The following is a 72089-nucleotide window of genomic DNA, read 5'->3' as shown; positions in this document are numbered from 1 at the left end:
GTTAATTGTCAGGAGGGACTGGGAGCAGCCGAAATGCAGACTCTATGCCTGTTTTTGCCAGGAGAGCTACTTGGCCAAGGACCCGAAGCATAGTAAGCGCCTGACCTACTGATGCATACCGCACCGAGCATAGCCACAGATCAATGGCCTCATTCACTGATGAACCCTTAGGAGATGAGAGGTTATAAATCAATCTGAACTGCCCGGGTTCTTTCTTCGAGACCACACCCAGAGGTGAACACACCAATTCCTCAAAAGGAGGAAATGGGAAGGGGCCAGGTATCTTACCTTATGCTTCTCCTTCTTTGTATTCCTGGACACTACTTCTTGATGAATATGGGCTGATAGTAGATTGCTGCAATGTGAGATGGGGCTACTCCCAGTGCGTGGTTCCTAAAACCAGATGAGAAACCTAGGTACAATAATTTTGTTGTCTCTCTGCCAGGGTATGAGTTCAGCCATTGGATCAGCCTGGTAATGTGGACTGGGATATGGAGTTTGCAACTAGGTGGAAGGTTTAACAGCGTCTTTCCCTCTTTCTTTTTCTTTCTTATTACATTTGAACTCTGGGTGAGATGTGTGGCCACAAAAGTAACAGACATGCTTACATTTACAGGTTCTTGTTGGGTGCGTGCATACTTTCCTATTGAAGACCCAGCACGAGCCCCTCTTGTGTCCTGCATGGGACTGGTGAAAAAACTGCTTAGGTGGGGTCTTGTTGTTAACACCCTCAAGCCAAACATTGACCTTGGTCTGGTCCCAGCCTAAGTCTGGTTCTTCTACTTTTACCCACCTAAAATCCCAGTCATAATCTAACCACACAGAACCAACATACACATGGTGAACCTTCAATATCTTACTGGAGTAAAATATCATCGAGGTAGCGACCTATGTTTTCTTCTCTAACATCACAGACATATAAACGTTGAACCCAAATAACCAATTTCTTATTGTCTCCTCAACCTTAGGTTTCTTATCCTTCAATGTCGAGTCCTTTCCTTCTTTGTCTTTTTGTTCACACTCCCACCTTTTGGCTCTTATCAAAGAAAATACATCAACAAAATCCCCTCTCCAAATCTTCTCTTTTATATCCTGCAAGACATGTGAGGCTATTTTCCCAGGCCTAGATAGTAAAGTGTTTTGTTTCCCACTTGCGAAAGAAGAAGCAGAACCCGCTCCTGCACTGGAGGGCTCTATTGTCACCACTGTTGGGTGTCGACAGACCTGTTGTGGTGCATGACCCACATAACCCCAGAGCAAGCCATACCAATGGCCTGCACTTGCTTCTTCAGATCTGCAATACCTACTGCAATGTCATTTGAAGGGGCATATGGGGCAGTTTGTGAGGGCTGTGGGGCTGCCTTGTCAGCCAGGGCGTCTAACTTGGACAGGAGTTGAGCCACTGAAATCAATGTCTGCGTGGTGGTGTCCCATGAGTCTGCACTTGGACCCTGGGGAGGAAGGGTTGTCAGCCCCTGATTAGGCAGCACAATTGCTGATTAGGGAGGGAGCAGCTGTAGGGCTGTTGAAGGTGCATTCGCTGACTAGCTCTGAGGAAGGCTACTGGAATGATCCAGTGAGCCAATAGTGAACGCTAAAAATGACTGCCTGATGTTGGTCAGGCCATGTAGACCCCATGAGATTCAAGCAAGTTTGATAAGAGATTGTTGAGGACCACATGAGGGACTCAGCAGGTATAATTTGGGTTTGAGAACATGAATTGCCTTCCACTGCACCCTCATCATTAGCGTGGGGTGGCTGGGAAGCCTGCTGCACTGCAGGGGCGGGAGCTGAGGCATCCGGCATTGCTGGTTGCAGTGGGGGTGTTGGTTCACCTATGTTCTCAGTGGGGGCATGCACAGATTTATTGGCCCTACGCTTAACAGGTGGAAAGGCAGCCCAAGACGGTACATGAGACCTCCAAGGGCGTTCTGCGGCTGTGCAGTCTTCCTCCCGCTCTGACCCAGAAAGCTCTGTGGTTCCTTCATTGCCTAACTTAGCTAACACAGCTTTAGCATATGCGTCAATAAAGGATCTCTCCTGTTCCTCTTCCCCACATGTAGACCTTTTGCCACCATTCACTAACTGTGAAAGGGGAAACTGAAAAGAATAGGAGCCAGGCAAGGCACAGTACCCAGCCTCTTAGAGAAGCCCAACTCAAGATAGCAAAATTCAATATACTGCACTCTGAATTGAATTAACAAATGGTAACCCCAGGTGTTCAGAGTGACAAAACAGCATTCACCAAAATGTAATTTGCTGTTAAAGTTATATCTTTCCCACTGAGTAGTATTGAGTTGCAACCTCAGGTTTCTGCTTTACCAACATATTGATCTTGGGTAAAACATTCTCTCTTTCTGCCTTAATCTGACAATAAAATGGGCAATTGAATTGGGCACATTCACAGGATAGGTCCCCAGAATGGTTTTCATTCACACATTCAGGGTTGTTTAACTGCAGGTGCCAATTTGTCCTATTAATATCTCTAAAGGTGAATGTTTTCCTGGAGCTTGGTTGAATAAGATCCTCCTGTGCTGCAGCTTCACTCTCCTTGTCACACAATAAAGAAATGCTTGCTGAAAACAAGCACCACTTACTGGATTGTGTAAGGCTCAAAGAAGAGAAAGTAGCATCTATCCAAGCAGCTCTTGACATTCCCCCAGCTGGCTCAAATCCGTCTCATGAGCTTTTGTCTGACTTGTCCCGGAGGTGGCAAAATGTGGGACATTTGGTGTCCCTCACTAGCTCACTGTGGGCAGCAGGACAAACTACCTAAATGTGAGACAAATTTGCAGAAATGGGATATTTGGCCATTATAGTGAGTCTGTAGTTCCTGTCCTTAGCACACTGTGTATGCATCATGTTAGAAATTGGTTGTTGCTTGACTGGGATGTAAGCCCTGTGTGAGAAAGTAGCCTTTTTCTAGCCTTGTTACCCCCACATTTGGCCTGTTTGTGAGTATATGTCAGGGTGTTTTCACTGTCTCACTGGGATCCTGCTAGCCAGGGCCCAGTGCTCACAGTGAAAACCCTATGTTGTCAGTATTTTTGTTATGTGTCACTGGGACCCTGCTAGCCAGGACCCCAGTGCTCATAAGTTTGTGGCCTATATGTATGTGTTCCCTGTGTGATGCCTAACTGTCTCACTGAGGCTCTGCTAACCAGAACCTCAGTGGTTATGCTCTCTCTGCTTTCCAAATTGTCACTAACAGGCTAGTGACCAATTTCACCAATTCACATTGGCATACTGGAACGCCCTTATAATTCCCTAGTATATGGTACTGAGGTACCCAGGGTATTGGGGTTCCAGGAGATCCCTATGGGCTGCAGCATTTCTTTTGCCACCCATAGGGAGATCTGACAATTCTTACACAGGCCTGCCAGTGCAGCCTGAGTGAAATAACGTCCACGTTATTTCACAGCCATTTACCACTGCACTTAAGTAACTTATAAGTCACCTATATGTCTAACCTTCACCTGGTGAAGGTTGGGTGCAGTTACTTAGTGTGAGCAAATTCCCTGGACTTTGTGAGTGCGGGGACACCATTACACGCGTGCACTGTGCATAGGTCTCTACCTATGTACAGCGTCACAATGGTAACTCCGAACATGGCCATGTAATATGTCTAGGATCATGGAATTGTCCCCCCAATGCCATTCTGGCATTGGGGGGACAATTCCATGATCCCCCGGGTCTCTAGCACAGAACCCGGGTACTGCCAAACTGCCTTTCCGGGGTTTTCCCTGCAGCTGCTGCCAACCCCTCAGACAGGTTTCTGCCCTCCTGGGGTCCAGCCAGGCCTGGCCCAGGAAGGCAGAACAAAGGACTTACTCAGAGAGAGGGTGTTACACCCTCTCCCTTTGGAAATAGGTGTCAGGGCTGGGGAGGAGTAGCCTCCCCCAGCCCCTGGAAATGCTTTGATGGGCACAGATGGTGCCCATCTCTGCATAAGCCAGTCTACACCGGTTCAGGGATCCCTCAGTCCTGCTCTGGCGCGAAACTGGACAAAGGAAAGGGGAGTGACCACTCCCCTGACCTGCACCTCCCAGGGGAGGTGCCCAGAGCTCCTCTAGCGTGCCCCAGACCTCTGCCATCTTGGATTCAGAGGTGTGCTGGCACACTGGACTGCTCTGAGTGGCCAGGGCCAGCAGGTGACATCAGAGACTCCTTCTGATAGACTCTTACCTTTCTTACTAGCATATCTTCCTTCCTCCTTCCTAGGTAGCCAAACCTCCTTTTCTGGCTATTTAGGGTCTCTGCTTTGGGGAATTCTTCAGATACCAAATGCAAGAGCTCACCAGAGTTCCTCTGCATCTCCCTCTTCACCTTCTGCCAAAGGATCAACTGCTGACTGCTCAGGACTCCTGCAAAACCGCAACAAAGTAGCAAAGACGACTACTGCAACCTTAAATCGCTTCATCCTGCTGGCTTTCTCGCCTGTTTCCTGGTGGTGCATGCTCTGGGGGTAGCCTGCCTCCTTCTTGCACCAGGAGCTCTGAAGAAATCTCCCGTGGGTCGACGGAATCTTCCCCCTGCAACCGCAGGCAACAAAAGACTGCATCACCGGTCCTCTGGGTCCCCTCTCAGCACGACGAGCGTGGTGCCAGGAACTCAGCAACTCTGTCCAAGTGACTTCCACAGTCCAGTGACTCTTCAGTCCAAGTTTGGTGGAGGTAAGTCCTTGCCTCCCCACGCTAGACTGCATTGCTGGGTACCACGTGATTTGCAGCTACTCCGGCTCCTGTGCACTCTTCCAGGATTTCCTTCGTGCACAGCCAAGCCTGGGTCCCCGACACTCTAACCTGCAGTGCACAACCTTCTGAGTTGTCCTCCGGCGTCGTGGGACTCCCTTTTCTAACTTCGGGTGGACTCCAGTTCACTCCTCTTCTTAGTGCCTGTTCTGGTACTTCTGTGGGTGCTGCCTGCTTCTGTGAGAAATCCCTGACTTGCTGGGTGCTCCCTCTGTCTCCTCATCCAAGTGGCAACATCCTGGTCCCTCCTGGGTCACAGCAGCATCCAAAAACCTTAACCGTGACCCTTGCAGCTAGCAAGGCTTGTTTGCAGTCTTTCTGCGTGGGAACACCTCTGCAAGCTTCTTCACGACGTGGGACATCCATCCTCCAAAGGGAAAGTTCCTAGTCCTCTTTGTTCTTGCAGAACACCAAGTTTCTTCCATCCAGTGGCAGCTTCTTTGCATCCTCAGCTGGCATTTCCTGGGCATCTGCCCACTCTCGACACTGTCGCGACTCTTGGACTTGGTCCCTCTGTCTTACAGGTACTCAGGTCCAGAAATCCACTGTTGTTGCATTGCTGGTGTTGGTCTTCCTTGCAGAATCCCCCTATCACGACTTCTGTGCTCTCTGGGGGTTGTAGGTGCACTTTACACCTACCTTACAGAGTCTTGTGATGGGCTATTTTTCTAACCCTCACTGTTTTCTTACAGTCCCAGCGACCCTCTACAAGCTCACATAGGTTTGGGGTCCATTCGTGGTTCGCATTCTACTTTTGGAGTATATGGTTTGTGTTGCCCCTATACCTATGTGCTCCTATTGCAATCTATTGTAACTTTACACTGCTTGCACTACTTCCTTTTGCTATTACTGCATATTTTTGGTATTGTGTACATATATCTTGTGTATATTTGTCATCCTCATACTGAGGGTACTCACTGAGATACTTTTGGCATATTGTCATAAAAATAAAGTACCTTTATTTTTAGTATATCTGTGTATTGTGTTTTCTTATGATATTGTGCATATGACACCAGTGGTATAGTAGGAGCTTTGCATGTCTCTTAGTTAGGCCTCAGCTGCTCTGCTATAGCTACCTTCTATCAGCCTAAGCTGCTAGAAACACCTCTTCTACACTAATAAGGGATAACTGGACCTGGTACAGAGTGTAAGTACCCCTTGGTACCCACTACAAGCCAGGCCAGCCTCCTACACCCTGGTCAAGCAATAACCACAATCCTAGTCAAGGTGAGGGACAAGCAGTTCCTAAATTAACCTGTGCTCACCCTCTGGTAGCTTGGCACAGAACAGTTGCACTTAGCTTGGTGGCAATGCATACAGTATTTGTGCAATACGTCAAACAGTAAAACAGTGAAAACACCACAAAAAAAGATTCCACACCATGTTAGAAAAATAGGTTTGATTTAAAAAAATAAAACAAGTCTAAAAGCACAAAAATCCAATAAGTAGAACTGGAGACATTGAATTTCAAAGTTTTAAGTTAAAATAGCACCAAGAAGCAGTGTTGGAGATATCTGGTTGTGCCAGACCAGGACACATTCAAAGTTTCAGGCCAACCACAAAGGAGAGAGGCCAGCCACTGGGACTCACCTAGGCTTGCTGAACCAAAGTACCTTACATCCTGGTTGTGGAGCGTTGTGTGGATCCATGTCGAAGATGTATCACACATCTAAGGTGATGCATTGGTTCCAAGATGCAGCAAGGCTGTAGTGCAAGGTCCTGTTGTGTCGACGTCGAAGATCCTGTAGGCAGGGCTTTCAATGAAAAGGTCCGTGTCGAGGATGCATTGCACATTTGAGGCAATGTGGAGGTTCTGATGAGCGATGAAGCCACGATGCGGAGTTTCAGCGTCATCATTGAGACTGCCATTGATGGGAGTTGCAAGAAGTGCATACTGGGAAAAGTGTCAAACAGCGATTCTGAGGGAAATGCGTTGAACCCAAGATACGGGTATGTGGCGGCACTGCAAGTTTTTTGCAATAGATCCCATCCATGCAGCAGTGGTGATGCATCAATTTTTGTTCAAGGATGTGCAACTCGGCAGAGATGTGTTGGTTCTGCCCTGGAATGCGTCATTCAGCAGAGAGGGTATGACAGTTTTACTAGCAAGCACTGTAGGCCCAATTCCAAGGGTCCAAGACTGGGGTGGGTCCTCTTGGCAGGGTAAACTCATAGCTGTCAGACTCCAGGTGCAGAAGCAGGGTGGTTGGAAGTCTTTTATGTCACTAAGACTTCAGATCAGGTGGCCAGTCAAATATCCCTTGGTGTCACTCTGGTTTCGGAGATCAAGTGATGCAGGTTGAACCTTTCTCATCCAGGCAGAGGGCAGCAGGTCAGCAGAGCAGAGCAGGAGACCAACAGAGTAGCAGTCCAGCAAAGTGGAAGCCCTTGAAACAGCATACCTTCGTGGCAGAGTATCAAAAGGTCCAGAGGTGTACTAAAGTGGTGGTGTCTGAGGTCCACTACATATACCCAATGGTCCCTTTGAAGTGGGAGAGGCTTCAAATACAGTTTGTTGCAGTTCACAGAGGTCTTGCCCTTCCTGCACTGGTTCCAGACTCCCTACAGGGGGCATGCAGCCCTTTGTGTATGGACGGAACACAGCCTATTCAGGTGTAAGTGAGGCTGTGTCCAGCTACTACCTCCCATCCTGACAGGAAGGCCCATCAAGTCACACTTAAGCTCCCATTGTGTATGGCTATCTAGAAATAATACACAAAGCCCAGCTGTCACCCACCCCAGGGGTGATCAGAAACAGGCAGCAGGCACCAAATGGCTAAAGTAAGAACATGGCAACTTTCTAAAAGTGGCATTGTCAGAAGTGCAATTTAAAACCCAATTGCAGCATAAGTGTGGATTTTAAATTGTGATTCTATAGACACCAAACTTCATAATTGGGAATTATGCTTATAAAATGCAATAAGGCCAACCCAATGTTATCCTATGAGAGAGATAGACCTTACGGTAGTGAAAAAAAACTTTGGGAGTTTTTCAGTACCAGGACATGCAAAACGTTTAAGTACTTGTCCTGCTTTTTAAATACATTACACCATGTCTTCTGGACAGTGCAGAAGTGACTTACATGTATAAAAAAGGGAAGGTTTGGGCCTGGCAAAAGGGTTATTTTGCCAGGTCTATTGACATTGTAAAACTGCATATGAGGTTCTGCAATGGCAATCCTGAGACATGGTTAAGGGGTTACTTAAGTGGGTGGCACAATCAGTGCTGCAAACCCACTTGCAGAATATAGTTTCAGGCCCTGGGTGCACATAGTACCACTTTACCAGGGACATATAAGTACATTTAATTTACCAATTGAGGATAGGGCAATATTACCATGCTAAGAGAAGAAAGCACATGCACTTTAGCACTGGTTAGGAGTGATAATGTGCACAGAGTCCTAATACCAGCAAAAATAGGTCAGAAAAGTGGTGGAAGAAGCAAAAAGTTGGGGGTAAAGCCACCCTAAGGTTGTCAAGTGTAACACACCATGACGGTAATTGGCTGTTGTGGTGACACAACTCAGAAGATCAGCAGAGATGCAGATTTTGACTATGTTCACATGGGTAATTGGACATTGCTGCAGTGTTACCTGGTCAGTGACTACAGGCAAGGAGGCACGCAGGACAACAGAGAAGCCAGGCCTCTCCTTTCATACACATCAAGGAAAACTCCAGGCATGATAACCTTGTCCCCTACAAAGAGCATATTAAAGAAGCAAACCATAACAATTGATGTGATCTGCCTAATGAGCATGAAGTCAAACACAACAGCAAAGAGCCATGGTGCACCCTGTAATGACCAAAACAACAAAAAACAGCCCCATTATTGATTTCGTTGGGAAATCAGTCAACTGAATTCCATGAATGCCCAAGAGGCTAGACCCTCCTGCAGACTTGTATCTAGCCCATAGTGTAGGGCTAGCTGAACTATACACTAAACTAACTTATTCATCACAAGCAGGGGCCCAAATACCTCAGGAGAATCTAGTGGTATTTGAGAAAAAGCACTCTCCAGCACAATTAAACCCCGAAACCCCTTTTGATGGCATACAGATGTACCTCTGACTCAAGTTCTCAGATGGGGGACTGTAGCAAGATCGGTCATAACTAAATTCAGACAATGTCAGTTATGGGCTACACACTAAGGTTTAGAGGCATTATTGTTCCCCTGAGGGCAAAAGGCCATCCAGTCTGATGAGAGTCAACTCTTACTATGCTTATAGCCCCCATTTCCAACCAGAGGAGCAAACCCAGATATTTCAGCACTCATGACAATACTGTCACAAAAAATATCAATGAATCATTAGCAGTCACACTTTTGAAAGAACAACTGCGCATGGTGATGGCAAGAGTTATAGTTACCTTAGGGCATGAGATATAGTCACTTGAAATAACTCTAACTATAACTGCTGAAATTCTATGGTTTTCTATGGGAAAATTCGGAACGTAACTATAACGTCCCTGGAACCTTTGATTACTTCAGTGGATTTCTATTTTTTTATGTTTTTTAAATTCTATTTCCTAACTATAATGTCCCCCTGTAACCTTTGTTTTTTTCAGTGAATAAATATATTTTGTTATAGGACCTAATTCTCATAGACAAAAGTTTTTGTTTTGCCAATAGCTTTGGTGCCGTTTGATGAAAACTCATATGCTAATTTGTTCTGCTGTTTGTTTGAGTGATCCATCATGTGGGGGCCACAAAAAGGGGGCGGGCATGCAATTTCCCATAGGAAACAAGTCTACAGTCCGAACTGCTGAACAAAATTACATCAAGTTCTCTTTTTGTTATTTTGTGTAAATCCGTTCAGTGGTTTCTGACATATTTAAAGAAAAAATATATAGATATCTAGGGATGTGGATCCTCCATGGATCTGACAGACCTATGTGGATATCTGATTGGCTGCCAACACATAACCCAGGAAGTGTTGGCAGCCATTTTGGGACTCAGACTCAGTTGAGTCCCAAAATTAAGTTACAAAAAGAGAAGGGGGCACAGTAGTAATACCCTGACCCTCTAGGCCTAGTGGTGGGGTCCCCCAGGCACATCACAATTACCAAAAAGCATTTTTTTCCTGTGAAAATCACAGAGGATCCGCAGATCTGGAGGAAAATGTAAAAAAACAAGCATGGTTTCCCTTGCTTGTTTAAAACTTTGCCTCCGAGGGGTCCGGGTACCGGGGGCAAATTCCACTATTTATGATGGTGAGGGGGTGCATGCAGCCCTCCTCCCAATGGCTGATCTTGGCCCCGGGACTGCCACCTCCCTAGGGCAGGCCAAATGAAATTGAGGTCAAGATGGGGCTGCACGCCCCCCACAGGCCGTTTATCGCCCTGCAGCCCTCCAGTTCCCCTGCACTTGGCTAACAGATGACATAAGGGCCTTGGGGACCATACTTCCCCGGGGCAAATAATATGTAGGGAAAAAGGGAGTAGTGGCTTGGCCCTCCTCCAGGGCCATTTTCGATCCTAGGGATCACCACCTTCCTGGGGCTTGGCCATATTTAGAATGGGGAGGGGTCTTTGCGGTTCCCCTTCTGGGCCTTTTTTCAGCCTCGGGGACCACCTCCTTCCTTGGGCATGCCTTGTCATGCGCCCCACACTCCAGCAACCTTTAATGGCCCTTAGGACCACCACACCCCTGGGCAGGCTCATTATGTCTCGAGATGCCCACCCTGGGGACATCGTTTTTTGGCATTCCTTGATGGGAGTTTTCACAGCTCCCACCACGCAAGAGCAAATTGTAAGTCCGTTCCCTGTGGATGGGCAGGAAAACAGATGAAAGAATTGCTTCTGAATGCTTGGAGCAGCATTTCTTGCTGCTCCTTGCATGTGGGAGCAATGTCAGCTCTTGTTGAAAGCTGAGAGTGAGCAGGGATCATGGGGGATTGGGGCTCCCCCTGTGGTCCTCAAAAGTGCACACTGGGTCCCCTGGGTAGAGCCAGGGTACCCAGCAACAAGTGACCTGGTCACAAATCAACCAAGGGAGGGAGGGCTCATTTCCCCCTTCCCCTTTTAATAATTTACTGGGCCTTGAGGTCCCTGGGGCCAAAATCAGCCTGGGGAGGAGTGCTGCACCTAAACGCATAGCCGAAGTGCCCTAAAGAATCTATAACTCGCACACCACTATGCACAGCTTTCTCATCAATGATTTTGTTGCAAATGTTGCAGTGATATTATCAATGATGTCATAGAAGATGGCATGAGAGATGAAATATGTGAGATAATTAGCAATGCGTGGCGAGGGCGTGAGTGATAGTTTCTTTAGGGCACGAGTTATAGTTTCTTGAGATACGTATAACTATAACTGCTGACTTTCTATGGTTTTGCGTTTTGTAAAATCTGAACTTAACTATAATGTCACTGTAACCTTTGTTTTTTTCAGTGAATTTGTAAGGTTTTTAATTTTATTTCCTAACTAAAACGTACCTATAACCTTACGTTTTTTCAGTGAATTTCTAGGGTTTTTTAAGGTAAAGCAATATTTGATTACCATATATTAATCAAACCACTGCAAGGCATGGCCTTGCGTGGTGGGCGTTTGGCTGCAGCCAACTCTCTGCATGCAGCCAACCCCTGGGGCCCGGCCAATAAAGGGTGGGTGCCCTTGAGCCCAAGGAGGAAATCCACTGCATCTTTGGTGTGGGGTATAAGAGGAGTCCAAATACCCCGTGGCCCCATCCAGCTCCCCACCTCTAGCAAGAGCCAGCATTGCCCTCGCCCACAGGGAGCAGCTAAAAATGCTGCTCCCAGCAGGCAGGAGCAATGTTTTCATCTGTTCCCCTGCCTCCTGCAGTGCAGGCAGCAAAACAGATGAAAAGTCCCCTCCTAGTGGGTGGGAGCATTTTTCATGCTCCCACCTACTGGGAGTGGGCTTGGTGTTTGCTCTTGCTTGGTGGGAGCTTTGAAATTGAAAGCAAGAGCAAACACAGGTTTCTCTGCTTGTGCCAGTGCAGGCAGGGAAACTGCCATGTCCTAGGATTGGGCACCCATAGCAGGAGCTGGCCTTGGGGAATGGGGTCCCTAGGGCCATTAATGACTCCAGGAGGGAGAGGCCACATGGCACCCTCATCATTTAGTGCACATCGGGGCCCTAGGGATGTAGCACCCTCTTTTGCTAAGGTCAGGTCCCTAGAATGGGTCCCCTAGTCCAAAATTGCCCTCCCAGTTTCCAGAATTAGCTGGGCCCTGGGGGATGTACCCCCTCCCATTATAGAATTAAATATTTTCTGCCCGGGACCTGTTCCACCTGGGGGCCCAAAAACAGCAAGCATGGGTAACCACACTTGCTTTTCTTTAACTTCTTCCCACAGATTTGCAGGAAAATTTCAAAAACAAAACATTTTGACTCTCTGTGGGGTGGTTAGGGTATTCCTAACCTGCTCCCTTATGTTTTTTTGGCATTTGTTCTAGGAACTTGGCTGAGTCCCAAGATGGCTGCCACCGCTTTCTGGTTGAAGTGGTATCAGCCAGTAAGATCTCATTCTGAGATCTGTCAGATTCGCTGACCCACTGAGTCTCTAGATGTACATAAATCTTTTTTTCTTTAATAACTCCAAAACTACTGAACGGATTTGCACTAAATATCAAAAAGAGATCTTTCTGTATCAAGATCTAGCTTTCTGCCAATTTTGGTGTAATTCTGTTCAGTAGGTTTGAGCTGTAGTTGTGTCAAAAATTCCTATAGGGAATTCCATGAGGAAAATGTGTTTTGGGACCCTCATTATTCTGTGCTCCCACTTAACAAACCACAGTGAAACTTTCAAGACAACAGCTGAAGTGAGGGGTAAATTAGTTTTGAGAAATTTATGAAGGTTCCTCAAACTGCACCAAAGTGATTGGCAAAACAAAAAACACGTTTCTTATGGAAACTAGATCCTAATTATAACTACTAATGGCAACTGCCAGTAGGCAATTAATAGGGCCAGCATGTCAGGATACCCCTATCCTGACCTCTTGTATTTATTTTTATAACCTCCGAATAAGGGGACCAAGTCCCTGAATCCTCAAAATGGCAGCTGTAATATTTCTGTTGATTTTGCAGCCTGTGGATCACATCGCTTGGCCTTGCCCAGATATCACTAAATTTGGAACCTTAATTTCTCAAAAACAGATTACACCAAACAAAAAGCACACTTTCTGAGTAATGATCTAGCTATCTGCCAAATTTCGGGTGATTCCGCTCAGCCACTTTTTTCAGTATCACTGACTGAAATTTCCGTGCAAAATTGTATGGGAAACTTTGTTTGGGGATGACCCCGTTTTCTCAGACCCCACTTGGCAGATCACCCTTAAACTTTCCAGGAAGTAGATGCAGTGGGTGACATTTTGTTTCTTTTGAAAATTTCACGAAGAGTTGTTAAATGGCACCACTGTAAGGGATACTTCACCTAAATTAGGGGGATGATTACTTTTAGCATGAAGAGTAAAGTTCCCTGCTGTGGTTTTCCTGAATGTTTGTGTAGAGGGAGAAGCAAACATGATGTGAATTTCAAATTCAAAAAGGGTGCCCATTGGGGTGGGTGGAATGTTTCGTTCCATCTGCAGAATCAGTGGAATTTTTGTCACTCAGTATTACTCTTCAACATGGCGTTACAGCCAAATCCCACCAATCGCCACATATCTGATGTTTTCTCCTGTGAGGCTCCAGAAAAGGCAAACTGGAGAGCGTGACCAAGACTTGGTGTGCCATAGTGAGGTTTTCTAATGTAGGCAGTTGTGAGTGGTTGCAAGCGGTCGCGGTCAGAGTATATTTTCTACTCGAGTGGTAGCGAAATCAACTCTAATTGTTGCACACTATTGCACAAAGCATGGTGCTGTTCACACTGATATTTCAGTGTTGTTCATGCTACCAGCACTAAATTGCAGTGCAAGCTGCATATTTTCTGCCCATTGACGGAACTCAACAGAATCTTGCAGAGCATTTATGTAACTATGCGGAATTCTGCAGAGTGAAACTAGGTGAGTTTGGCCCACCTCTAGTGCACCAAAGCATTCAAATATTCATCATGATGACAGGATTTGTGATTGTAAATATTATGTAAGAGCATGAAGCATTAACTTTTTACAATATAAACACATGCTTTTTGATCTAATTTAAATGTGCTTAAATGAGAATGTATTTTTATTTGAGAGACAATACTGCGAACAAGTGCAGCGAACTGCTGCGGGCACCTGCTTCATCCCCAGCTTTGCAAATGTGGTCATAGGCTGGTGGGAAGAGCAGTGCTCTGGGCAGCAGACTTGCAACACTACACAACAAACATAGTCACATGGGTACAGTATATTGGTAATGTACTCTTTATATAGAAAGGCTCAAAATACAAGCTTCAGGACAGCAGCAGTGTAACACTGGAATTTCTGGATTTGAAACTCACAGATTTGAATGCTTCCTTCTCTACACAACTATTCAAGAAAACAACAGCAGAGAATTATTCTGTACTCACCCCCATAATTTTAGTTGTAGTACCCCTTACAGTGAATTCTTGAGGGCTAAACAAAATTGCAGTTTCCAACAAACATATATTGCCATTCATAATTAAATGATCACAAGATTTAGCGATAGCGGTTACCCTTAGAAAATGCTTAATAAGGCATCTAAAAAAGCATACCTATGAAGTAGATAAAATTTGCTATACATATCAATCAAGAAATACACAAGATATTCCAGAAACCAGGGTCCCCGTTTGTGTTATCCCTACACATACAAAGCAGTCTGATTAAGTTAAAAATATCTTATGTTAGCATTGGGCCATATTACAAAGAGATATGAAATGTAAGGAAGCCATAGGTCCAAATCCATCAGTTTCATATAGGAAATGTGCCTCTATTGAAGACAGACTAGTACATAGTTATTTAGGTCCAACTCCAACTTTAGGCACATATTCCCTTAAGGGATTTTTGTATATGTGTTTCTTGCAAAGCATGTAAGTCAACCACATCAGTAAATGACTACCACCAGAAGGCAGTTCATGAAAAATGCTACATTCAGAAGTATATAACATGTAATATAATATGTAAAACTAAGTTTGTAGTATTTGTCATTGTATGCCTTTGTGGAAAGTGACACATTGGCAGTACCATCTTTGCAGTCAAGAAACATATTTTGGAAACATATGCGTGCCATAACAAACACAGATGTGCCTTATACAACTACATAACATTTTACCTAATACCATAAAGTGGACTGGAAAACATTCAGATTCGTTGGCATTGATTGCATCCTTAGGAACCCTAGAGCAGGTGATAGAATCCAAGCATTACCTAGAATGGAATCTAGGTACATTCTGAAAGCAGGCTCTTTAGCACCACAAAAGATGAACCTTGATGAGGAATTACACACACATTTAGAGAAATGTGGTCAGCTACTTATAATAACCTTCAATGTAATGTTCAGAATGGCAATTGAATTTGTAACTGTTTTTATTGGTGGGGTATAACTTTCACTGTTCTGTGAAAAAGAGACAGTCCATTGTTGGATGGGAAAATTAGAGTTGTTCCTTGTTTCATATTCACTTTGTTTCCTTCAGAAACTGCATATAGGAAATAATTGAATTTCAACTAGAGACTTATATACAGAGAATTATACAGAACAGTATGGATTCCCCAGTGAATACCGTAGAGTGAATTTGTCAGCATACAACTCTTGAATGGAATAGACTGCTATAGCTGTGTTCTGTGCAAGCCACTTTGCTGAATTCCAGGTGTTCCTAAGAGGTGATGACAATTCCCCAATCCTGATGAGGACTAACATGACTGCAATGAAGAATGCATTGCCATCTTGCTGGTCCTGAAGGGGAAGGGGATTTGGGAAGAGAAAAAAAGAAAATACCATATTCTCCTTCGTGGACTGCAGAATCTGACTTCTGGGCCCTGAACTGCATGTCGTGTTGGGCATGAGGACGTCAGAGTTCTCAAAATACTGGGTTCTTGGTTTTTAGGATTCTGGGCTACAGAAGAATTACTTCATTAATACATTGAACTTGCAGAAATTATTGAAAATAATACATTGCATAATGCCAGTTATTGCTGACACATAGGGGCAGATTTAAGAGCCTCTAGCACTTCCCTGCCCCACATTAGCATAATATTTTTTTTATGCTAATGTGGCCCAACAAGGCCAAAATCACTGTGCCAAATTTACACAGTGGCGCAATGCATGCATACGCCACTTTGTGACCTTTTGCCCTACATTATGCAGGCACAATGTATTCAAAAGGAAGAAATCTAGGAGTTTTCTTTTGGTCATTTGTTCGGCACTTTTAATGCCTGCTCAGAGCAGGCATTAAAAGGAGGCACACCATTGTTTACAATGGGCCTCAATGGGCTTTGTAGGATTAGCATCAACATTTTTGTTGCTAACCCTGCAAAGCTCCAAACCAGCGTTCAAAATTTTGTTTCTAGTTCCGTAACTACTGCCATGGTGCGCCGTGTCCTAGAAATGGTGCAAACATGGTGGTGTTAGATGGGTGCAAAGGGACACCAAAAAAGTGGTGCTGCACTGGGTCTTAAAACTGGCCCGTAGTGTGTTCTTTACATATGTTTCTATAAGGCTGAACAAGCCTCTTCCTCTTTTTACAATACTTTCACAGAATCTCTGAAACAATGTCCAAATTAAAAAAAAAAAAACTTTACTAAAAGGCTTCTTTGTGTTCTAGGGTACGCTCTTGCCAATAACAGTTTTTATAAACTTTCTCTATTTCTGATCTGCTAATACTCAGGGGAGTGCTTGTTACAGGAAATACATCTTTCCTTAATGTCTGTGTAGCAGATCTTGGATTCCCACCCAAATGATAAATCAAGCTAGTTCTTGTCATAAATTATTTAAAAGACAGAGCTTTATTTTGTTTAATTGATTTTACTGCAGCACACATTAAGCGATTAATCTTTCTTTACCTTGAAGTTACATGCTTGAAAACTTCAGAAGAACCCAAACTGGGTTTTTTCACCTTTCTTGTTTTCTCTCTCTTCCAGGAAATACGGGATAGTCGGCAGAAGATAGAAGAGAAGAGAAGGGACTCCGCAGAATGTCGACTGGAGGGCAAAGATCGCTGGAACTCGCTCGGAGGCTGCCTGGGGGACAATGAACTTGGCTTGCACTGAAACTAGACAAGAAGCAGGCTGGAGGACAAGGAACTTGACTTGACTGGAGACAGGTAAGCAGAGAACTAGGTATGAAGCTAAGCATTCCCTCAGACTCACAAGCATCCTTAAATAATCAAATGTGCACATGTGCCTTTTGGCAGTTAATTGCATGTTAAGGATATGAGCAATTATTCTCCTGATTGTAGCACATGTTCAATACAGATCACATTGTGAAGAGCACATGTTTTGGCAGTTACACTTGGATCAGGTGGAAAGGTAGTAGGTTGCTTGTTAAGGAAATGAGCAATTATCCTCCTGATTGTGGCACATGTTCATTACAGATCACATTGTGAAGAGCACATGTTTTGGCAGTTATAGTTGGCATGAGTTTAGCAGGTGGATAGAATGTGCTTTATCAGCAAACATTGGTTATAATAAATGAGACATTTAACAAGCATTGGTTATTGTAAACTTGATATTCAAGGATGTAATGAATATACCCAAATAAGTCTGAATGCTGCAAGCAACATCACCTTCCTGTAATTGAGCTCTTAGGCTCGCTATTGTACCCACAGCAAGCTGATATAACCTTTTACAATAATTCGACTTTTAAAGAGGGATGTGTATCTCTGGCTTTTTTAAACAGATACATAATTTGATTATATATGTCCACTGTCGAAGAACGAATGAATTTATTGATGACATATGAATTAATTTGCATAATTGTATAATTTTGGGAAATAGACCAGTATACTGAAGATTATGGTATTGAGGCTGGAAGATTGAGCTTGGTATTGAAAATTATTACTTTCTCTGATGAAATTACATAAAAATGTTTCTTTCTTGACTGTTAATCTTTCTATATGATTGATTTGTAACGTGTTCAGTTGTGGATGGTTTAAAGTACAGAGTTATTTCTTCATAAATTACTTACACAGGGCTTGATTTTGTTTTCATTATTATAAAGGTGTAGAACAAGGTGACACTATCTACATAAAATTTTGGACTTATGACTGCAATTTTATGTACAGTTTTTTTTTTACACTTAAGTTCATTGTTTGCTATGTGCGGGAAAGTACAATAGCAGCAAACTTATGTGATCAAGATTCTGGTGAGTCGAAATGCTTTGTTGTTCGTTCTGCCTTAATGCCCTATACGTTTGTAGCGAATACTCAGACTTGGTGTGACAAGCACTGGAGGAGGCTGGCTGGTTTGTAGTGGGTACCTAAGGTACTTACACCTTATACCAGGTCCAGTTATTCCTTATTAGTGAAATGCAGTTAGTGTCTAGAAGCCAGGCTATTTAGGGGTTGTATGGATGAGCAGCTAAAGCCTAACTAGGAGACATGCAAAGCTCATGCAATACCACTGTAGTCAGTCACACAGTACTCACACACATGAAAGAAAATACTTAGGCCCTCATTACAACATTGGCGGTAAAAGCCGCTTACCGCCGTGCAGAAGACCGCCAACACACCGCCGCGGCCGCAGAATTCCGCCACAGCTATTACGACCCACATCTCGAAATCCGACAAAATCCAGACACTCACACAAGTCTGCCACACCAAAGGTCAGTGATAAACTGGCGAAAAAAAAACCTCCACCTTCACGCCAACAGAAATATGCCCACACTATCACGACACACGAATCCACGCGGCGGTCTTTCAACCGCAGTATTCCATTGGCGGTACACACCGCTGCGCTCAAAATACACACAGATTTACAAAACACAACCACATTGGACAATTCGAAATACACACACCTGATACACATACACACACCACTCCCACACACCCAATACTATATAAAACACCCACCCACATCACCCACAAACCCCTACGACAAAAACACAGAAAGAAGGCCAGAGAGAGACACTACAAACTACTACCAAGCATCCACAGGCACACCAGACCATCACCCACACTACTTCCACGCACAAAACACCACACACCACTGCATATCACCACACTTATCACCACATACACCACCCCACACATCACCTACACCACCCCATGGCACGGCAAAGACACCCCAGGTTCTCGGAGGAGGAGCTCAGGATCATGGTGGAGGAAATCGTCCGGGTAGAGGCACAGCTATTTGGAGCACAGGTGCAGCACACCTCAATTGCAAGGAAGATGGAGCTATGGCGAAGAATAGTCGACAGGGTCAACGCAGTGGGACAGCACCCAAGAAATCGGTACAACATCAGGAAGAGGTGGAACGACCTACGGGGGAAGGTGGGTTCCGTGGTCTCAAGACACCACATAGCGGTACAGCGGACTGGCGGCGGACCCCCACCTCCTCCCCCACAACTAACAACATGGGAGGAGCAGGTCTTGGCGATTCTGCATCCTGAGGGCCTCGCAGGAGTAGGTGGAGGAATGGACTCTGGTAAGTCAAATCTTAACTATCATATCCCCCACCCTACCTGCATGCTATCACAGACCCCCACCCTCGCCCCCTCCCCTATCACTCCAACTCCTCACAAATGTACTAATAACACCAACCACACATCCCAACACCAAGCCCTGCATGACACAACAAAGCATGGACACCCATCACTAAAGCATGCCCACTGCACATACCCATAACACCCCCCTCAACCATCATCACACAAGCCCCCACGAAGGAATGCTAGCACTGGGGTACACAGTCACCCACCCATTGCACACCATGACACACACAGATGCAATAATCATGCTTTTTCACCCCTGTAGGTCCCCTACCCAATATCACCAGACAGGAGGGTCCAGACATCTCCACCCCACCCACAGAAGAGGCCCACAGTGATGACAGCAGCTCTGTCCAACTGGATGCAGATGACCAGCCCGGACCATCGTGGGCCTCGGGACAGTCGGTTCCCCACACCCAGTCACAGGCTACCACAGAGCTTCCACCCTCTGGTAACACCAGCACAGCACCCACCCAGCGGGCCCATAACTCCGTCCCCAGGACACGTCAATCAGCTGTGTGTCCACCACTACAGGGAACCCAGGATAACCCACAACCCCAACAACAACAACAACAGGGACCTGGGGGCAGTGGTAGTGGGCGCACGGTCCAGGGGACGGAGGCCCAGGAACACAGGGGAACTGGGAGGGCTGCTGTGCGACAGGGGGCCGACAGGCCTAGGGAACCCACTCTCCACGAGGACCTCTTCTCCATCATGGGAGCATACCACCACTCCCAGGAGACGATGGCAACGGTACTGGCCAAGTTTCAGGAAACCCAGAGCATGCAGGAGGAACAGTATTTGGGGTTCAGGGAGGAACTCAGAACCATCAGCTCTGCCCTGGGCACCATTGTGGGGGTGCTGAAGGAAATACTCAACACCAGGAGGGACACTGTGGCACTTCAAGGGGCCCCTGACACTAGCCTGGACGATTAACTGCCCACCACCTCCGCCGGCGCTAGTGGACAGGAGGCACCGCCACAGGACCACCACACCAGCACCCCACCCCCTGCAGATGGAGAACCACCCCGCAAGCGGTCCCTGAGATCCAGGAACAAGACAGAGCACGATGCCAAGACCCTCACCAAGAAATGAGACCACCCTGATTGTCATCCCACTGTCCCACTTTGTCACCCTGTCCATATTTAAACTGCCCCAGCTCCACTTCCTATGCCCATGTGGGCAATGCACCTGTGAGATTAATAGACTGGACTCTGCCATGGACATTCCTCCACCATCACCCCTCACCATGTTACAACCCCCCTCCAATATTTAGCACTTCAATAAACACCCTTGAAGCACAAAACAATCTGGAGTCAGTCTGTGATTTCGAAAATGTGTATTAACAAAGACAGTGACAAAATGTGTTTTCAAATGTAATGTCAACATACCTATGTCACACATCTCAAGTCCATGAGGAATCTAAGCAGATGACACACGTTGGAAACCACACCTGTGAAACCGTAAGGGAAATGTACAACTCAGTTACCATATAGTGGTTGAAATCGACAGACAGGATAGAGGTAGAAGTGTGAAAGTACTTGTAGTAGGCAGGAATGTGTTCTCTCCTGTGTGTCACTGGAAATATTGCTGGATAACTGAGTCCCTGTTGTCAATGTCTTCTTCCTCTGCTTCCTCCTCATCACTGTCCACAGGCTCCACAGCTGCCACAACACCGTCATCTGGACCATCCTCCTGCAGAAAAGGCACCTGTCGTCGCAAAGCCAAGTTGTGAAGCATTCAGCAGGCCACGATGATCTGGCACACCTTCTTTGGTGAGTAAAATAGGGATCCACCTGTCATGCAGGCACCTGAACCTGGCCTTCTGGAGGCCGAAGGTGTGTTCGATCACCCTCCTAGTCCGCCCATGGGCCTCATTGTAGCGTTCCTCTGCCCTGGTCCTGGGATTCCTCACTGGGGTCAGTAGCCATGACAGGTTGGGGTAACCAGAGTCCCCTAATAGCCACACCCGGTGCCTCTGGAGTTGACCCATCACATAGGGGATGCTGCTATTCCGCAGGATGTAGGCGCCATGCACAGAGAGAGGGAACATAGCATTTACCTGGGAGATGTACTGGTCGGCCAAACATACCATCTGTACATTCATCGAATGATAACTCTTCCGGTTCCTGTACACCTGTTCACTCCTGTGGGGGGGACCAGAACTACATGGGTCCCATCAATGGCACCTATGATGTTGGGGATATGTCCAAGGGCATAGAAGTCACCTTTAACTGTAGGCAAATCCTCCCCCTGAGGGAAAACGATGTAGCTCCGCATGTGTTTCAGCAGGGCAGACAACACTCTGGACAACACGTTGGAAAACATAGGCTGGGACATCCCTGATGCCATGGCCACTGTTGTTTGAAATGACCCACTTGCAAGGAAATGGAGCACTAATAGCACCTGCACTTGAGGGGGGATCCCTGTGGGATGGCGGATTGCTGACATCAGGTCAGGCTCCAACTGGGCACTCAGTTCCTGGATTGTGGCACGGTCAAACCTGTAGGTGATGATCAAATGTCTTTCCTCCATTGTCGACAGGTCCACCAGCGGTCGGTACACCGGAGGATTCCGCCATCTCCTCACATGTCCCAGCAGACGGTGCCTAGGAATGACAACAGCCACCACAGAGTCAAACAACTCAGAGGTATGTACCCACAGTCCACACAGAACACCATTCATACAAAAAATGTGGCCTGTATTTGTGTTGTGCGACAAGGCCTAGGTCTGTGTGACGCAGTTGGTAATTAGGGCATGTGGGCCCCTGAAATGGCGGCTGCCTGACCTGTAAAGTGGGACAATGGGATGTGAGGTAACTGCGCTGGCGTTGTACACCGTCGCGGTAGGCGGTCGAAGACCGCGGCGCAATGCTGCATTGGTTAACATTGGACCCTATGGGGCCCAGGAGCCAATGACGATGTACGTCGGCGGTGATGGTACGCACCGCCGCGGACGTGACCGCTGCGGACGTGACCGCCATTTTCTATCTGTTCAATCACTCGATACCTGATCTTCGACAGGAGAGGACCTACACTGCAAGTGCTGCTGTGACCTCGGTCTGGAAGAAACAATGGCTCGTGCGTCTGGGGAAAGGGCCCCTGCCTTCACTGTAGAGGAGTTGGAGAAGCTTGTGGATGGGGTCCTCCCCCAGTACACGCTACTCTACGGTCCTCCAGACCAACAGGTAAGTACACAGGGAGCATGTTGTATGGGCTATGCCTGTGTGGAGAGGGCTGGTTGTAAGAATGAAGGGGGCACAGTTCTGCGTGCATGAAGGACTGTGAATGCATGTGCCACATGGCAAGGGTAGGGATGTGGGCCACTCACTTAGACGGTGCAGTTGTTAATGACTTCTCTTCTTCCCCTGTACATGTCATGTAGGTCAGCGCCCACCAGAAGAAGGATATTTGGCGTGCCATCGCCAAGGACGTCCGGACCCTGGGGGTCCACCACAGACGGAGCACCCACTGCCGGAAAAGATGGGAGGACATTCGCCGCTGGAGCAAGAAGACGGCGGAGGCTCAGCTAGGGATGGCCTCCCAACGTGGGAGGGGTGCCCATCGAACCATGACCCCCCTGATGTTCCGGATCCTGGCGGTGGCCTACCCTGAGTTGGATGGGCGCTTGAGGGCATCACAGCAGACACAAGGGGGTGAGTACAACATCATTCAGCGGACTTTGCGTGCAGTGAAGGTGTCTGGGTGGGGGAGGAGGGCTGTGGGTTTCCCTAGGCCAGGGCGAGTTCCGTAGGCTAGGCCCCTCCGTAATGCAGGCCATGTGGCACCCCACCCCACGCTGTAGAGTGCCAAGTACAGGTATTCATGCCCCTGTGTCATCTATGTGTGCAGATGTCGACCATAGCCATGTAGGCCATATCCCAGGAATTGCATGTGTAGAGCCCAACAGCGCGACGTAGTGCAGGGGGCTGCTGTGTCTGTATTGTCCGCCAACTGTAGCGGTAAGCCATGCACTCAATCTGTCTTTCTTCTGTCGTCCCTCCCCTTTTAGTGGTCTCCCTGTTCTTGTGTGCATCAGCATAATCAGGCGGAGGTACAGTGGCACCGGAGCATGAGGGAGCTGCATCCCACATGGCCATGGAGGCCCACACCACAGACTCAGAATACACCAGTGGGACGGAGGGCGAGGGGAGCACCACGGCGGTCACAGGATCTGCAACCAGCGACATGGACTCGTCCTCCGATGGGAGCTCCCTTGTGGTGGCGGCAAAATCTGTGCCCCCCACTTCTACAGGTACAGCCACCACCCCCCCTACCAGCACCGCCCTCCCAGCAGCCCCTCAGCCTTCGCCCCGTGCCCACTCACCCAGGAGGGTGGGCATCACCTTCGCCCCAGGCACCTCAGCCCCTGCCCCTGTCACCTCTGCTGCCCTCAGTGAGGAGGCCATTGACCTCCTCAGGTCCCTCACTGTTGGGCAGTCTACCATTTTGAATGCCATCCAGGGTGTAGAAAGGGAATTGCAACACACAAATGCATTCCTGGAGGGCATTCAGTCTGGTCAGGCTGCCCTTCATCGCACTCTGCAAACTCTGGCCTCAGCACTGATGGCAGCCATTGTCCCTGTGTCTAGCCTCCCCCCTCCAACTTCCTCCACCCGACCCAATCCCCTGTACCTCAGCCTATCCCAAGCACACCTACAGACCAGCATGCACACATGTCAACACACAAGGGAAGCTCAGGCAAACATAAGCACCACACATCCCACAGGCACACACGCAAGCATCACACACATACAGACACACCAACATCCACTGCCTCCACTGTGTCTCCCTCCTCGTCGTCTCCCTCCTCCCTCCCAGTCTCGTCTACACTCACACCTGCATGCACTACTACTACAGCCACTACGTCCCGCACCAGCACACCCACCACCATACCCCGCTCACGTGCACTCACCACCTCCACTCCCATTTACATGTCCCCTGTGTCCTCTCCCAGTGTGTCTGCGACGCCCCCTCCGAAGATACACAAAAGCAGGCACACACCCACCCAACAGCCATCCACCTCACGACAGCCTCCAGCCCATGCACCTGCACCCAAATCCACAAAACTTACAACTCCTACAACCACCACCTCTTCCTCCACTCCCAAACCCCCTCCATCTACCCGTCCCAGTGTCTCCAAAAAACGTTTCCTGGCCCCCCTTAACCTATTTCCCACCACCCCCGTCCAACTAATAGGTCCCGTACTAGCACCTCATCCAAAAAATCTCCGGGACCAGTGGTGCCTGTTGTTACAGGTATGTGGAGTGCACCGGCCACCAGGACAGCCAGTGTGGCACGGAGCCACAGCACAGCCAGCCCCCCCCCCCCCTGTGAAGCACCAGAAGTTGGACAGTGCCCGGCGGGAGAAGGGGAAGACTCCAGCCAGCAAAGCCGCTCACAAGGGTCCCGGGGAGAGTGTCGACTCAGCTGTGACTCCTCCCAAGTGGGGAAGGGGCAGAAGAAATCTCCAAAGTCTTGGAGGAGGAGCACGGCGGAGAGGACCGCCATCATCCCCACTGCCCAGGAGGCCACCGCCAGCCCCATCGTCACTGGCCAGGAGGCCACCGCCAGAGTCACTGCCCAGGAGGCCAGTCCCATCATCACTGGCCAGGAGGCCACCGCCAGAGTCACTGCCCAGGAGGCCAGCCCCATCGTCACTGCCCAGGAGGCCAGCCCCAGAGTCACTGCCCAGGAGGCCACCACCAGCCCCATCGTCACTGCCCAGGAGGCCACCACCAGCCCCAAAGTCACTGCCCAGGAGGCCACCGCCGGCCCCATCGTCACTGCCCAGGAGGCCACCGCCAGCCCCAGAGTCACTGGCCAGGAGGCCACCACCAGCCCCAGAGTCACTGGCCAGGAGGCCACCGCCAGCCCCAGAGTCACTGGCCAGGAGGCCACCGCCAGCCACAGCCCAGCTGGCCAGGAGGGCCCCGCAAGCCACAGCCCAGCTGACCCATGAAGGACCGCCAGCAACAGCCCTGCTGGGCAATGAAGGACCACCTTGGCAAGCACCGCTGAACAGGCCAGGGACCGCTGAACAGGGCAAAGACCCCCATGGAATGCACCGCTGAACAGGTCTGACACTGGCAACGCAACCACTGCTGAACTGGCAAAGGACCGCTGAACAGGGCAAAGACCCCCATGGAATGCACCGCTGAACAGGTCTGACACTGGCAACGCAAGCACCGCTGAACAGGCCAGGGACCGCTGAACAGGGCAAAGACCACCATGGAATGCACCGCTAGCCCATTTGGGGCAGGGGCAGTGACACAACTGGGACCGTCACAGGGTGTGTGCTGCACTCTGGGCACCAGTCCCCCTCCAGAACCAGTGGAGACTGTTATCCACTTGAGAGACTGTGGCTTTGCACTCCCCAGGATGGTACAGTGGGCAACCCACCCACTGCAGAGACTTGAGAGACTGTGGCTTTGCACTCCCCAGGATTGAACAGTGGGCAAACCACCCACTGCAGAGACTTGAGAGACTGTGGCTTTGCAGTCCCCAGGATTGAACAGTGGGCAACCCACCCACTGCAGAGACTTGAGAGACTGTGGCTTTGCACTCCCCAGGATTGAACAGTGGGCAACCCACCCACTGTAGAGACTTGAGAGACGGTGGCTTTGCACTCCCCAGGATTGAACAGTGGGTAAACCACCCACTGCAGAGACTTGAGAGACTGTGGCTTTGCACTCCCCAGGATTGAACAGTGGGCAAACCACCCACTGTAGAGACTTGAGAGACTGTGGCTTTGCACTCCTCAGGATTGAACAGTGGGCAACCCACCCACTGCAGAGACTTGAGAGACTGTGGATTTGCACTCCCCAGGATTGAACAGTGGGCAAACCACCCACTACAGAGACTTGAGAGACTGTGGCTTTGTACTCCCCAGGATACATCAATGGGCATGGAGCCCCCTTGTGGATCTGGCGTGGTGCACTCATCCGGCTGAGGTGCCCCGCCTTTCCTTCCCCCTGAGGTGCCTGTTGTATTTCAATTAGATGCCCCTGCAGTGTTCTCTCCGTTTTGATCAGGTATCTTGTGTGGGCCTCGCCCATGCATTTTGGGCCCAGTGGTCCACGGACAATGAATGGTGCATTACCTGCACTACTAATCGTGGTGTATATTTTGTTTAATGTATATATATATATATATACTGTATGTATATATTTGCTTCTTGTATTTTGATATTACAATGGTTCAACTCATTTCCTTTTGTCTTTGCATTCTTCCGGGGGGCTTGGGGGTGTTACTGTAATGTATAGATATGCATTGGTGTGTGTGTTGTAGTGGGCGAGGGTCGGGGTGGGGGTTGGGATGTTGGTTGTGTGTGTCCCTGTGTTTTTGCCTCCCCCCTCCCCTATGTCGTAGGTGCAGTACTCACCGTGGTCTTCGCCACCGGCGTTGATGATCCTCGTATAGGAGCAGGAAGACTATCACTGGCAGAATATGGAGTTCCGGCTCCATGGTGTCGTCGTTCCTCATGGAGTGTGTAGAGGTGAGCGCTTTCCCTTTGAAATGGCTGTTTCCGCCGTGTTTTTAACAGCGGGGAATCCGCCCCGGAAAAGGTGGCGGATTGGTAGGTTGTGATACTGTGGGCGGTACATTGTCCTCCACCTGTCTGTTGGCGGTGACCGCCGCACTGTTTGTCTGTTCCGCCGTGGCGGTCGGAGTGTTAAAGTGGCTGTCTTTGTTGGCGGTTTCCGCCACAGTCATAATTCCAATTTTTTTACCGCCGGCCTATTGGCGGTTTTACCGCCGCTTTAACACCGTCCACCAGGGTTGTAATGACCACCTTAGTGTTACAAAAATGAAGGTACTTATTATACCCCCTTAGGAGGTAGGTAATACACAAATTATATACACTAGTATGCAGAAATAGCTGCAAACAAACAGAAAACAGTGCAAATAGTGAAAATCACAATAGTTAGAAATGGCCCTGGGGGAACACAAACTATATACTAAGAAAGTAGTTGCAACAGTCAGGTTCCCACCTAGGCAAGTGTAGTGTGTAGAGGGGCGCTGGGAGTATTATACAACACCAAAGGTAAGTAATAGAACCCACCACAGAGTTCAGGAGAGCAGGAGTAAACCACAGTAATGTTCCTAGAACACACAAGAACACGAGAAAGAAGATTATGCAAGAACCAGAAGAGACTGCAAGACACCAATGATGGATTCCTAGACCTGAAGACCTGTGGAGGAAAAGGACCAAGTCGAAGGAGCACTGAAGAGTCCAGGGAGAACAGGAGCCCCTGCTAACCCAGATGAAGGTGCAAAAGAGGAACCACTGGTGAAGAACAACAGTCAGTACTGCGCCCAAGAAGATGGATACGGATTCCTGGTTGGTGCAGATGATGTCCCACGCCGTATGGATGATTACAGTCTGATTTGTGTTGCTGGATTCTGCCAACAAGACTTGGCACATGCAAAACTTGTGGTTAGAGCAAAATGGCAGCTGCCCAGGATGAGGAGGGACTTGGTGGACTCTACCCAGGAGGGACAGACAGAGGGGGCTCTCGGCAACTCTGAGAGCCCTTAGAAGACCAGGCAGCATGCACAGAAGCCCCACAGCATGGGTACAAAGAAGGTACAAAAGGAGGCCCACGCAGCACTACACAAAGGGATCCCACGCTGGTGGAAAACAACGCAGGAGGTTGTGCCTCGCAGGAAGGAGTGCTGGGGGCTGGAGCTACATGGTGCATGAAGAAGTTCATGGAAAGATGCCAACAAGCCTTGTCAACTGCAAAACATGCGGTGCATGGAGATACTGTTTTGCGTGAGGAGGCAAGCTTTTACCTCTACCAAAGATGGACCGTTGGACATCTGGACCGTCAGGACCACTTCAGTCCACCACCTCTGATGCTGGATCCATGCACTTTGACAGGAGGGGGGACCCAAGCCACCGGTCATCGCTGCAGAGGGGTGGCTACTGAAGCAAGGAAGTGACTCCTTCACTTCGTGGGAGATTCCTTCATTCTTCTGGTGCAGGCTTAGACTGGCTGTCCTCTGAGGATGCATGACCAGGAAACAGTTGCAGTTGCTGGCAGGAGCTGAAGCTACAATGTTGCAGAAGTCGTCACTGCTTCTTTGTTGCAGTTGTAGAGTTCCTGGAGGGTCCAGATGCAGTTTTTTTAGTTAGAAGGTGAAGTAAGGGATGCAGAGGATTCCTGCTGGAGTCTTGCAATCTGAATCTGAAGAACCACCCAAGAGAGAGACCCTACATAGCCCTGAAAGGGGGATTTCTCAGCTACACAGGTAAGCACCTATCAGGGGTGGGCTCTGACGTCACCTGCTGGCACTGGCCACTCAGATGCTCCCAGAGTTCCCTCCACCTTGGAATTCAAGATGGCAAAACCCAGGGACCCTCTGGAGGGGCTCTCAGCACCACCCCTGGGGTGGTGATGGACAGGGGAGTGGGCACTCCCCTTTCCTTTCTCCAGTTTCACCAGAGCAGGGACTTGGGGTGCATTATGCAAGGAGGGCACCATCTGTGCCTTTCAAAGTATTTCCAGAGGTTCTGGGAGGCTACCCCTTTTATGCCTGTAACATCTATTTCCAAAGGGAGAGGGTGTAACACCCCTCTCCCAAAGGAAATCCTTTCTTCTGCCTTCATGGGCTTGAGGCGCTCAAGCAACAGGAGGGCAGAAACCTGTCTGTTAGGTGGCAGTAGCTGGGGCTGCCTGGAAAACCTCAGAAGGCTGTAATCGCAGTACTGGGAGTACTCTAAGGAGCCTCCAGAGTGCATGGAATCATACAACCAATGCTTGCAAAAGCCTTGGGGGATGATTCCAACATGTTTGATACCAAACCTGCCTATATTCAGAGTTACCATTGTGAAGCTGGACAAAGGTGTTGACCTATGTCCAGTGCACGCGTAAAATGGCGTCCCCACACTCACAAAGTATGGGAAAATGGCCCTGGAGGTCGTGTGGGCACCTCTGCTAGTGCAGGGGTGCCTCACACACAGGTACTCTGCACCCAACCTTCAGAGCTGGAAGGCCTCCAATAGGGGTGACTTATAAATGATCTGATGCAGTGTAGATGGCAGTGAAAGGGTGCATGCACCATTTCACACAGGCTGCAATGGCAGTCCTGTAGAAGCCTTTGCACGGGCTCCCTATGGGTGGCAAAATAAATGCTGCAGCCCACAGGAATCCCCTGGAACCCCAATGCCCTGGGTACCTAAGTACCATTTACTAGGGACTTATAAGCTGGCACCAGTATGCCAATTGTGGGTTGAATACTGGATTACCAGTATCCTAAAAACATATTTTAAGGGAGAGAGCATAACTACTGGGGTCTTGATTAACAGGATCCTAGCAGACACAGTCAAACACACTGACAAACAGACCAAAAGTAGGGTAACCATGCTAGAAAGAGGCTACTTTCCTACACACACTTTCTCGCTTCAAGAAATGTGAATGTGATTGCTGGATTTGTCTAGTGGGGAACACACACACACACACATATATATCCTACTGGCAGTCATCATTAGGTAGTTATAGTAAGAACCATGGGCCAGATGTAGCAAAGCTTTTTCCCCATTCTTTGTCTATGGGAAAAAGTGTTTGCACATATGGCCCCATGTTCCATAGAATTATTTTTTTTGTCTATATCTTTGGCACAGTTTGGCAAATCTTCAATCAATCTAGCAATCAGAATATTTCTAATTCTCCATTGTCGAGGTGGCTTCTGATGTCATCTGTGGCAGCGAGGAGGGCGGTCTCGGTGCTGTGGTTACGTCTGAAGCCGGACTGGGAGGGGTTGAGGATGTTGTTGTCTTCGAGGTAACGGGTGAGCTGAGCGTTGACGATTTTCTCAATGACCTTCGCCGGGAATGGGAGCAGGGCCGGAAGTTCTTCAGGTCTCTGGGGTATGCCTTTGGTTTTTTAAGTAGGGCGTTAAATTCGGCGTGTTTCCAACTTTCCGGGAATCTTGCCGTTTCGAAGGAGATGTTGATGACCTTCCATAGGTGTGGTGCGATGGCTGCGTCTGCCTTGTTGAAGACTTGGTGTGGGCAGGGGTCTGACGGTGATCTGGAGTGGATGGAATTCATGGTCTTGCGAGTTTCGTCCTCGTCGATGATGGTCCAGGAGGTCAGGTGGCTGGAGCGGGTGGAGTTCGTGGGGAGCGGGGTTGGTGTGTCCGTGGTGTGGAGGATGTCGAAGCTGTAGTGGATGTCTGTGATTTTTCGGGCGTCGCATAGTTCTTGGTAGGGGGTGATGTCGCTGACGATGGTGCTAGGGCTGGAGAGCTCTTTTACAATGTTAAAAAGTTCTTTGCAGTCGTGAGCGTTGTTTTCTAGGCGAGTTTTGAAGGAGGATCTTTTTGCTAGCCTGATTAGTTGGTGATGGCTGCGTGTGGCGTTCTTGAGTGCTGTGTGGTTGTTTGTTGTGCGTTCGAGGAGCCATTTTTGCTTGAGTTTACAGCAATTGCGTTTGGAGGATTGGAGGTCGCTGGTAAACCAGTTTTTTTTTTTGCTGAGTTGGTTGTTGGAGGGTTTCTTGAGTGGTGCAAGGTGGTTGGCGCAGTCGTCGATCCATAGCTTGAGGTTGTGGGCGGCGCTGTCGGCGGCGGTGGGGCTGGTGGGTGGTTTCTGGGCTAGGGCGTTGGTTAGCTGATCTTCTGTGACTTTGCCCCAGCGTCGGCGGGGTGGTTGCTCGGTGCAGCGGTGTTCGGTTTGTTTCTTGAAGGTGAAGTGGATGCAGTGATGGTCGGTCCAGTAGAGTTCGGTGGTGGGATTGAAGGTGACGTGGTCGCTTGTGGAGAAGATGGGGTCTAGAGTGTGACCGGCTGAGTGGGTGGGTACGTTGACGAGCTGTCTGAAGCCAAGGTTGGTGAGGTTGTTGATCAGGGTGGTGGAGTTGATGTCGTTGTTGCTTTCGAGGTGAAAGTTCAGGTCCCCGAGGAGGATGTAGTCCGTGGGGGCGAGTGCGTGGGTGCTGGCAAGGTCGGCGATGGTGTTGCTGAACGGTGCCCTGGGTCCTGGAGGTCGATAGATGAGCGTTCCTCTGAGGGTGGTGTTGGGGTCGGTGTGGATTTGAAAGTGCAGGAGTTCGGCGGAGGTGATGGGGTCATCCAGGAGGGTCTTGACTTCGAGGGTGGCTTTGTGGATGATGGCTATGCCTCCTCCGGTTCTGTTGGTGCGGTCTCTGCGAGAGACCTTGTACCCGTTGGGAATGGCTCTGGCGATGTCAGGTGCTGAGGAATCATTCCACCAGGTTTTGGTTAGGAAGGCTACGTCCGGGGAGGTGGAGTCAAGCAGGTCCCAGAGCTCGATGGCGTGCTTGCGTGCGGAGCGGGTGTTGAGCAGTATGCAGCAGAGGTGGTTGGTCTTGGTCCTGGGAGGTTTGTGGGCTCTGGTGCAGCAGAAGCTGCAGTTGTGGCAGGAGAAAGGTCCGTGTGTGTTCTTTGGGGTGGCCTGGAAGCAGGTGGTGTGACGGCCAGTATTGAGTGTGCGGAGGGTGTCAGCGTCGTAGCAGAGGCTGGAGATGTGGCTGTTGCGAGGTCCAGGGGTTCTGGCGCTGGGCGCGGTCCAGGTGCGGATGGGCTTGCCTCTGGCGCGCCTCTGGCTCGCCAGCGTCGCGGTCGCACAGTGACCGCCATTAAGAAGGGAGGGGGGAGGGAGGAGCACCTGGGAGGCGGGAGGAGCGGGCAAATTGGGGTGCGGGGGTGCGGGGAAAGGAGTGGGAAAAAGGCACAAAAATGAAAAGAGGGCAAAAAGGCCCGAGATTTTTGAAAAAGAGTAAAAAAAGAGGAAAGTCTGAAAAAATGGCAAAGAGCAAGAGGCTGAAAAAATGGCAAAGAGCAAAAGGCAGAGAAAGTGGCAAAGAGCAAAGGCAGAGAAAGTGGCTGTAGGAAAGTCCTCCTTTTTGCCCTGGTCACCCCCACACTTTTTGGACAGGTACTGGTGGTTACTGACTCTTGGCTGTGCCCTGTGTACTGCTTACCAGTCCCAGGGCCAGTGCTCTGTGTAAAATGGATATGCAAATTAGGCTAATTATAATTGGCTAAGTTAACCTACCTATAAGTCCCTAGTATATGGTAGGACATGTAGGTTTAGGGACCCATAGGTGCACTGCTGAGGTGCCCAGTGTCATTTTAAAGGCAGGCCTGCCTTGCTGGCTGCTTTTAAATTAAAGTTATATGCAAATTCGACTTTGGAATTAAAAGTAGTTCCAAAGTCTTAAATTACCTTATTTTAACATATAGGTCACCCCTAAGGTGTACCCTATGTGCCCCTAGGGCTGGGTGCCATGTAACTATAAGCAGGGACCTTATAAAAATAGTTTTATAAGCCCTGGTGAGGTAAAAACAGCCAAATTTGTTTTTCCCTCATTGTAGTAAATGGCCTTCATAGGCTAGAATGGGGAGACTTTATATTAATTTTTAAAGTTTCCTTAAAATGATGGATAGCAAGAGTTTGGTATCAAATTAATTGTTGTAATAAATCCCACAACTTCCAGTTGTGGGATTTAATATAATTTGTTCAGGTAAAGAGTTTTAAACTTCACCTGAAAAGTTGCCAATTTCAGCCCTGCATTGTTTTTGCTGCTGTGCTCTGATTGGCCGGCCTCTAGCAGCCTGACCAGGCTGCCTTGATGAGGTGTGAAGTGGCCTGGCTTCACACAAAGGAATGTGCCTGTGGGAGGGAATCTCCCCTCAGCAGATGGTGAGGCCGGAAGGGGGAGGGCTGCCAAACCGGTCTTCAAAGGCAGAGAAGGACATTTGGAGCAACCAGCAACACCCCCACATCCTGCAACCCCAGACAACTAGGTGCCCCCTTGATTAGATTAGGAGAGGGCAGGAGAGGGGTGTGTTTATGATTTTTAGCCACACCAGTGGGTGGGCTCAGCCAGATGTAACTTCCAAAAATCAGATTCAGCCATGATGGATTTTTGGAGAATGTTGCCTCCTGGGATTGATTTTTGCCACACTTCCCAGGAAGTGGTCATCACAGGGGGAAGGACCCTGCACCTGATTGGAGAACCAGGACCCCCCTGCGTTTCACCCAAGAGAAAGGATAAAACTGGCAGACCTGCACCCACACCTCAGATCCCCATCAGATTCCAACAAGGAAGAACCAAAGGAGAAGAAGGACTGCCCTGCTGGACCCCTGACCTGCACCTGGAACCTGCACTCAGAAGGACTGCAGCAGCTGCACACTTGGGCTTCACCACAAGAAGGACTTTGCCTGGCTTCAACTGGTTCAAGGAGGGACTCCCTGTTTGCCACAGGTGAAAAATTGCTAACTAGAGTCCCCTGCACCAACTCCTGAAGAAATCAACCAGCTGACCACTGCCCAGTGGCCAAAAAGGAGTTTGCACCAGGTGCATTCTGGGAATTGTAGTCTGCACCCCCAAGGACCATCTCAGAACTTCTGGACCCTTGGGGTGAGCTGTGGACCTCAACAGAACCTTAAAAGGACATCTGGGAGAAGTCCCAGAAGTTTGGAGAAGTTTGGAGAACTTTTGAAAAAAAGCTCCATAGAGGGACCGACCTGCCGCGTCAACTCTAGCCGGCTTGCCTCAATTGTGACCCGGCCTGATTTGCTGGTTCATCCCGGTAAAGAAAATCTCAGAAAAAGACACTAAGTCCGAAGGTAAAAAGTTGACCGAGACCTCCCAGCCAGCGTATCCGAGGAGGGCTCCAGGGACGTCGGATCAAGATCCAGGTTTACCCCGGTCGAAGGATTTTCACCTCGAAAAAACGACTAAGTCCGAAGGTAAAAATCTCCACCGAGGATTCCCGCGACGCGTATCCGGAGAAGGGCTCCAGGAGGTCAGATTGGACTGGCAGGTTTGTCCCGCTGAAGAAAATCTTCGAAAAAGTGCTAAGAGGGTTATTCCGAGTTTGGCGGGCGGCGGTTGCCGCCCGCCAAACTTCCCCCGTCAAAAGACCGCGGGGGCCATTTCGACTTTCCCGCTGGTCCGGCGGGTGACCGGCAAAAGAGCGCCCGCCAGCCCAGCGGGAAAGGCCCTGCAACATTGAAGCCGGCTCCGAATGGAGCCGGCGGTGTTGCAGGGGGGCGACGGGTGCAGTTGCACCCGTCGCGATTTTCACTGTCTGCAAAGCAGACAGTGAAAATCCTGCTGGGGCCCTTTTAAGGGGCTCCTGCACTGCCCATGCCAGTGGCATGGGCAGTGCAGGGGCCCCCAGGGGCCCCACGACACCCGTTCCCACCATCCTGTTTCTGGCAGTGAAAACCGCCAGAAACAGGCTGGCGGGAAGGGGGTCGGAATCCCCATGGCGGCGCTGCAAGCAGCGCCGCCATGGAGGATTCTCCCAGCCGGGGGAAATCCGGCGGGAAACCGCTGGACCCGGCTGGGCGACCGCGGCTTTACAGTCGCGGTCAGAATAGCAAAGGAAGCACCGCCAGCCGCGGTTCTTCCGTGGTCGTCGACCCTGGCGGAAGTGTGAAGGTAAACTCTTAACCGAGGCCCCCCGCGGCCTGTAGCCGAGCAGGGCTCCATCACGGTCAGCCTAAAACTTTGACTTTGCCCCGGTCGAGGTGCAACCAGATGACCCGATTGGCGCTTTTTGTTTCTAGGCGCTAAAAAAACTATAATTCTTTAAAAATTCATATCTCCGGTTCCCCTTAACCAATTTTATTCGTCTTTGTGTCATTTTGAAGATAAAAATATAGTCTATTTTCATAAATTGGTTTTGGATTTTTAAACTGTTTCCTGTGTTTTATTTAATTACTGTTTTGTGATATTTGAATGCTTTACACTCTGTCTCCTAAGTTAAGCCTTGACGCTCGTTGCCAAGCTACCAAGGGTTGAGCTGGGTTTAATTTACTGAGACCTAACTGGACCTTAGTGGAGGTTAGTGGCCTATTGCAAAGTGTAGGTACCTACCTGCCCTTACCAATAACCCATTTTCCAACAGTGGCAAAGAATAAAAAGGCAGAAAAGAGGCAAAGAGTAAAAGGCTGGAAGGAGGCAAAAAGTAAAAGCAGAAAACAGGCCAAGAGTAGAGGCTGAAAAAAGGCAAAAGAGTAGAGAGGCAGAGAGAGCAGAGGAAGACCGAAGAACCAGATAGACACTCTAGCGGATCGGGTCCCGGAGGGCCTCGATTCCTAGAAGCAGCAAGGGCGGGGGGGGGAGACACGGGCACGGATTGGCGGTGCTATGTGCGCGGGGAGTGTATTACCTGGCCAAAATAGGTCAGGAGACACTCCTGACCTATTTCTTCAAAAACTTTTCCCAAAAAAGTGTGTTGGTGATTCTTGTTGCGCATGGAAAGTTTCAGGGTGATCACTTGAATGGGGGCTGAGGAAAAGGGAGGGATAAAAAAAATTGCGAGGTCCGTAGGGGTTTTGAACATGACTGGAGCCCGAACTGCTTGACAGAATTACACCAAATTTTGCAGAAAGGTAGCTTTTGGTCCGCAGATCACACTTGTTCTTATTTGGTGTAAATCTTTTCAGTAGTTTTTGAGATATTAAAGGAAAACCAAATTTGTATGTCTGGGTGGAGCATAAGCATAGCTCTTATGGTGATATCTGATTGGCTGTCCCAATTTGACTGGAAAGTGCTGGCAGCCATCTTTGGGCCAATGTATATAATAGCACCCTTTTGAAATGCTTTGTAGCGATGGCAGGTTTTGAGGGTTGCAATAAAGGGTGATAACACATTTTATTTACAATATAAATCATTTTGTGATGGTGCCATACTAATTTTAGGAATTGTGGTGTTTTCTAAGGTGATTTTACCCTGTTGGGATTTTATGAATCATGCTTGAGAGAAAACTGAATTCTCATGGTTTTCCCATAGAGGTGATGGAAGGTGCTCCAGAAGCTAAAATGAAAGCATATTTTCTGTATATTCACACTATCTTTCTCAGTCATATGAGAATGAAGTCAGACATTCTAAATAAATCAGGAGCAGTCTGTCAATTGATTCCCTTGTGTTCTACTGCAGCTTCCCAGAACAACTAGACCACTAACAGTCTTACTTATGGCAAAAGTGTGGCACACGTGAAACCATCTTGATTGAATCAAACTGGTCAAATTTAAACATTTAAATTAGAAAGGAACAAAATGAGGGGGTTAATTTTGTCTTAGAAACTATGATTAATGCTGCAGGGAAAACAGCATTTACAACAAAGACTGAACTCCACAGGCCATTACCACGCAGGCTTAACCACGCATGTGACATTACCATGCATGCCATTACCACAGATGCCTTTACAATTAATATGCCTTTACCATGCAAGCCAATACAACAACTTTCATTGTAAAGGAATTAATGGTAAAGGCTTAGTTGTTGTAAAGGTTTTACAGGTAAGTATTAATTACATAAATGTGTGTGTGTAGCTATATATATATATATATATTTATATATATATATATATATATAAATATATATATATATATATATATTTGTATATATATATATATCTAGATCTATATATTACTTTGTAGTGGTCACCATTAGGTAGTTATTGTTAGAACCTGGTTTCTATATAAAAACATTTTTTTATTTGCCTATTCTAAAGAAAAAGTGTTTTTTTGACTTGCCTATATCTTTGGCACCGGTTGATAAATCTTCATGATATTTTCAAAACAAATTGGATGCTCACATCACCTGCTATCTGGAACGTTTTGGGGTGATCCGTCAAGCAGGGGCCAAGAAAAAGGCAGGGTTCCAAAACACTTTTTCCCCATGCATATTTCCTTAAGGATTTTGAACAGCAATAGCGCCCGAACCACTAGATGGAACTACACCAAATTTGTCAAAAAGGTAGCTCTGGGTCCAAAAAGTGACCTTTTTGTTATTTGGTGTAAATCCATTCAGTAGTTTTTGAGAAATAAAAACAAAATCCAAATTTGTAAATATAGGGATGCTAAGGCTCTGCAAACCCTCCCGATCTTGTGCTGAGATCTGGTTGGCTGGCAACAATTCAACAAGCAAGTATTGGTAACCATGTTGGGACTCTGCTTCAGCCATGCCCCAGATAAAAGTAAAAAAATAAGAAAAGGGGCCAGGGTAGAGTCACCCTGACCCCTTAGCTCTGGTGCTAGGATCCCAGAGGGCCGCCTAGGGCTAAAAAAAACAGTTGTTTACAACATTTTCGGCATGGATCTGCTGAAAAGTAAAAAAAAGACGAGGGCTCCCACACTTGTTTCATAAACTGCCCCCAGGTGGCCCAGGTCCCTGGGGTAATTACATTTTGAATGGAGGGCACCGACCCCCCTGCAGCCATGGAGACCACCACCTCCCTGGGACCTTCAACAAAATGAATGAGGGGGCGCTGTCACACTGTCTCACACAGCCTGGGGGACCGCCACCTCCTCGGGCAGAAGTAGAAATCAAATGTGTGGGGGCACTCAGCCCCCTGCAGCCCCAGGGACCACAACCTCCCTGAGGTTTTAAACAAATATAAGGTAGGTGACCTCTTGGCCCCTGTTGCAGCTCCAGGGATTGCCACCTCCCTGGTGCTTTAAACTAATATGATGCAGGGCTACGTGGCCTCCCACATCCCCAGGACCTCTCCAGGGCTTTAGAGAAATATAGGGTGGGGGCTGCTTGGCTAATATAATACAGGGGCTGTGTGCACACCCCTGCAGCCCTGCCGACCACCATGTCCCAGCAGCCCCCAGAGCATCAGCTCCCTGAGGCTACAATAAAAGAGTGAAGGTGGTCTGTTGTAGACCACTGAGCCTCGGAGACCACCACCTCCCTGGTACAATGCTGATTGGAGGGGGGCCCCCATCATAGAGCCAATGATGGCCCTGGGGTCTGACACCCCTGAGGGCTGGCTCCTGCTATGTCCCAGGTACCCACCCCCAGGACATAGCTATTTGCTTTTGCTTGCTGGGAACTGACAGCTCCCACCAAGCAAAAGCAAAGAAACTCCACTTTCTGCAAGTAAGATTTGTCAAACGGGTCTCACTTGCAGGAAAGTGGAGTTTTCATCTGTTTCCCTGCATGCATGTATGCATGCAGGGAAACAGATGAAAACATTGCTCCCCCAAGCAATGCACTGCTTTTTAAAACAGACCCCTGCTTCTGGGAGCAATGCTTGCTCCCTCAAGACTTGAGGAGCGTCTCGAACCATATGGGCCTCTATGCTCCCCCCATGGTCATGTCACTCTCTATCTCTCTTGCATCCTATATTGAAATGGAAGAGAGAGAGATTGCCATTGCAATGGTCTCTGCATGCAATTACTTCAAATGGTCAGACTAGCAAGATGTTTGATACCAATGCTATACTTACCTTGGGATGCAGAGCAGAACAGAGTCACGTTGTGGGCTAATGGTCAAGGTCTTGTGCTGTCACTCAGTAGGCTGAAGGTTCAAATTCTAGTATCGTTTGGCAGTGTGTTTGTTTATTTACAGTTGTTTTGACTGTTAAACCTTCCTAGTGATGAAACATTCATGTTTCTTTCCAATCACATGTGTGATTTGTCCAGCAAAATATCATTATAAGTATATATCATTCATCAAAGCCTAAAAAACTATCCATCTCTCTCTCTCTCACTCTCTTTTGCTCTCTATCTCAATTTCTCTTTTTCAATCTGATTCTCCCACTCACACAACCACTCAGACCCTTATACACCCACTCACAGACCCACTCAGACACTAACGCACCCACTCACAGACCCACTCAGACCCTTGTGCACCCACTTACATCTCCACTCAGACCATCATGCACCCACTCACAGACCCATTCAGACTCTCACACACCCACTCATAGACCCACTGAAACCCTCACACACCCACTCACAGACCCATACAGACATTGACGCATCCACTAGGACACTGATGCAATCACTCTCACAACCAGACACTCTTGCAGCCATTCTTTGCCCCAGATACGACCTCTCACATCTGTTCTCACACCAAGAGAAAAAGGCCATGGCCAGCTCCTGCCACACATGGCCAAAGGCCCTGCACAGCATGTGGTTAAGTGGCTAGGGGGGTTGACGGCAGGCCTTGTGGGCACCCCCGATGCACACGGCCAAAGGGCGTGCGTGGTTGAGTGGTTGAAGAGGGTTGGCCTCAGTGCCTGGTCACAGGCCAGGCCTTGCAGGTAACCCCCACTGCCAGGGCCTTCGGAGGTGGTTGGATTAATATACAATAATAAAAATGACTTTATGTTTAAAAAAAAGAAATTCACTGAAAAAAACAAAGGTTACATGGATGTTATAGTTAGGAAATAGAATTAAAGAAACATAGAAGTTCACTGAAAAAAACAAAGGTTACAGGGACGTTATAATTAGGCCCTAAGGTAACTATAATTCAAGTATTGCCATGCACTGTTAAATACCCCAAAAATGACCGCACTCATGACACCTTTGATAACATCATTGATAATATCAATATAATATTTGCTGTAAAATTTCTGATGAAAAAATTGTGTATGGCAGGGGCGCAAGTTTTAGTTACCTTAGGTCACGAGTTATAGTTACTTGAGGTAAATCTAACTATAACTAGTGAATTTCTATGGTTTTGTGCGTTTAAAATATGGGCCTAACTATAACGTCCCTGTAAACTTTTTTTTCAAGTGAATTTCTATGTTTTTTAAAATTCTATTTCCTAACTATAACCTCTCTGTAACCTTTGTTTTTTTCAGGGAATTACGATTGCTTTTTTAAAGTATAGTAATTTTTATTACTATATGCAAATTCAACCACCGCTGCACATAGCTTGTGACTAAGCCCTGAGGCCAACCCCGTATACATAACTAACCTTGCACCATGCATGGACTTTGCCCGTGCACAGTAATTGTTGCCTGTAAGAGCTGGTCTGAAGCCAGGTCCTGCGGAGAACCCCACTAACCACCCAACCCAATGCTGTGCATGGCCCTTTGGCTGTGTGCATCCTCTCTGGGTGTCAGAATAGGTGTGAGAGGGTGTATATGGGGATGAGAGTGGCTGTGAGAGTGTCTGTTTGGGTGTCAGAGTGCGTACATTAGTGTTTTGGTGGGTGCGTCAGTGTGTGCATGGGTTTGTGAGTGGGTGAATGAGGGTGGCAAAGGGTCTGTGAGTAGGTGTGTGACAGTCTGAGTAGGTCTGTGAGTGGGTGTGTGAGGGTCTGACTGGGGCTGTGACTGGGTGCACGAGGGTCTCAGTGGGTGTGTGAGTGTGAAGGTCTGTGACTTTTGTGCTGAGCATATTTTATTTTTACCCTTTATGGGCTATATGGGACTCCCCCATGTTCCCTATATGTTTTTTTTAATATATATATTTTTATAATACTAAGGCCCTCATTACAACCCTGGCGGTAAATCCCGCTTACTGCTGTGCTGAAGACTGCCAACATACCTTGGCTGCGGCGGAAACCGCTACAGGTATTATGACCCACATCTCGTAATCCGCCACAATACAGACACCCACACAAGTCCGCCACACCAAAGGTCAGTGATAAACTGGCGATAGCAAAACCCACACCGTCACGCCAACAGGAATACGCCCACACTATCACGACCCACGAATCAACGCGGCGGTCTTTCAACCACGGTAATCCATTGGCAGTGAACACCGCCGCGCTCAAAGTACACACACATTTACAAAACACAACCACATTGGAGAATTCTAAATACACACTCCTGATACACATACACACACCACACCTACACACCCACACCACTATAAAACACCCACCCACATTACCCACAACCCCTTAAAATGACATTTTTGTGAAGAAGCACAGAGAGAGAATAGCCAACACTACACCAGCATCCACAAGCACACCACACCATCACTCATACAACATCCACGCACCTCAAAGAACACACACCAACACAACACATCACACAGCACAACAAACATCACCTCACACATCCCCCACACCACATCATGGCACCTCAAAGACACCCCAGGTTTTCTGAGGAGGAGCTCAGGGTCATGGTGCAGGAAATCATCCAGGTAGAGCCACATCTTTTCAGATCACAGGTGCAGCACACCTCCATTGCTAGGAAGATGGAGCTATAGTGGAGAATTGTCGACAGGGTCAACACAGTGGGACGGCATCCAAGAACATGGGATGACATCAGGAAGAGGTGGAACGACCTACGGGGGAAGGTGCGTTCAGTGGTATCCAGACACCAGATTGCTGTACAGAGGACTGGCGGTGGACCCCCACCTTCTCCCCCACAACTAACAACATGGGAGGAGCAAGTCTTGGCAATACTGCATCCTGAGGGCCTTGCAGGAGTAGCAGGAGGACTGGACTCTGGTAAGTCATATTTTAATTACCATATCCCCACACCCCACCTGCATGCCATCACATACTCCCACCCTCCCCCTCACGCCCATCACTCCAACACCTCACATATGCCCCACTATCACAACCCAGCGATCCAAATACCAAGCCCTGCATGCAACAGCAAAGCATGGACACCCAGTACCAAAGCATGTCCAGTACAGACACCCACACAGACCCCAAAACACTAATCACACAATGGCAAACACAACAAGGCAAGCACAGGAGTAGAGGGTAACTCACCCAATGCACAAGATGGCACACACAGATACTAAACGTGGCCTCCCACAGCCCCAGGACCTCTCCAGGGCTTTAGAGAAATATAGGGTGGGGGCTGCTTGGCTAATATAATACAGGGGCTGTGTGGACACCCCTGCAGCCCTACCGACCACCATGTCCCAGCAGCCCCCGGACCATCAGCTCCCTGAGGCTACAATAAAAGAGTGAAGGTGGTCTGTTGTAGACCACTGAGCCTCGGAGACCACCACCTCCCTGGTACAATGCTGATTGGAGGGGTGCCCCCATCATAGAGCCAATGATGGCCCTGGGGTCTGACACCCCTGAGGGCTGGCTCCTGCTATGTCCCAGGTACCCACCCCCACGACATAGCTATTTGCTTTTGCTTGCTGGGAACTGACAGCTCCCACCAAGCAAAAGCAAAGAAACTCCACTTTCTGCAAGTAAGAGCTGTCAAACGGGTCTCACTTGCAGGAAAGTGGAGTTTTCATCTGTTTCCCTGCATGCATGTATGCATGCAGGGTGTATGCATGCAGGGAAACAGATGAAAACATTGCTCCCCCAAGCAAGGCACTGCTTTTTAAAACAGACCCCTGCTTCTGGGAGCAATGCTTGCTCCCTCAAGACTTGAGGAGCGGCTCGAACCATATGGGCCTCTATGCTCCCCCCATGGTCATGTCACTCTCTATCTCTCTTGCATCCTATATTGAAATGGAAGAGAGAGAGATTGCCATTGCAATGGTCTCTGCATGCAATTACTTCAAATGGTCAGACTAGCAAGATGTTTGATACCAATGCTATACTTACCTTGGGATGCAGAGCAGAACAGAGTCACGTTGTGGGCTAATGGTCAAGGTCTTGTGCTGTCACTCAGTAGGCTGAAGGTTCAAATTCTAGTATCGTTTGGCAGTGTGTTTGTTTATTTACAGTTGTTTTGACTGTTAAACCTTCCTAGTGATGAAACATTCATGTTTCTTTCCAATCACATGTGTGATTTGTCCAGCAAAATATCATTATAAGTATATATCATTCATCAAAGCCTAAAAAACTATCCATCTCTCTCTCTCTCACTCTCTTTTGCTCTCTCTCTCAATTTCTCTTTTTCAATCTGATTCTCCCACTCACACAACCACTCAGACCCTTATACACCCACTCACAGACCCACTCAGACACTAACGCACCCACTCACAGACCCACTCAGACCCTTGTGCACCCACTTACATCTCCACTCAGACCATCATGCACCCACTCACAGACCCATTCAGACTCTCACATACCCACTCATAGACCCACTGAAACCCTCACACACCCACTCACAGACCCATACAGACATTGACGCATCCACTAGGACACTGATGCAATCACTCTCACAACCAGACACTCTTGCAGCCATTCTTTGCCCCAGATACGACCTCTCACATCTGTTCTCACACCAAGAGAAAAAGGCCATGGCCAGCTCCTGCCACACATGGCCAAAGGCCCTGCACAGCATGTGGTTAAGTGGCTAGGGGGGTTGGCGGCAGGCCTTGTGGGCACCCCCGATGCACACGGCCAAAGGGCGTGCGTGGTTGAGTGGTTGAAGAGGGTTGGCCTCAGTGCCTGGTCACAGGCCAGTCCTTGCAGGTAACCCCCACTGCCATGGCCTTCGGAGGTGGTTGGATTAATATACAATAATAAAAATGACTTTATGTTAAAAAAAAAGAAATTCACTGAAAAAAACAAAGGTTACATGGATGTTATAGTTAGGAAATAGAATTAAAGAAACATAGAAGTTCACTGAAAAAAACAAAGGTTACAGGGACGTTATAATTAGGCCCTAAGGTAACTATAATTCAAGTATTGCCATGCACTGTTAAATACCCCAAAAATGACCGCACTCATGACACCTTTGATAACATCATTGATAATATCAATATAATATTTGCTGTAAAATTTCTGATGAAAAAATTGTGTATGGCAGGGGCGCAAGTTTTAGTTACCTTAGGTCACGAGTTATAGTTACTTGAGGTAAATCTAACTATAACTAGTGAATTTCTATGGTTTTGTGCGTTTAAAATATGGGCCTAACTATAACGTCCCTGTAAACTTTTTTTTAAAGTGAATTTCTATGTTTTTTAAAATTCTATTTCCTAACTATAACCTCTCTGTAACCTTTGTTTTTTTCAGGGAATTACGATTGCTTTTTTAAAGTATAGTAATTTTTATTACTATATGCAAATTCAACCACCGCTGCACATAGCTTGTGACTAAGCCCTGAGGCCAACCCCGTATACATAACTAACCTTGCACCATGCATGGACTTTGCCCGTGCACAGTAATTGTTGCCTGTAAGAGCTGGTCTGAAGCCAGGTCCTGCGGAGAACCCCACTAACCACCCAACCCAATGCTGTGCATGGCCTTTTGGCTGTGTGCATCCTCTCTGGGTGTCAGAATAGGTGTGAGAGGGTGTATATGGGGATGAGAGTGGCTGTGAGAGTGTCTGTTTGGGTGTGAGAGTGCGTACATTAGTGTTTTGGTGGGTGCGTCAGTGTGTGCATGGGTTTGTGAGTGGGTGAATGAGGGTGGCAAAGGGTCTGTGAGTAGGTGTGTGACAGTCTGAGTAGGTCTGTGAGGGGGTGTGTGAGGGTCTGACTGGGGCTGTGACTGGGTGCACGAGGGTCTCAGTGGGTGTGTGAGTGTGAAGGTCTGTGACTTTTGTGCTGAGCATATTTTATTTTTACCCTTTATGGGCTATATGGGACTCCCCCATGTTCCCTATATGTTTTTTTTAATATATATATTTTTATAATACTAAGGCCCTCATTACAACCCTGGCGGTAAATCCAGCTTACTGCTGTGCTGAAGACTGCCAACATACCTTGGCTGCGGCGGAAACCGCTACAGGTATTATGACCCACATCTCGTAATCCGCCACAATACAGACACCCACACAAGTCCGCCACACCAAAGGTCAGTGATAAACTGGCGATAGCAAAACCCACACCGTCACGCCAACAGGAATACGCCCACACTATCACGACCCACGAATCAACGCGGCGGTCTTTCAACCACGGTAATCCATTGGCAGTAAACACCGCCGCGCTCAAAGTACACACACATTTACAAAACACAACCACATTGGAGAATTCTAAATACACACTCCTGATACACATACACACACCACACCTACACACCCACACCACTATAAAACACCCACCCACATTACCCACAACCCCTTAAAATGACATTTTTGTGAAGAAGCACAGAGAGAGAATAGCCAACACTACACCAGCATCCACAAGCACACCACACCATCACTCATACAACATCCACGCACCTCAAAGAACACACACCAACACAACACATCACACAGCACAACAAACATCACCTCACACATCCCCCACACCACATCATGGCACCTCAAAGACACCCCAGGTTTTCTGAGGAGGAGCTCAGGGTCATGGTGCAGGAAATCATCCAGGTAGAGCCACATCTTTTCAGATCACAGGTGCAGCACATCTCCATTGCTAGGAAGATGGAGCTATAGTGGAGAATTGTCGACAGGGTCAACACAGTGGGACGGCATCCAAGAACATGGGATGACATCAGGAAGAGGTGGAACGACCTACGGGGGAAGGTGCGTTCAGTGGTATCCAGACACCAGATTGCTGTACAGAGGACTGGCGGTGGACCCCCACCTTCTCCCCCACAACTAACAACATGGGAGGAGCAAGTCTTGGCAATACTGCATCCTGAGGGCCTCGCAGGAGTAGCAGGAGGACTGGACTCTGGTAAGTCATATCTTAATTACCATATCCCCCCACCCCACCTGCATGCCATCACATACTCCCACCCTCCCCCTCACGCCCATCACTCCAACACCTCACATATGCCCCACTATCACAACCCAGCGATCCAAATACCAAGTCCTGCATGCAACAGCAAAGCATGGACACCCAGTACCAAAGCATGTCCAGTACAGACACCCACACAGACCCCAAAACACTAATCACACAATGGCAAACACAACAAGGCAAGCACAGGAGTAGAGGGTAACTCACCCAATGCACAAGATGGCACACACAGATACTAAAAGTGGCCTCCCACAGCCCCAGGACCTCTCCAGGGCTTTAGAGAAATATAGGGAGGGGGCTGCTTGGCTAATATAATACAGGGGCTGTGTGGACACCCCTGCAGCCCTACCGACCACCATGTCCCAGCAGCCCCCGGAGCATCAGCTCCCTGAGGCTACAATAAAAGAGTGAAGGTGGTCTGTTGTAGACCACTGAGCCTCGGAGACCACCACCTCCCTGGTACAATGCTGATTGGAGGGGGGCCCCCATCATAGAGCCAATGATGGCCCTGGGGTCTGACACCCCTGAGGGCTGGTTCCTGCTATGTCCCAGGTACACACCCCCAGGACATAGCTATTTGCTTTTGCTTGCTGGGAACTGACAGCTCCCACCAAGCAAAAGCAAAGAAACTCCACTTTCTGCAAGTAAGAGTTGTCAAACGGGTCTCACTTGCAGGAAAGTGGAGTTTTCATCTGTTTCCCTGCATGCATGTATGCATGCAGGGAAACAGATGAAAACATTGCTCCCCCAAGCAAGGCACTGCTTTTTAAAACAGACCCCTGCTTCTGGGAGCAATGCTTGCTCCCTCAAGACTTGAGGAGCGGCTCGAACCATATGGGCCTCTATGCTCCCCCCATGGTCATGTCACTCTCTATCTCTCTTGCATCCTATATTGAAATGGAAGAGAGAGAGATTGCCATTGCAATGGTCTCTGCATGCAATTACTTCAAATGGTCAGACTAGCAAGATGTTTGATACCAATGCTATACTTACCTTGGGATGCAGAGCAGAACAGAGTCACGTTGTGGGCTAATGGTCAAGGTCTTGTGCTGTCACTCAGTAGGCTGAAGGTTCAAATTCTAGTATCGTTTGGCAGTGTGTTTGTTTATTTACAGTTGTTTTGACTGTTAAACCTTCCTAGTGATGAAACATTCATGTTTCTTTCCAATCACATGTGTGATTTGTCCAGCAAAATATCATTATAAGTATATATCATTAATCAAAGCCTAAAAAACTATCCATCTCTCTCTCTCTCACTCTCTTTTGCTCTCTCTCTCAATTTCTCTTTTTCAATCTGATTCTCCCACTCACACAACCACTCAGACCCTTATACACCCACTCACAGACCCACTCAGACACTAACGCACCCACTCACAGACCCACTCAGACCCTTGTGCACCCACTTACATCTCCACTCAGACCATCATGCACCCACTCACAGACCCATTCAGACTCTCACACACCCACTCATAGACCCACTGAAACCCTCACACACCCACTCACAGACCCATACAGACATTGACGCATCCACTAGGACACTGATGCAATCACTCTCACAACCAGACACTCTTGCAGCCATTCTTTGCCCCAGATACGACCTCTCACATCTGTTCTCACACCAAGAGAAAAAGGCCATGGCCAGCTCCTGCCACACATGGCCAAAGGCCCTGCACAGCATGTGGTTAAGTGGCTAGGGGGGTTGACGGCAGGCCTTGTGGGCACCCCCGATGCACACGGCCAAAGGGCGTGCGTGGTTGAGTGGTTGAAGAGGGTTGGCCTCAGTGCCTGGTCACAGGCCAGGCCTTGCAGGTAACCCCCACTGCCATGGCCTTCGGAGGTGGTTGGATTAATATACAATAATAAAAATGACTTTATGTTTAAAAAAAAGAAATTCACTGAAAAAAACAAAGGTTACATGGATGTTATAGTTAGGAAATAGAATTAAAGAAACATAGAAGTTCACTGAAAAAAACAAAGGTTACAGGGACGTTATAATTAGGCCCTAAGGTAACTATAATTCAAGTATTGCCATGCACTGTTAAATACCCCAAAAATGACCGCACTCATGACACCTTTGATAACATCATTGATAATATCAATATAATATTTGCTGTAAAATTTCTGATGAAAAAATTGTGTATGGCAGGGGCGCAAGTTTTAGTTACCTTAGGTCACGAGTTATAGTTACTTGAGGTAAATCTAACTATAACTAGTGAATTTCTATGGTTTTGTGCGTTTAAAATATGGGCCTAACTATAACGTCCCTGTAAACTTTTTTTAAAAGTGAATTTCTATGTTTTTTAAAATTCTATTTCCTAACTATAACCTCTCTGTAACCTTTGTTTGTTTCAGGGAATTACGATTGCTTTTTTAAAGTATAGTAATTTTTATTACTATATGCAAATTCAACCACCGCTGCACATAGCTTGTGACTAAGCCCTGAGGCCAACCCCGTATACATAACTAACCTTGCACCATGCATGGACTTTGCCCGTGCACAGTAATTGTTGCCTGTAAGAGCTGGTCTGAAGCCAGGTCCTGCGGAGAACCCCACTAACCACCCAACCCAATGCTGTGCATGGCCCTTTGGCTGTGTGCATCCTCTCTGGGTGTCAGAATAGGTGTGAGAGGGTGTATATGGGGATGAGAGTGGCTGTGAGAGTGTCTGTTTGGGTGTGAGAGTGCGTACATTAGTGTTTTGGTGGGTGCGTCAGTGTGTGCATGGGTTTGTGAGTGGGTGAATGAGGGTGGCAAAGGGTCTGTGAGTAGGTGTGTGACAGTCTGAGTAGGTCTGTGAGTGGGTGTGTGAGGGTCTGACTGGGGCTGTGACTGGGTGCACGAGGGTCTCAGTGGGTGTGTGAGTGTGAAGGTCTGTGACTTTTGTGCTGAGCATATTTTATTTTTACCCTTTATGGGCTATATGGGACTCCCCCATGTTCCCTATATGTTTTTTTTAATATATATATTTTTATAATACTAAGGCCCTCATTACAACCCTGGCGGTAAATCCCGCTTACTGCTGTGCTGAAGACTGCCAACATACCTTGGCTGCGGCGGAAACCGCTACAGGTATTATGACCCACATCTCGTAATCCGCCACAATACAGACACCCACACAAGTCCGCCACACCAAAGGTCAGTGATAAACTGGCGATAGCAAAACCCACACCGTCACGCCAACAGGAATACGCCCACACTATCACGACCCACGAATCAACGCGGCGGTCTTTCAACCACGGTAATCCATTCGCAGTGAACACCGCCGCGCTCAAAGTACACACACATTTACAAAACACAACCACATTGGAGAATTCTAAATACACACTCCTGATACACATACACACACCACACCTACACACCCACACCACTATAAAACACCCACCCACATTACCCACAACCCCTTAAAATGACATTTTTGTGAAGAAGCACAGAGAGAGAATAGCCAACACTACACCAGCATCCACAAGCACACCACACCATCACTCATACAACATCCACGCACCTCAAAGAACACACACCAACACAACACATCACACAGCACAACAAACATCACCTCACACATCCCCCACACCACATCATGGCACCTCAAAGACACCCCAGGTTTTCTGAGGAGGAGCTCAGGGTCATGGTGCAGGAAATCATCCAGGTAGAGCCACATCTTTTCAGATCACAGGTGCAGCACACCTCCATTGCTAGGAAGATGGAGCTATAGTGGAGAATTGTCGACAGGGTCAACACAGTGGGACGGCATCCAAGAACATGGGATGACATCAGGAAGAGGTGGAACGACCTACGGGGGAAGGTGCGTTCAGTGGTATCCAGACACCAGATTGCTGTACAGAGGACTGGCGGTGGACCCCCACCTTCTCCCCCACAACTAACAACATGGGAGGAGCAAGTCTTGGCAATACTGCATCCTGAGGGCCTTGCAGGAGTAGCAGGAGGACTGGACTCTGGTAAGTCATATCTTAATTACCATATCCCCCCACCCCACCTGCATGCCATCACATACTCCCACCCTCCCCCTCACGCCCATCACTCCAACACCTCACATATGCCCCACTATCACAACCCAGCGATCCAAATACCAAGCCCTGCATGCAACAGCAAAGCATGGACACCCAGTACCAAAGCATGTCCAGTACAGACACCCACACAGACCCCAAAACACTAATCACACAATGGCAAACACAACAAGGCAAGCACAGGAGTAGAGGGTAACTCACCCAATGCACAAGATGGCACACACAGATACTAAAAGTGGCCTCCCACAGCCCCAGGACCTCTCCAGGGCTTTAGAGAAATATAGGGTGGGGGCTGCTTGGCTAATATAATACAGGGGCTGTGTGGACACCCCTGCAGCCCTACCGACCACCATGTCCCAGCAGCCCCCGGACCATCAGCTCCCTGAGGCTACAATAAAAGAGTGAAGGTGGTCTGTTGTAGACCACTGAGCCTCGGAGACCACCACCTCCCTGGTACAATGCTGATTGGAGGGGGGCCCCCATCATAGAGCCAATGATGGCCCTGGGGTCTGACACCCCTGAGGGCTGGCTCCTGCTATGTCCCAGGTACCCACCCCCACGACATAGCTATTTGCTTTTGCTTGCTGGGAACTGACAGTTCCCACCAAGCAAAAACAAAGAAACTCCACTTTCTGCAAGTAAGAGCTGTCAAACGGGTCTCACTTGCAGGAAAGTGGAGTTTTCATCTGTTTCCCTGCATGCATGTATGCATGCAGGGTGTATGCATGCAGGGAAACAGATGAAAACATTGCTCCCCCAAGCAAGGCACTGCTTTTTAAAACAGACCCCTGCTTCTGGGAGCAATGCTTGCTCCCTCAAGACTTGAGGAGCGGCTCGAACCATATGGGCCTCTATGCTCCCCCCATGGTCATGTCACTCTCTATCTCTCTTGCATCCTATATTGAAATGGAAGAGAGAGAGATTGCCATTGCAATGGTCTCTGCATGCAATTACTTCAAATGGTCAGACTAGCAAGATGTTTGATACCAATGCTATACTTACCTTGGGATGCAGAGCAGAACAGAGTCACGTTGTGGGCTAATGGTCAAGGTCTTGTGCTGTCACTCAGTAGGCTGAAGGTTCAAATTCTAGTATCGTTTGGCAGTGTGTTTGTTTATTTACAGTTGTTTTGACTGTTAAACCTTCCTAGTGATGAAACATTCATGTTTCTTTCCAATCACATGTGTGATTTGTCCAGCAAAATATCATTATAAGTATATATCATTCATCAAAGCCTAAAAAACTATCCATCTCTCTCTCTCTCACTCTCTTTTGCTCTCTCTCTCAATTTCTCTTTTTCAATCTGATTCTCCCACTCACACAACCACTCAGACCCTTATACACCCACTCACAGACCCACTCAGACACTAACGCACCCACTCACAGACCCACTCAGACCCTTGTGCACCCACTTACATCTCCACTCAGACCATCATGCACCCACTCACAGACCCATTCAGACTCTCACATACCCACTCATAGACCCACTGAAACCCTCACACACCCACTCACAGACCCATACAGACATTGACGCATCCACTAGGACACTGATGCAATCACTCTCACAACCAGACACTCTTGCAGCCATTCTTTGCCCCAGATACGACCTCTCACATCTGTTCTCACACCAAGAGAAAAAGGCCATGGCCAGCTCCTGCCACACATGGCCAAAGGCCCTGCACAGCATGTGGTTAAGTGGCTAGGGGGGTTGGCGGCAGGCCTTGTGGGCACCCCCGATGCACACGGCCAAAGGGCGTGCGTGGTTGAGTGGTTGAAGAGGGTTGGCCTCAGTGCCTGGTCACAGGCCAGGCCTTGCAGGTAACCCCCACTGCCATGGCCTTCGGAGGTGGTTGGATTAATATACAATAATAAAAATGACTTTATGTTAAAAAAAAAGAAATTCACTGAAAAAAACAAAGGTTACATGGATGTTATAGTTAGGAAATAGAATTAAAGAAACATAGAAGTTCACTGAAAAAAACAAAGGTTACAGGGACGTTATAATTAGGCCCTAAGGTAACTATAATTCAAGTATTGCCATGCACTGTTAAATACCCCAAAAATGACCGCACTCATGACACCTTTGATAACATCATTGATAATATCAATATAATATTTGCTGTAAAATTTCTGATGAAAAAATTGTGTATGGCAGGGGCGCTAGTTTTAGTTTCCTTAGGTCACGAGTTATAGTTACTTGAGGTAAATCTAACTATAACTAGTGAATTTCTATGGTTTTGTGCGTTTAAAATATGGGCCTAACTATAACGTCCCTGTAAACTTTTTTTTAAAGTGAATTTCTATGTTTTTTAAAATTCTATTTCCTAACTATAACCTCTCTGTAACCTTTGTTTTTTTCAGGGAATTACAATTGCTTTTTTAAAGTATAGTAATTTTTATTACTATATGCAAATTCAACCACCGCTGCACATAGCTTGTGACTAAGCCCTGAGGCCAACCCCGTATACATAACTAACCTTGCACCATGCATGGACTTTGCCCGTGCACAGTAATTGTTGCCTGTAAGAGCTGGTCTGAAGCCAGGTCCTGCGGAGAACCCCACTAACCACCCAACCCAATGCTGTGCATGGCCTTTTGGCTGTGTGCATCCTCTCTGGGTGTCAGAATAGGTGTGAGAGGGTGTATATGGGGATGAGAGTGGCTGTGAGAGTGTCTGTTTGGGTGTGAGAGTGGGTACATTAGTGTTTTGGTGGGTGCGTCAGTGTGTGCATGGGTTTGTGAGTGGGTGAATTAGGGTGGCAAAGGGTCTGTGAGTAGGTGTGTGACAGTCTGAGTAGGTCTGTGAGGGGGTGTGTGAGGGTCTGACTGGGGCTGTGACTGGGTGCACGAGGGTCTCAGTGGGTGTGTGAGTGTGAAGGTCTGTGACTTTTGTGCTGAGCATATTTTATTTTTACCCTTTATGGGCTATATGGGACTCCCCCATGTTCCCTATATGTTTTTTTTAATATATATATTTTTATAATACTAAGGCCCTCATTACAACCCTGGCGGTAAATCCCGCTTACTGCTGTGCTGAAGACTGCCAACATACCTTGGCTGCGGCGGAAACCGCTACAGGTATTATGACCCACATCTCGTAATCCGCCACAATACAGACACCCACACAAGTCCGCCACACCAAAGGTCAGTGATAAACTGGCGATAGCAAAACCCACACCGTCACGCCAACAGGAATACGCCCACACTATCACGACCCACGAATCAACGCGGCGGTCTTTCAACCACGGTAATCCATTGGCAGTAAACACCGCCGCGCTCAAAGTACACACACATTTACAAAACACAACCACATTGGAGAATTCTAAATACACACTCCTGATACACATACACACACCACACCTACACACCCACACCACTATAAAACACCCACCCACATTACCCACAACCCCTTAAAATGACATTTTTGTGAAGAAGCACAGAGAGAGAATAGCCAACACTACACCAGCATCCACAAGCACACCACACCATCACTCATACAACATCCACGCACCTCAAAGAACACACACCAACACAACACATCACACAGCACAACAAACATCACCTCACACATCCCCCACACCACATCATGGCACCTCAAAGACACCCCAGGTTTTCTGAGGAGGAGCTCAGGGTCATGGTGCAGGAAATCATCCAGGTAGAGCCACATCTTTTCAGATCACAGGTGCAGCACACCTCCATTGCTAGGAAGATGGAGCTATAGTGGAGAATTGTCGACAGGGTCAACACAGTGGGACGGCATCCAAGAACATGGGATGACATCAGGAAGAGGTGGAACGACCTACGGGGGAAGGTGCGTTCAGTGGTATCCAGACACCAGATTGCTGTACAGAGGACTGGCGGTGGACCCCCACCTTCTCCCCCACAACTAACAACATGGGAGGAGCAAGTCTTGGCAATACTGCATCCTGAGGGCCTCGCAGGAGTAGCAGGAGGACTGGACTCTGGTAAGTCATATCTTAATTACCATATCCCCCCACCCCACCTGCATGCCATCACATACTCTCACCCTCCCCCTCACGCCCATCACTCCAACACCTCACATATGCCCCACTATCACAACCCAGCGATCCAAATACCAAGTCCTGCATGCAACAGCAAAGCATGGACACCCAGTACCAAAGCATGTCCAGTACAGACACCCACACAGACCCCAAAACACTAATCACACAATGGCAAACACAACAAGGCAAGCACAGGAGTAGAGGGTAACTCACCCAATGCACAAGATGGCACACACAGATACTAAAAGTGTCCTCCCACAGCCCCAGGACCTCTCCAGGGCTTTAGAGAAATATAGGGTGGGGGCTGCTTGGCTAATATAATACAGGGGCTGTGTGGACACCCCTGCAGCCCTACCGACCACCATGTCCCAGCAGCCCCCGGACCATCAGCTCCCTGAGGCTACAATAAAAGAGTGAAGGTGGTCTGTTGTAGACCACTGAGCCTCGGAGACCACCACCTCCCTGGTACAATGCTGATTGGAGGGGGGCCCCATCATAGAGCCAATGATGGCCCTGGGGTCTGACACCCCTGAGGGCTGGTTCCTGCTATGTCCCAGGTACACACCCCCAGGACATAGCTATTTGCTTTTGCTTGCTGGGAACTGACAGCTCCCACCAAGCAAAAGCAAAGAAACTCCACTTTCTGCAAGTAAGAGCTGTCAAACGGGTCTCACTTGCAGGAAAGTGGAGTTTTCATCTGTTTCCCTGCATGCATGTATGCATGCAGGGAAACAGATGAAAACATTGCTCCCCCAAGCAAGGCACTGCTTTTTAAAACAGACCCCTGCTTCTGGGAGCAATGCTTGCTCCCTCAAGACTTGAGGAGCGGCTCGAACCATATGGGCCTCTATGCTCCCCCCATGGTCATGTCACTCTCTATCTCTCTTGCATCCTATATTGAAATGGAAGAGAGAGAGATTGCCATTGCAATGGTCTCTGCATGCAATTACTTCAAATGGTCAGACTAGCAAGATGTTTGATACCAATGCTATACTTACCTTGGGATGCAGAGCAGAACAGAGTCACGTTGTGGGCTAATGGTCAAGGTCTTGTGCTGTCACTCAGTAGGCTGAAGGTTCAAATTCTAGTATCGTTTGGCAGTGTGTTTGTTTATTTACAGTTGTTTTGACTGTTAAACCTTCCTAGTGATGAAACATTCATGTTTCTTTCCAATCACATGTGTGATTTGTCCAGCAAAATATCATTATAAGTATATATCATTCATCAAAGCCTAAAAAACTATCCATCTCTCTCTCTCACTCTCTTTTGCTCTCTCTCTCAATTTCTCTTTTTCAATCTGATTCTCCCACTCACACAACCACTCAGACCCTTATACACCCACTCACAGACCCACTCAGACACTAACGCACCCACTCACAGACCCACTCAGACCCTTGTGCACCCACTTACATCTCCACTCAGACCATCATGCACCCACTCACAGACCCATTCAGACTCTCACACACCCACTCATAGACCCACTGAAACCCTCACACACCCACTCACAGACCCATACAGACATTGACGCATCCACTAGGACACTGATGCAATCTCTCTCACAACCAGACACTCTTGCAGCCATTCTTTGCCCCAGATACGACCTCTCACATCTGTTCTCACACCAAGAGAAAAAGGCCATGGCCAGCTCCTGCCACACATGGCCAAAGGCCCTGCACAGCATGTGGTTAAGTGGCTAGGGGGGTTGGCGGCAGGCCTTGTGGGCACCCCCGATGCACACGGCCAAAGGGCGTGCGTGGTTGAGTGGTTGAAGAGGGTTGGCCTCAGTGCCTGGTCACAGGCCAGGCCTTGCAGGTAACCCCCACTGCCATGGCCTTCGGAGGTGGTTGGATTAATATACAATAATAAAAATGACTTTATGTTTAAAAAAAAGAAATTCACTGAAAAAAACAAAGGTTACATGGATGTTATAGTTAGGAAATAGAATTAAAGAAACATAGAAGTTCACTGAAAAAAACAAAGGTTACAGGGACGTTATAATTAGGCCCTAAGGTAACTATAATTCAAGTATTGCCATGCACTGTTAAATACCCCAAAAATTACCGCACTCATGACACCTTTGATAACATCATTGATAATATCAATATAATATTTGCTGTAAAATTTCTGATGAAAAAATTGTGTATGGCAGGGGCGCAAGTTTTAGTTACCTTAGGTCACGAGTTATAGTTACTTGAGGTAAATCTAACTATAACTAGTGAATTTCTATGGTTTTGTGCGTTTAAAATATGGGCCTAACTATAACGTCACTGTAAAGTTTTTTTTAAAGTGAATTTCTATGTTTTTTAAAATTCTATTTCCTAACTATAACCTCTCTGTAACCTTTGTTTTTTTCAGGGAATTACGATTGCTTTTTTAAAGTATAGTAATTTTTATTACTATATGCAAATTCAACCACCGCTGCACATAGCTTGTGACTAAGCCCTGAGGCCAACCCCGTACACATAACTAACCTTGCACCATGCATGGACTTTGCCCGTGCACAGTAATTGTTGCCTGTAAGAGCTGGTCTGAAGCCAGGTCCTGCGGAGAACCCCACTAACCACCCAACCCAATGCTGTGCATGGCCCTTTGGCTGTGTGCATCCTCTCTGGGTGTCAGAATAGGTGTGAGAGGGTGTATATGGGGATGAGAGTGGCTGTGAGAGTGTCTGTTTGGGTGTGAGAGTGCGTACATTAGTGTTTTGGTGGGTGCGTCAGTGTGTGCATGGGTTTGTGAGTGGGTGAATGAGGGTGGCAAAGGGTCTGTGAGTAGGTGTGTGACAGTCTGAGTAGGTCTGTGAGTGGGTGTGTGAGGGTCTGACTGGGGCTGTGACTGGGTGCACGAGGGTCTCAGTGGGTGTGTGAGTGTGAAGGTCTGTGACTTTTGTGCTGAGCATATTTTATTTTTACCCTTTATGGGCTATATGGGACTCCCCCATGTTCCCTATATGTTTTTTTTAATATATATATTTTTATATTACTAAGGCCCTCATTACAACCCTGGCGGTAAATCCCGCTTACTGCTGTGCTGAAGACTGCCAACATACCTTGGCTGCGGCGGAAACCGCTACAGGTATTATGACCCACATCTCGTAATCCGCCACAATACAGACACCCACACAAGTCCGCCACACCAAAGGTCAGTGATAAACTGGCGATAGCAAAACCCACACCGTCACGCCAACAGGAATACGCCCACACTATCACGACCCACGAATCAACGCGGTGGTCTTTCAACCACGGTAATCCATTGGCAGTAAACACCGCCGCGCTCAAAGTACACACACATTTACAAAACACAACCACATTGGAGAATTCTAATTACACACTCATGATACACATACACACACCACACCTACACACCCACACCACTATAAAACACCCACCCACATTACCCACAACCCCTTAAAATGACATTTTTGTGAAGAAGCACAGAGAGAGAATAGCCAACACTACACCAGCATCCACAAGCACACCACACCATCACTCATACAACATCCACGCACCTCAAAGAACACACACCAACACAACACATCACACAGCACAACAAACATCACCTCACACATCCCCCACACCACATCATGGCACCTCAAAGACACCCCAGGTTTTCTGAGGAGGAGCTCAGGGTCATGGTGCAGGAAATCATCCAGGTAGAGCCACATCTCTTCAGATCACAGGTGCAGCACACCTCCATTGCTAGGAAGATGGAGCTATAGTGGAGAATTGTCGACAGGGTCAACACAGTGGGACGGCATCCAAGAACATGGGATGACATCAGGAAGAGGTGGAACGACCTACGGGGGAAGGTGCGTTCAGTGGTATCCAGACACCAGATTACTGTACAGAGGACTGGCGGTGGACCCCCACCTTCTCCCCCACAACTAACAACATGGGAGGAGCAAGTCTTGGCAATACTGCATCCTGAGGGCCTCGCAGGAGTAGCAGGAGGACTGGACTCTGGTAAGTCATATCTTAATTACCATATCCCCCCACCCCACCTGCATGCCATCACATACTCCCACCCTCCCCCTCTCGCCCATCACTCCAACACCTCACATATGCCCCACTATCACAACCCAGCGATCCAAATACCAAGCCCTGCATGCAACAGCAAAGCATGGACACCCAGTACCAAAGCATGTCCAGTACAGACACCCACACAGACCCCAAAACACTAATCACACAATGGCAAACACAACAAGGCAAGCACAGGAGTAGAGGGTAACTCACCCAATGCACAAGATGGCACACATAGATACTAAACGTGGCCTCCCACAGCCCCAGGACCTCTCCAGCGCTTTAGAGAAATATAGGGTGGGGGCTGCTTGGCTAATATAATACAGGGGCTGTGTGGACACCCCTGCAGCCCTACCGACCACCATGTCCCAGCAGCCCCCGGACCATCAGCTCCCTGAGGCTACAAAAAAAGAGTGAAGGTGGTCTGTTGTAGACCACTGAGCCTCGGAGACCACCACCTCCCTGGTACAATGCTGATTGGAGGGGGGCCCCCATCATAGAGCCAATGATGGCCCTGGGGTCTGACACCCCTGAGGGCTGGCTCCTGCTATGTCCCAGGTACCCACCCCCAGGACATAGCTATTTGCTTTTGCTTACTGGGAACTGACAGCTCCCACCAAGCAAAAGCAAAGAAACTCCACTTTCTGCAAGTAAGAGCTGTCAAACGGGTCTCACTTGCAGGAAAGTGGAGTTTTCATCTGTTTCCCTGCATGCATGTATGCATGCAGGGAAACAGATGAAAACATTGCTCCCCCAAGCAAGGCACTGCTTTTTAAAACAGACCCCTGCTTCTGGGAGCAATGCTTGCTCCCTCAAGACTTGAGGAGCGGCTCGAACCATATGGGCCTCTATGCTCCCCCCATGGTCATGTCACTCTCTATCTCTCTTGCATCCTATATTGAAATGGAAGAGAGAGAGATTGCCATTGCAATGGTCTCTGCATGCAATTACTTCAAATGGTCAGACTAGCAAGATGTTTGATACCAATGCTATACTTACCTTGGGATGCAGAGCAGAACAGAGTCACGTTGTGGGCTAATGGTCAAGGTCTTGTGCTGTCACTCAGTAGGCTGAAGGTTCAAATTCTAGTATCGTTTGGCAGTGTGTTTGTTTATTTACAGTTGTTTTGACTGTTAAACCTTCCTAGTGATGAAACATTCATGTTTCTTTCCAATCACATGTGTGATTTGTCCAGCAAAATATCATTATAAGTATATATCATTCATCAAAGCCTAAAAAACTATCCATCTCTCTCTCTCTCACTCTCTTTTGCTCTCTCTCTCAATTTCTCTTTTTCAATCTGATTCTCCCACTCACACAACCACTCAGACCCTTATACACCCACTCACAGACCCACTCAGACACTAACGCACCCACTCACAGACCCACTCAGACCCTTGTGCACCCACTTACATCTCCACTCAGACCATCATGCACCCACTCACAGACCCATTCAGACTCTCACACACCCACTCATAGACCCACTGAAACTCTCACACACCGACTCACAGACCCATACAGACATTGACGCATCCACTAGGACACTGATGCAATCACTCTCACAACCAGACACTCTTGCAGCCATTCTTTGCCCCAGATACGACCTCTCACATCTGTTCTCACACCAAGAGAAAAAGGCCATGGCCAGCTCCTGCCACACATGGCCAAAGGCCCTGCACAGCATGTGGTTAAGTGGCTAGGGGGGTTGGCGGCAGGCCTTGTGGGCACCCCCGATGCACACGGCCAAAGGGCATGCGTGGTTGAGTGGTTGAAGAGGGTTGGCCTCAGTGCCTGGTCACAGGCCAGGCCTTGCAGGTAACCCCCACTGCCATGGCCTTCGGAGGTGGTTGGATTAATATACAATAATAAAAATGACTTTATGTTTAAAAAAAAGAAATTCACTGAAAAAAACAAAGGTTACATGGATGTTATAGTTAGGAAATAGAATTAAAGAAACATAGAAGTTCACTGAAAAAAACAAAGGTTACAGGGACGTTATAATTAGGCCCTAAGGTAACTATAATTCAAGTATTGCCATGCACTGTTAAATACCCCAAAAATGACCGCACTCATGACACCTTTGATAACATCATTGATAATATCAATATAATATTTGCTGTAAAATTTCTGATGAAAAAATTGTGTATGGCAGGGGCGCAAGTTTTAGTTACCTTAGGTCACGAGTTATAGTTACTTGAGGTAAATCTAACTATAACTAGTGAATTTCTATGGTTTTGTGCGTTTAAAATATGGGCCTAACTATAACGTCCCTGTAAACTTTTTTTTCAAGTGAATTTCTATGTTTTTTAAAATTCTATTTCCTAACTATAACCTCTCTGTAACCTTTGTTTTTTTCAGGGAATTACGATTGCTTTTTTAAAGTATAGTAATTTTTATTACTATATGCAAATTCAACCACCGCTGCACATAGCTTGTGACTAAGCCCTGAGGCCAACCCCGTATACATAACTAACCTTGCACCATGCATGGACTTTGCCCGTGCACAGTAATTGTTGCCTGTAAGAGCTGGTCTGAAGCCAGGTCCTGCGGAGAACCCCACTAACCACCCAACCCAATGCTGTGCATGGCCCTTTGGCTATGTGCATCCTCTCTGGGTGTCAGAATAGGTGTGAGAGGGTGTATATGGGGATGAGAGTGGCTGTGAGAGTGTCTGTTTGGGTGTGAGAGTGCGTACATTAGTGTTTTGGTGGGTGCGTCAGTGTGTGCATGGGTTTGTGAGTGGGTGAATGAGGGTGGCAAAGGGTCTGTGCGTAGGTGTGTGACAGTCTGAGTAGGTCTGTGAGTGGGTGTGTGAGGGTCTGACTGGGGCTGTGACTGGGTGCACGAGGGTCTCAGTGGGTGTGTGAGTGTGAAGGTCTGTGACTTTTGTGCTGAGCATATTTTATTTTTACCCTTTATGGGCTATATGGGACTCCCCCATGTTCCCTATATGTTTTTTTTAATATATATATTTTTATAATACTAAGGCCCTCATTACAACCCTGGCGGTAAATCCCGCTTACTGCTGTGCTGAAGACTGCCAACATACCTTGGCTGCGGCGGAAACCGCTACAGGTATTATGGCCCACATCTCGTAATCTGCCACAATACAGACACCCACACAAGTCCGCCACACCAAAGGTCAGTGATAAACTGGCGATAGCAAAACCCACACCGTCACGCCAACAGGAATACGCCCACACTATCACGACCCACGAATCAACGCGGCGGTCTTTCAACCACGGTAATCCATTGGCAGTAAACACCGCCGCGCTCAAAGTACACACACATTTACAAAACACAACCACATTGGAGAATTCTAAATACACACTCCTGATACACATACACACACCACACCTACACACCCACACCACTATAAAACACCCACCCACATTACCCACAACCCCTTAAAATGACATTTTTTTGAAGAAGCACAGAGAGAGAATAGCCAACACTACACCAGCATCCACAAGCACACCACACCATCACTCATACAACATCCACGCACCTCAAAGAACACACACCAACACAACACATCACACAGCACAACAAACATCACCTCACACATCCCCCACACCACATCATGGCACCTCAAAGACACCCCAGGTTTTCTGAGGAGGAGCTCAGGGTCATGGTGCAGGAAATCATCCAGGTAGAGCCACATCTTTTCAGATCACAGGTGCAGCACACCTCCATTGCTAGGAAGATGGTGCTATAGTGGAGAATTGTCGACAGGGTCAACACAGTGGGACGGCATCCAAGAACATGGGATGACATCAGGAAGAGGTGGAACGACCTACGGGGGAAGGTGCGTTCAGTGGTATCCAGACACCAGATTGCTGTACAGAGGACTGGCGGTGGACCCCCACCTTCTCCCCCACAACTAACAACATGGGAGGAGCAAGTCTTGGCAATACTGCATCCTGAGGGCCTCGCAGGAGTAGCAGGAGGACTGGACTCTGGTAAGTCATATCTTAATTACCATATCCCCCCACCCCACCTGCATGCCATCACATACTCCCACCCTCCCCCTCACGCCCATCACTCCAACACCTCACATATGCCCCACTATCACAACCCAGCGATCCAAATACCAAGCCCTGCATGCAACAGCAAAGCATGAACACCCAGTACCAAAGCATGTCCAGTACAGACACCCACACAGACCCCAAAACACTAATCACACAATGGCAAACACAACAAGGCAAGCACAGGAGTAGAGGGTAACTCACCCAATGCACAAGATGGCACACACAGATACTAAAACTATGCATTTACAACCAACAGGACCCATACCCAACGTCACCGGACAGGAGGTGCCAGACATATCCAGTCCCCCCACAGAAGAGGCCCACAGTGACGACAGCAGCTCTGCACGCCTGGATCAAGATGACCAGCCTGGCCCATCAGGGACCTCTGGACAGTCGGTTCCCCTGCCACAGTCACAAGCCACCACAGAGCTTCCCCACTCAGGAAACACCAGCACAGCACCCACCCAGCGGGCCCATCCCTCTGTCCCCAGGACACGTCAATCAGCAGTGTGTCCACCACTACAGGGACCCCAGGCAAACCCACCAACCCAAGAAAATTAGGGACCTGGGGTCAGTGGCAGTGGGCACACGGTTCAGGTGACATAGGCACAGGATAACAGGGAAGCTGTGAGGACTGCTGTGCAACAGGGGGAGGACAGGCCCAGGGAACCCACTCTCCACGAGGCACTCTCCAACATCATGGGAGCATACCACCATTCCTAGGAGACTATGGGCACGGTATTAGCCAAGTTTCAGGAGACCCAGTGGCTGCACGAGGAACACTACCTGGGGATCAGGGAGGACTTACAGTCCATCAACACCACCCTGGTCACCACTGCAGGGGTGCTGGCAGACCTGGCCAACACCATGCAGGACACAGTGGCACACAAACGGGCCCCTGACACTAGCCTGAATGATGAACAGCCCTCCACGTCCGCCGACACTAGTGGACAGAAGGCCCCGCCACAGGAACAACAGGCCTCCAGCACCCCCCCCCGCAGGAAGAGAACCAGCCCGCAAACGGTCCCTGAGATCCAGGAACAAGACAGAGAACATTGCCAAGACCCCTTCCAGGAAATAACACTCTCCTGATTGTCACCCTTCTGTCCTACTTTGTCACCCTGTCCACCTTAAACTGCCTTTGCTCCCTTTCCTATGCCCCCTTGGACAATGCACCTGTGAGACCAAGAGATTGAACTCTACCATGGACATTCCTCCACCATCACCCCAGCCCATTGCACACACCCCTCCACTTATTAGCACAGAAATCAACACCCTTGAATCACAAATCAATCTGGAGTCTGTCTGTACTTTTACAAATGTGTGATTGCAACATTTCAGAAATATAGCAATGTCAATGTTCATGTTCACATACCAATGCTACACAGTTGTTGGGCAGCAGGAAATATAGCAGAGGGCACAAAGTGGGACCCAGATCTGTGAAATGGAAAGCCAAAGTGACATGTCAGGGTCCATACGCAGAGGAAAAAAGGCAGATATATGCTATGTCCTACAGTAGTATGAGATGTGAGAAGCAGTGCCATCCCCTTACCTGTGTCTCACTGGAAGTATTGCATGATTATGTTGTTTCGGTTGTCTATATCTTCTTCTTCTGCCTCCTCTTCTTCACTGTCCACAGGCTCCACAGCTGCCACAAGACCAGCATCAGGCCCATCCTCCTGCAGAAAAGGCACCTGGCGGCGCAAAGCCAGGTTATGCAACATACAGCAGGCCACGATGATCTGGCACACCTTCTTCGGTGAGTAGTATAGGGAGCCACCTGTCAGATGGAGGCACCGGAATCTGGCCTTCAGGAGGCCGAAGGTGCGCTCTACTATCCTCCTTGTACGCCATGTGCCTCATTGTAGCGTTCCTCTGCCCTTGTCCTGGGATTCCTCACTGGGGTCAGTAGCCATGACAGGTTGGGGTAACCAGAGTCACCTGAAAATATCGAGGGACAATTGTTAGACATCCTCCAACCATTAGGGACTCGCCCACACCCAGACACCTATTTAAACTGTGTGGGGACCTTGGGCTCACCTATTAGCCACACACGGTGCCTCTGGAGTTGGCCCATCACATAAGGGATGCTGCTATTCCTCAAAATGTAAGCATCATGCACAGAGCCAGGATACTTGGCATTCACATGGGAGATGTACTGGTCGGCCAAACACACCATCTGCACATTCAAAGAATGGTAGTTTTTCCGGTTTCTGTACACCTGTTCATTCCTAGGGGGTGGGGGGACAAATGCCACATGTGTACCATCAATGGCACCAATGATGTTTGGTATATTTCCCAGGGCATAGAAGTCACATTTCACTGTGGGCAAATCCTCCACCTGAGGGAACACGATGTAGTTGCGCATGTGTTTCAGCAGGGCAGATAACACTCTGGACAACACGTTAGAGAACATTGGCTGTGACATCCCTGATGCCATGGCCACTGTTGTTTGAAAGGACCCACTTGCCAGGAAATGGAGCACTGCCAGGACCTGTACTAGAGGGGGTATTCCTGTGGGATGGCGGATAGCTGACATCAGGTCTGGCTCCAACTGGGCACACAGTTCCTGGATTGTGGCACGATGAAGTCTGTAAGTGATAATGATGTGTCTGTCTTCCATTGTTGACAGGCCCACCAGGCGTCTGTACACCGGAGGATGCCGCCATCTCATCACCTGTCCCAGCGGACGTGCCCTATGGAGGAGAAGGGTGAGCAGAAGGTCATACATTACATAGGTTTCACAAGGCTGTTGAAGTAATGGGACTGACACACGGTATTGATCATTTAAGGTAATCCGTAAGGTTTATTGTCACGAACAAGTACGTCTCCTTCCTCCTTGCCAGTCACATCCAACTCCCCCGATCCAACCGCCACCTCGCTCCCACATTCCATTCCGAACCCCCACGGCGCCATGACAACATAACACATCATAACACATCTCCCTCCTTTCTAAAAATCTAACAAAACTAAAACAAATATACCAGTACAGAACATATACTCTATAAAGTGTATATAACAGAAAAAAAATAAAAATATTTTTTTTAGTATAACAATACGTTCATTTGAGTTGAATATAGTCTTCCAAATAACAAGGTGGTTTCCGAGACCTTTGACTCCGATAGTTCCCACTTAAACCTGGGTTGCAATCACCGGGATTAACATCACAGCTTTGAGAAAGATTGCTTCCAGAATGGTCTTCAGAAACTCTACCCTTGGATGTACAGCCCAATTCTTCATCACTCATCATCATAAAATTGTTGCCATCCGACACATCAAGCATCAGTTTCACATCTCTATCACTCCCTTTTTGATATAGTGCTACTCTCCGTCTATTCCATTTGTTACCATTCTCTAACACCACATACCCTTTACACGCTTGCCTGACTTTGAATGGACCCATAAATTTTGAAAGACCACCAGATAACCTCCCTCGTTTGATTTTTACCCAATCCCCTACGACTACATCACTTTTTTTTTTCATTTCGCTTTTAACTTCAAGAGTCTTGGGGTTACCATACAACATCCAAGCAGGGGTTAATTTCGAACCAGGTTTCCTGCCTCTCATCATTTCAAACGGAGAACAACCTGTTGCTTTGTTAATGGTGGTGCGCTGAGCCCAAACCATATCCTCCACCATTTTCGTCACCTCTTTCTCACTTTGAATGGCCATAAGAATGGTACCTTTCACCAAACGATTTATTCTTTCGACCATACCATTTGCCCGAGGATTGTATAAAGCAGTGCGGTGATGAATAATCCCCTGCCTGTCCAGAAAGTCCCTCATCTCCCTTGATGTGAGTTGGGTCCCATTGTCAGTTATCAAAATACGTGGAAGACCCTCTTCAAGAAAAATTCCATTCAAAGTGTCAATGGTACTTCTCGTTGTGATGTCCCGCAAGAATTTGACTATGATCCATCTTGAATGAACATCAACCATGACTAGAGCATTTTGAACATTGTTCCTCATGTCATGAATAGGACCAATAAAATCTAAGCAAACAGTACTCCAAGAAGAACCTGGGTCTTCTATGTGCCCAGACACACTCGTGGCTCCAGTTTTTAATCTCTTTTCACTTTCCTTGCAAACCATACACTCTTCCACCCATTGCGAAATCATATCATCCATACCAGGCCACCAAAAATTCTCTCTAACTCTTTTTTTCGTCAAAGTCTGTCCCAGATGACCCTCATGGGCCAATGCAAAAATCTTTCTTCTGATTCCCTCTGGAGGTACAAATTTGTCATTCCTCATTAATAGCTTCCCATCAATTAATGTCAAATCATCAACTAATTTTACATAAGGTCGTACTGCTATACTGACTGCACTCTCTCTCCTTTTTCCTCTTAAAACCATATGTACCACTTCACTCAATATAGTATCCTTCTCCATACACCGTTCCCAATCTTCAGCCCCAAAGGTGCCAGCCCCACAGTTTGCCACATCGGACAGCCAAGCTACCGCACCTTCCTCCTCTCCACATACCACTTGTTTGTTATTGACATCTCCACACTCCAACGGCAACCTAGATAAACAGTCCGCTTGCGAATTTTTCCATCCAGGAATATGTTCAATAACAAAGTTATACTCCTGCAACTTGGAGGCTAGTCTAGCTAATCTGGCAGAGCCCTTACCAGCCCCACCTGGACTTAAAATTGTCAGCAGGGGTTTGTGATCGGAACGCAACATAAACTTTATACCCCATAGAAAGGTTCTAAAATGCTCCACAGACCAAGTAGCAGCTAACGCCTCACGCTCAATCACGGAATAGTTACTTTCACTCTCCGTTAGGGAGCGCAAAGCAAAAGCTACTGTTACTTCTCTCTTGCCAACTACTTGCGACAACACTGCTCCTACGCCACACACACTAGCATCCCCAGTTAAAATCGTCTTGCGAAGTGTGTCAAAAGGTGTTAATATCCCTGCATTACAAATCTCTTGTTTCACCATGTCAAACGCAACCTGTTGATCAGGCTCCCAATTAAAGCTAATACCTTTACGTAACAGTTTCCGCAGGCACTCTGTTTTCATCGCAAAGTTTTCTACAAATTTGCTGTAATATTCAATGAGCCCCATAAAAGAACGCAGTTGTTCTTTGTCACATGGAATAGGTACAGACTTAATAGCCTTTAACAAGTCTTCCTTGGGTTTAACCCCTTCACCAGAAATTGTGTGTCCCAAGTATTCTATTTCCTCAACCAAAAATTTACATTTATCTTTCCTCAATGTTAACCCTGCTTCTCTGAGTATGCACAATACTTCTCTGAGAACTAAATTGTGCTCAGTTTCTGTTTCACCAAAAATCAGAATGTCATCCTGAAAAAATATTATATTTCGTACCCCTCTAAAGACGTGTGACATTGCTCGTTGGAAAACACTGGCAGCTGAAGACAGTCCAAAAGGCATCCTGGTGAATTGGAAAGTGCCTTCCATAGTTATAAATGCAGTAAACTGCCTGGAATCTTCATGCAACATAATCTGATGGTATTCACTCTTGAGATCTAACTTAGAAAAGAATTTACCTCCCTTAAGCAATAACAAGAGTTTGTTTATATTAGGTAGGGGAAACACATCAGTCACCACAAATTGGTTCACACTTCTCAAATCCACACAGAAACGGAATTTTCCATCACATTTCTTGGTTATAACAACTGGAGAAATCCAGGAAGACGCCTCTACAGGTTCGATAATACCCTCTCTCCTCATGTCATCTAGCATTTTTTTCACTTCACTCCTTACTACTATGGGCACCCTCCTAACCTTGTGTTTCACAGGCACAGCTCCTTTTTGTAAAATTATTTTGTGTACATACCCTTTCAACTCGCCCAACTTTTCTCCAAAAACATCTTTCGCATCATTTAAAATTTCATCCAGACCAGCATCACTCACCATCAACACCTTCTCCACAGAATGGGGATCAATAACAATATGTAAATCATATTGATGAGTCCAACCTAATATGGGAGGACCACTATCAGCTACATAAACCTTCCCTTCAATGCTCCTTGACTTAAAGAGAATAGGTGAAACAAAATATCCTAATACGTTGATCTTTGATCCCTGATACCCTCTAGGGTTGATATCTTTGGGTAACAACGGCACCTCAGACCAATTCTCCAACCACATTGACTTTGGTACAATGGTATATAATGAGCCTGAATCTACCATCAACTCTACACCTCTGCCCAAAATAAAACAATTACCCCTCGGTCTCATTTCTCGCTGTACAGTTTCATCTGAGCACACCATAAGTACACGATCCTCTAATCCATTCTCCTCTGCAAAAGATTCAGTCGTAGCCACTCGCATTTTATACATATCCTTGCACATTCGCGCAAAATGCCCTTTGCGACCACACTTCCTGCACTCCTTGTTTAGTGCATAACACCACTTGGCATCATTATTGTGAGCAGAACTCCCACACCTAGAGCATCCTTTTGTTTTGGCAGGTTTACCCTCATATACAGATTGTTTACTAACAACGCTACTATTCTTAGAAGCCAAATTTTTCTTTGAAACAAGTGCTACCTCCCCCTCTCCCAAGATAATGTCCTTTTTACTAATTTCCTTCATGCATTGTTCCGATTCTTCAACAATTTTGGCTATGCCAATTGCATCCTTAAGAGACGGGTTTTTCGCTGCCCATAAGCGCTCCTGAGTTTTTTTGCTCCGACAGTGTACTATAAGATGGTCTCGAATCAGTTCATCCGTCATGGCACCAAACTTGCACTTCATTGAAAGCTCTCGTACGCTTGAAATAAAATCGTCTAGTGACTCTCCTTCTCTCTGTGGTCTGGTGTAGAATTTATATCGTGACATGACGATGTTCTCTTCTTTAGAAAATCTCTTCTCCAAGCGTAATTTTGCTTCATCAAAAACATTCTGCAAAGGTTGACCATCATCATCGCAAATTTCAGGTAAATACTTAAATATGTGATGAGCTTCTTTACCAATAGTACTTAATAATAGAGCTTTTTTCCTCAAAGGTGAAAAATGTTGTCCATCCAAAGCTAAAAAGTTAACTGTCAAATAAATCTATCCACTCCTCCCACTGAATGGCTAGTTGTCCATGCAGATCTAACAAAGTAGGAGGTAAATTGATGGAGGAAGCCATAGCCATATTACAAATAGCAAGCACAACTGCACCACTGTAAATGCACTTGTTGTATAATCCACTTTTAATTCCTACACATACACAGAAGAATAGCTGCTCAGGTACTTTCCACTAACCAGAGGTTCTTATGGCAGAAAAACAAAACTCAATGCAGCCGAGTTCTGTTGCTAGGTAACAGGCGTATTGACAGCGCCTGCGCGCTCTCCAAACGAGCCGCAAATAAAACCCAATGCAGCCGAGATCCGTTGCCAGGTGACAGGCGCAACAACTGCGCCTGCGCGCTCTCCCAACAAGCCACTCCGTCCAAATCTCATTCACCGAAGGATCCCCTCAAATATTCAAAAGTGGCCACGGTCTCCGGCCTCACCCACTGGGACTCCAACCGAGTTCTCTCTTCAAATTCGTCGCTTGTCAAACTACGGTTCCTTCCATCAGCTGACCGCGACTCGAAGCACGTCTTGTTCGAGTGTCCACGCGTCACGGATGTGACTGAAACAAAGTCCCACGCTCGTCGCCAAAATGAAGTAATGGGACTGACACACGATATTGATCATTTAAGGTAATCCGTAAGGTTTATTGTCACGAACAAGTACGTCTCCTTCCTCCTTGCCAGTCACATCCAACTCCCCCGATCCAACCGCCACCTCGCTCCCACATTCCATTCCGAACCTCCACGGCGCCATGACAACATAACACATCATAACAGCTGTTTAGCACAATCGTGAAATAATCTTTGTGTGCCTTTGTCTGTCCGTATTCCTGGCCAAACATGCAGTGACGCAGTTAGTTGGCCTGCCATGTGGCCACCTGAAATGGAGACTGCCTGACCTGTAAGGAGGGACAAGGGGAAATGAGGTAACTGCGCTGGCGTTGTGCAGCGTCGCGGTAGGCGTTTGAAGACCTCTGCGCAATCCAGCATTGGTTATCATTGGGCCCTATGGGTTCCAGGAACCAATGACGAAGTACGCCGGTAGTGACGGTACGCACTGCCGCAGACGTGACTGCCATTTTCTATCAGTTCCCTCACTTGATACCTGACCTTCAACAGGAGAGGACCTACACTGCAAGTGCTGCTGTGACCTGCGTCTGGAAGTGACAATGGCTACAGTGTCTGGGGAAAGGGCCCCTTCCATCACTGCGGAGGAGTTTGGACAAATTGGTGGATGGGGTCCTCTCCCAGTACACACTGCTCTACGGTCCTCCAGACAAACAGGTCAGTACAATGTGAGCATGATGGATGGGACATGAATGTATGGAGTGGCGTAGATGGAAGATACAGGGGGGGTGGGCAGAAGCCAGGATGTGAGGATGGTCAGTATATGTGTTTCTGGGCCAGGGTGGGCAGTTGTGGCCAATGATTAAGAAGAACCGGACGCTGGAGTAAAATCCATCCTTACTTCACTTTTCCTCTAGGTCAGCGACCAACAGAAGAAGGGTATTTGGTGTGCCATCGCCAAGGAAGTGCGACCCTGGGGGTCTACCATAGACAGAGCACCCACTGCTGCATAAGATGGGAGGACCTGTGCCGCTGAACCAAGAAGATGGCAGAGGCCCAGCTGGGGATGGCCTCCCAATGTGGAAGGGGTGCCCGTCGCACCATGACCCCCCTGATGTACCAGATCCTGGCGGTGGCATATCCTGAGTTGAATGGGCGCTTGAGGGCAGCACAGCAGCCACAAGGGGGAAAGTACAGTCCCATTCAGCTGACTCTGCGCGCTGTATGAGGTGTCTGGGTGGGGGAAGTGGGCTGTGGGTTCCCCTAGGCCAGGGCAAACGTGCCAGGGTAGGTCCATTGTTGAGCAGGCTCTGTGGCACTCCAACCCCAAAAGTGGTAGTGGCCATCTACACCTAGTCAGGCTCCTGTGGGTTACAGGTGCGCATCAAATGGGTCTAGCCGCAGTCCCCCATGACATGTGATTTTCCCCTGAACTGTTAGTGCATGGCCTAGTGCATAGGGCTGCTCCCTGTGTGTTGTGTCCGCCAACGGTGGTGTTGTTGCAGGCATTGACCATGTGTCTCTTTTGTCTTTCCTCCCTTTTTTGTTTTGTCACCCTGTCCTTGTGTGCATTACCATCATCTGGCAGAGGAGCAGTGGCACCGGAGCAGGAGGGAGCTGCAACCCACATGGCCCAGGATGGTGAATTTACTGAGTCTGAAGGCACCAGTGGGATGGAGGGCGAGGGGAGCTCCACAATGGGGACAGGAGGAGACACCAGCGACAGCGACTCGTCCTCTGATGGGAACTCCATTGCAGTGGCGGGCACTTCTGTGCCCACCGCATCACCAGGTACAGCCGCCACCCCCCCTACCAGCACTGCCCTCCCAGCAGCCCCTCAGCGTGTTTCCTGTGCCCGCTCACCCAGGAGGGTGGGCATCTCCTTTGCCCCAGGCACCTGAGGCCCTGCCCCAGTCAGCCCTGCTGCCCTCAGTGAGGAGGCTATTGACCTCCTGAGATCCCTCACTGTTAGGCAATCAACCATTTTTAATGCTATCCATGGTGTCAAGAGGCATTTGCAGCAAACAAATGCATACCTGGAGGGCATTCATTCTGACGTGGCAGCCCAACAGAGAGCATTTCAGGCTCTGGCCTCAGCACTGATGGCAGCCATTGTCCCTGTGTCCAGCCTCCCCCTCCAACTTCCACTACCCAGACCCAATCCCCTCTACCTCAGCCTACCCCAAGCACACCACCAGACCGGCATGCACACTCATCAACACACAAGAGTAGACATGGCAAACATAAGCACCACACATCCCACAGGCACTCACACAAGCACCATACCCATGCAGACACATCAACATCTACTGCCTCCACTGTGTCCCCCTCCTCCACGTCCTCCTCCTCCCTCCCAGTCTCATCTCCACTCACACCTGCATGCACTACATCCTCAGCCACTACCTCCATCACCAGCACGCCCATCACAACACACCTCTCACGTGCACTCACCACCCCCACTACCATGCACACGTCCCCTTTGTCCTCTCCCAGTGTGTCTGTGAGCCCTCCTCCCAAAGTACACAAACGCAGGCACACACCCACCCCACAGCCATCCACCTCACAACAGCCTCCGGTCCATGCACCTTCACCCAAATTCAGCTGACGTACACCTCCTACAACCACTACCTCTTTCTCCACTCCCAAACCCCTTCCATCTTCCCATACCAGTGTGTCTAAAAAGTTTTCCTGGCTAACATTGACCTCTACCCTACACCTCCCCCCCGTCTTTCCCCTAGGGCCACGATATCCAGGTCGCGGCTTAGCACCTCAGCAACCAAATCCTCCAGCTCTGTGGTCTCAGCAAGTC

This window comes from Pleurodeles waltl, chromosome 4_2, assembly GCF_031143425.1.
Source record: "Pleurodeles waltl isolate 20211129_DDA chromosome 4_2, aPleWal1.hap1.20221129, whole genome shotgun sequence".
Lineage (NCBI taxonomy): Eukaryota > Metazoa > Chordata > Amphibia > Caudata > Salamandridae > Pleurodeles > Pleurodeles waltl.
The sequence above is the reverse complement of the archived record's forward strand: the minus strand, read 5'-3'. Positions refer to the sequence as shown.